Genomic DNA, 72,089 nt, shown 5'->3' with positions numbered 1-72,089 from the left:
CTCCGCCATTCAATCAGATCATGGCTGATCTTCGACCTCAACTCCACTTTCTCGCCCCATCCCCATATACCTTGATGCCATCAGCGTCCAAAAATCTATCGATCTCAGCTTTGAATATATTCAACGACTGAGCATCCACAGCCCTCTGGGGTGAAGAATTCCAAAGATTCAAAACCCTTTGAGTGAAGAATTTTTTCCTCATGTCGATGCTAAATGGCCGACCCCTGATCTTGATACTCTGACCTCAAGTTCTTGACTCTCCAGCCAGGGGAATCAGCCTCTCCGCATCTACCCTGTCGAGCCGTCTAAAAAATTGGCACGTTTCAATGCGATCATCTCTCATTCTTCTAAACTCCAGCGAATATAGGCCAATTTTACACAATATCTCCTCATAGCACAATTGCAACAAGTCCTTATTACTCTTATATTGCAACACCGTTGCAATAAAAGCTCACATATCATTTGACTTCCTCACTCTTGTTAGACCCTTGGTTGCTCACTATTTCCAGTATATTTGTCATCTATTCCTTCTATAGGAAAAATAAATTAACGTTGAAAACATTTTGCTGCAATTATCCCAGTTTATGTTTTGGAAACAATATCCAGCTGAACTGCAACAAATTCGATGGCAAACTTAATGATGGAAATAATTTAATAAGAATACTGAAATGCGATGGCCGGGAATCGAACCCGGGTCAACTGCTTGGAAGGCAGCTATGCTCACCACTATACCACCATCGCTGACAATCAGGGATGATCAAATTGCTCTCAAACATCAGACCCTGAACAGACACTGCAGGCTGTTGGATTTTGTTCTTCATTTGAACTGGTTTCTGACGGATCCTTTCTCGCTCTGTTGCAGTTCCCGTTTCCGCCCAGTAGATGTCGCCAACCCCCAATCAATGGAAATTACACAACAGCCAGTAATTCTTCACCTGATATCGGACTGAAGAGACAGTCGATACCTGCAATACTTGACCGGCTGGAAATACATTTTGCCGCAGCTCACATCTGCCATTGAGTAAAGTTAGATAATTACATTAAATCATTACAGAGACCTGAATACCAGCTGGGCACGAATGGCAGTTTAATATTCAAGTCTATAAGATCTTTAGAATGGTCAGGGAAATAGGGAAAGGATGAGGAGCAGCAATATTACTAAAGGACAATATTACAGCAGTTCAAAGATAGAATATCAGTGAGGGTGAGCGGGCAGTGTAAACACTCTGAGAGAGACCCAAGGAGAGCAAGGTTCATGTAGTTGATGCAATATATTTGGATTTTCCGAAGGCCTTCGATAAGGTAATGCATTGTCCACTCATGGTTAAGTTCAGAGCACGTGGGTTCAGGGACAGGTGATAGAATGGTTTGCAAGCTGGCATCAAAACAGAAAACAGAGAATAGAGGTTAAGGGTAGTTACTCAGATTGTCAAAAAGGTGGGAAGTGGAGTTCCACAGGGATCGGTGTTAGGACCACCGTTCACAATTTACATGAACAATTCGGGACTCGAGAATCGGAAGTACAATTTCAAAATTTGTGGACGACAACAAATTGGGCGATGTAGTTAATACAAAGGAAGAATGCATCAAAATGCAAGAGGACATTAATAAAGTTGCAGAATGAAGAATAAGGAGGTCACACACTGCTTGGATAATAAGAGTCTAAACGGGCTGGAGGAGCAAATGGATCTCGTGGTACAGATATAAAAATTACTGAAAGTAGCGACGCAAGTTAATAAGGTCACAAAAAGGCAAATCAAACACTGAGATTCATTCTAGAGAGATAGAATTGAAAATCAAAGAAGTTATGTTAAAATAGTATGGAACTTTGGTTCGACCACACTTGGAGTACTGTGCACAGTTCTGGTCTCCATATTATATAAAGGACTTAGAAGGTGCAAACAAGATTCTCGTGATACGAGAAATGAGAGGATATTCTTATTGGGAAATGCTGAACAGACTGGGGGTCTTTTCACTCGAAAAGAGAAGGCTGAGGGGTGACTTGATAGAGGTCTTATGATAGGGTTTCATAGGGTAGACATAGAGAAAATGTTTCCACTTGTGGGGAGTCCAAAACTAAAGATAATAAATATAAAATAGTCGCTAATAAATCCAATAGGGAATTCAGGAGAAACTGCTTTACCCAAAGAGTGGTTAGAATGTGGAAAATGCTACCACAAGGAGCAGCTCAGGCAAATAGCACAGGTGCATTTAAGGGGAAGCTAGAGAAACACATGAGGAAGGAAGGAATCGAAGGGTATTCTGATAGAGTTAGATGAAGTAGGGAGGGAGCAGCCTCGTGTGGAGCATAAACGGCAACACAGACCAGTTGGGCCGAATGGCCTGTTTCTGTGCCGTAGTTTCGATGTAACTCGATGTAAAGGCTCTTTTCAGAGCCACCCACTGTATCTGTGAAAGGGCTGGTTACTGTCTGAAGGGAGACGCTGATATCATGCTACCAGCGTGGCTTTGAGCTGCTTTATTCTCGTTGTAGCCGAGATGAGGTATTAATGGGACTGGAGTTAGGGCACCGACCACAGTCCGGTAATTTAAATGGTGACTTATGGACCCCAGTCCACACATCACCACATTTCTTGTGTTTATTTGAAATACTTGCCATGCTGGGCTCGTAAAGCATCACCAGAACTGCTCGACTAACCTTTCCACATCTGTGGGATTCAGCGCTTCGCTCCCTTTCTGTTCTATTTTGTTAGATTATTTACATAACGCATTAAACACACTGGGGAATCATTGAAATGTAACTCTGCACAGAAACAAATAACAGTGAATTGCCTGGTGCTCAGGAGATCAGAAACATTACTCGCCTTTCGTCTTGTTGACTAATGAACCGAGTTTAGAGTCCAGCTATCCGCTTTGGTTCCATATGGGGGATTGAACAGAGAGGGAGGGAGCGGAGGAGACAGTGAAAAACAGAGCAGAGAGCGGCGTCTGATCTTCCAGCTCCACCTCCAGCTTTCTCCATCCGCCAATTTCAAACCGTTTATCGATAATAGAACCGAAACACAGCGCTCCGCACAAACCCTTACAGACTCGGGCTTCATATTCAAAGATTTCCAGAAATCCGGAGCTTTTAAATAAGCCCCGTTGCAATTAACAGTCAGTAATATTCCTGCCGAAATACAGTCCCTTCGTTAACAAGTCAACCCGCCTCCTTCCATTTCAGTCCCAGACCCGATTCTATCTCCCCACACATTCCCTCCCAGACGGGTTCAGCAGTTCACAAACACCTTATTCCAGCTGATGTTGAGAATCTCATCTGTTGGGGTTTGAGTTATGACGCGGAGTTTCTACACCAGTGTTACCTTCTCACAGAGACACTTGCCCTCAATCTGTGAAAAGATGATGACCTTGAACTGGGACTGGAGCCGAACACATCCCCAGTTACAGTGAGGCCCGGCCCGGATATCCCATTCCCTCTGCTTTATATCAGACAATATCACACCTTCATGTCCAGCATTAGAGAAAGACAAACATACACTGTCAGTCTTACACTTCCTATCAGTGTGTTCATCTCCAGCACCAGAAAGCGAGATAAAGCGAGACAGATACGGTGAGAGATAGCGCGGAGAGACACAGTGCCAGAGTATCAGTTGCAGACTGAGCTGCAAAGCTAAGTGTTATCCAGAAAGATCCCATTGGAGAGACAAAAGATGCAATCTCATCTCTCACTGATATTGGACCAGAGGCAGACACACTATTAATCCCACCCTCAGTTCAGAGAGTGAAAAAACAATGGGCCACATTTGACTCTCTCTTGCCTGTTGTACTTTATTCTGTTTTGCAGCAGAGGGACGTTCGGTATTACTCTCAGTCATCGAGAGTATCACTCTGATTAAATTAATCTGGGACTTCTGCTATCGGATATTAATCCTACATGGTCCCGACAAACACACCGACTCACTCTTTCCTCCATGTTTTCCAGGATTGGTTTGAGAAATCCTTCCTCCAGTTTCTTCCTCACGCGTCAGTTTTATCAGTAAAGAGTCCAAGAATGAACAGAATCCATTGGCTCATTTCAGAGCCGCCCACTTTATCACTGAAAGGCTCTTTACCATCAAAAGATACCGAGAGAAACAGCAGGGATGGAAACATCTCGTTTAATAGTTAGAGATTGTAAAGTCAGTCTGGATTCCAGCGTTAGGCACTGGTGGAATCCCATCTGTTTCCCATTCTGGTGCCTGTTCCTGCACTGCCTGTGGACCCCATTCCCTCTGACCTTTCCCCCAGACCCACTTCCTTTGCTCAGACTCGGAAAAATTCCAATTGGGGAAAGTTTCCATCGATTTTTGTATTGGGAATTAAACCAGATATCTGCGCATGCGTGACTCAGCCCCGCCCCCAGCGCTGATTGTTGGTGAGCAGAAGAGCGCATGCGCGCTCCCCTCCCCCAGCTCGGCCTGTGGGCGCCATTCCCTCAGTGAGCGGAAGAAGATGGTTTAAAACAGCCGGGAATGGAGAGATCACGGCCCCCGGGGGAAGGGAGCAAAGAGCAGCCTCGTTACAGCAGCTCATCGCTTCGGGACCGTGTCCGCAGATGGGCTCAGAGATCGGCATTGAGTCCGGGGGAAGGTCAGGGGGAGTCCGGGGGCTGTTTGTAAGAGGCGGAGTGGATCAGGAACTGGTCCCGGAACATGGAGTGAGCGGGGGAAGGGAGAGGTCATTCTCGGGCTGTGTGTGTCCAGGGTGTGTCCAGGGTAAGGGAGACAGAATGGGAAGAACCTGCTATTTAAAATCATTGCTGCTTTCTCTCCCCAAACCAGTGGTGAATGTTCCTGGTTTAGTTCCAGTCTCACCCTGTTTTTGGACAGTGAACAGTCAGGATGTGGGGAGTGATACAAAGAGCATCTATTGCAGGCATCAGGTGAGAAGTGTGAAGGACACAATTTAAACAGCGGTTGTTTGCTTTCATTTGAACGGTTTGTCCCATGGGAGAGGAGATTAGAAACCTGACCTGTACAAAGGTCCCTGCCCCATCGGGTAGTCCCATTCATGGATCAGTGGAGGGGATGTCACTAAATTGTTTTAAAATCGCCCAACACACCTGGTGTGCAGAAGCTGAGTGCTGCAGTACTGCAGTGGAGTCAGACACTGACACCGTTTGTATCACTGGTTTTCATTTGTGGATATTCAAAATAATTATTCACAGATATTAAACTGATCACTTCTGTATTTTCGACCTCACCTCTTCTTGAGTTACAAGATATATGTTTCTTTTTACAGTCAAACCCTTGAAGGAGCCAGAATGAATGTGAAGTTTCCTCCATCCGAGGCAAAGGAACAGTGCAGCCAGCTCCTTCTCACACACAGTAAGTACATTATCACTCATAGAGCACAGAGACACAGACAGATCATCAGCTCCACAGTCTCAGACAGCAGAAGTAGTCAGTCCCACACTGATCCCAAGTTCCAGAGACACATTTTCAATCCAACAGTCAAACAGAGCAGGTGAGGCAGACACTGTTCCATTTCCCCCTCACTCAGTCCCGCTGACAGGTGGATACAAAAATCACAGTCCAAAGTCATGCTTTCAGATTGTCAATTTCGAAAAAGGAAAACTTTAGCCATGAATTAAATCCCAGATACCCCAAGATTCCAATTGTATGCTTGCCTAAATCTCTCTCACACACACGTGAGTTTAATACATGAAGTATCCATTCGAATTGTGTACCATTCGAATACAAATTGCAAGTCCAAAACTCATGTACAGTATCAGATTGAGAAATGCTGTGACAGTGTAACCTGAGAAACAGATTAGATACCAGTTTATAATAAACTCATAGTATGAGATTTAAAGATAAAGTATCAATTCTGTGAGCACACATTACACACGAGTCCAAAAATCTTATAATAAAACTTAAAGATGCAGTATCATTTCCTTTAGTGCAGACTGATCGACACATTATATACCAATTCAAAAATATCACCATATCAGTTTGCAAGATATATTATCATTCACAATAATACTGATAGAGATACAGATTTAATAGTAGTCCAAATTCACACAAATTATCTCATTAAAACCTCCAGCATCAAATCCTAAAGTGTATCCATATTTACCAATTAAATAATGAGAAAAACTACTTTAACATTAAGATATTAAAACTACAGTATTGAATACCATAATGTAATCTGAGAGATTAATTATGGACAGACACAGAATGAATCTCACACTCACATAACGTTCCAGAGACTGACACATGCAGAAGGAATCCCAAGCTCACATACAGTACTAGAGGTTGCCAGACACAGAGTGAATCCCACACTCAAGTATGGTACCAGAGATGACAGAAACAGAATGAATCCCACACTCACACACAGTACCAGAGACTGACAGATACAGAATGAATCCAACACTCACATACAGTACCAGAGACTGACAGATACAGAATTAATCCCTCACTCACAACCAGTACCAGAGACTGACAGATACAGAATGAATCCCACACTCACATAGATTATCAGGAACTGACAGTCACAGAATGAATCTCACAGTCACACTACTTCAGACTGAGGTACATTTTACATACCAGTTCAAAGATATCGTAGTGTCAGATTGAAAGGTACAGTATAAATTCCATTAGTGCAGACTGAGCTACATTTTAGATACATTAGTAAATACTCATAGATTATTATACTGAAATTAACATTATCAATACCATTGGTTCAGAATGAGCGTCACATTACATACCAGTCCAAAAACCTCATAAATGAACAGACTTGAAGATACAGTATCAATTCTATTAGCACTGCCTGACCTGTACATTACATACCAGACTGAAAATCCCACACATTATTAGACTGAAAGATACAGTATAATTCCATTAGTGCAGACTGAGCCACACATTATATAGCAGTCCAAGAATCTCATACCCTATCAGACTCAAAGATACAATATCAATTCCATAGCACATACTGAGCTACATGTTACTCATCAGTCCAAAAATCACATAGAATATCAGATTGAAAGATTCAGTATCACTTCCATTATTGAAGACTGAGCTACACATCACATTCCAGTCCAAAAATTCTAATACAGCGTCAGACTGATAGATACAGTATCAATTCCTTTCGTGTAGGCTGAGCTACATATTACATACCAGTCCAGAAATCTCATACAACATTAGATTGAGATACAGAATTAATCCCATTATTGCAGACTGAGCTAAACATTACATACCAATCCAATAATTTCACTGTGAACAGACTGAAAGGTACATAATCTCTGAACTCTATTGTGAATGATAAAGATGTAATATTACTCCAAAACTCACACATGTTTGATTAAAGAAAATCGAAAAGTGTCTCCATATTTACAAATTAAACACGAGACGAAGAACTGTATATAATTTCAAGTATTAAAGATACAGTTTCAAATACGTTACTGTAAACTGAAATAAGAATACAGAATGAATTCAGACTTGCACATTGTCTCAGAGACTGAATTACAGAATGAATCCCTCACTGAGATAATGTAGCAGAGAATGGCAGATACAGAATAAATCCCACTCTCACATACAGTACCAGAGACAGACAGATACAGAATGAATCCCACACTCACACACAGTACCAGAGACAGACAGATACAGAATGAATCCCACACTCACACACAGTATCAGAGACTGACAGATGCAGAATGAATCCCACACTCACAACCAGTACCAGATGCTGACAGATGCAGAATGAATCCCACACTCACAAAGGGTATCAGGAACTGACAGTCACAGAATGAATCTCACAATCACACTACTGCAGACTGAGTTACATTTTACATACTAGTTCAAAGATATCATAGTGTCAGATTGAAAGATACAGTATAAATTCCATTAGTGCAGACGGAGCTACATATTAGATATATTAGTAAATACTCATAGCGTATTATACTGAAATAAACATTATCAATACCATTGGTTCAGACTGAGCTACACATTACATACTAGTCCAAAAACCTCATAAATGATCAGACTGGAAGATACAGTATCAATTCTATTAGCACTGCCTGACCTGTACATTATGTACCGGACTGCAAATCCCATACAATATCAGACTGAAAGATACAGTATCAATTCGATCAGTGCAGACTGTGCCACACATTATATAGAAGTCCAAGAATCTCATACCCTATCAGACTCAAAGATACAATATCAATTCCATAGCACGTACAGAGCTCCATGTTACTCATCAGTCCAAAAATCACATCGAATATCAGATCGAAAGATTCAGTATCACTTCCATTATTGAAGACTGAGCGACACATCACATTCCCGTCCAAAAATCTAATACAGCGTCAGACTGATAGATACAGTATTAATTCCTTTAGTACAGGCTGAGCTACATATTACATACCAGTCCAAAAATCTCATACAATATTAGGTTGAGATACAGAATTAATCCCATTATTGAAGACTGAGATAAACATTACATACCAATCCAATAATTTCACTGTGAACAGATTGAAAGGTGCATAATCTCTGAACTCTATCGTGAATGATAAAGATGTAATACTACTCCAAAACTCACACATGTTTGATTAAAGAAAATCGAGAAGTGTATCCATATTTACAAATTAAACATGAGATGAAGAACTGTATATAATTTAAAGTATTAAAGATACAGTTTCAAATCCAATACTGTAAACTGAAATAAGAATACAGAATGAATTCAGACTTGCACATTGTCTCAGAGACTGAATTACAGAATGAATCCCACACTCACACACAGCACCAGAGATGGACAGATCCAGAATGAATCCCACACTCACACACTGTACCAGAGACCTGCAGATACAGAATGAATCCCACACTCACACACAGTACAGAGACTGACAGACACAGAATGAATCCCACACTCACACACTGTACCAGAGACCTGCAGATACAGAATGAATCCTACACTCACACACAGTACAGAGACTGACAGACACAGAATGAATCCCACACTCACACACAGTACCAGAGACCTGCAGACACAGAATGAATCCCACACTCACAGTACCAGTGACTGACAGACACAGAATGAATCCCACACTCACAGACTGTACTGGAGACTGCAGATACAGAATGAATGTCATAGTCACATTACTGCAGACTGAGTTACACAATATAGACCAGTCCAAAGATCTCATAGTGGCAGATTGAAAGATACAGCATAAATTCTGTTGGTGCAGACTGAGCGACATATTCAATATATTGGTAAATACTCATGTTACACTGAAATAAACATTCTCAATACCATTGGTACAGACTGAGCTACACATTACATACAATTCCAAAAATCACAAATGATCAGACTGTAAGATATAATTGAATTCTATTCACACCGCCTGAGCTCAACATTATATATCAGTCCAACAATCTCATACAATATTAGACTGAAAGATACAGAATCAATTCAATTAGTGCAGACTGAGCCACACATTATATAGCAGTCCAAGAATCTCATACCCTATCAGACTCAAAGATACAATATCAATTCCATTAGCACAGACTGATCTGTATGTTACTCACCAGTCCAAAAATCTCATACAGTATCACATTGAAAGATTCAGTATCAATTCCATTAGTGCAGACTGAGCTATACATTGCATTCCAGTCCAAAAATTTAATACAGTATCAGACTGATAGATACAGTATCAATTCATTTCGTGCAGGATGAGCTACATATTACATAACAGTCCAAAAATCTCATACAGTGTTAGACTCAGATACAGAATTAATCCCATTATTGCAGACTGAACTATACATTATATACTAGTCCAGTAATTTCATCGTGAACAGATTGAAAGGTATATTATCGTTCACAATAGAGTTCAGCGATTAAGATGTAATACTACTCCAAAGCTCACACACGTCGTTTGATTAAAGAAAATCAAAAAGTGTATCCATATTTACAAATTAAATGCTCGATGAAGAACTGTATATACTTTAAAGTGTTAAAGATACAGTTTCAATGCAATATTGTAAACTGAAATAAGAATACAGAATGAATCCAGACTTGCACATTGTCTCAGAGACTGAATGACAGAACAAATCCCACACTGAGATAAAGTAGCAGAGAATGGCAGATACAGAATGTATCCGCCACACACAGACAGTAGCAGAGACTGACAGGTACAGAATAAACGCAACACTTATACATAGTACCTGGAGACTGACAGATACAGAATAAACCCCACTCTCGTACACAGTACCAGAGATACAGATACAGAATAAATCCCAGTCTCATATACAGTACCAGAGACTGACCTCTACTGGCGGTAAGCGGCAACTGCAATGAGGGAACAAATTCACATTATCTGTCATGGTGACAGAAACAGGACAATGTGCAATGTGAGGGAAGTTTCTGTCTGTAACGTTTACTCTCGTATTTTTGCACTTTTTGACGATGAAAAATGACGACAATTGATTCATAATAAAGTTTTTGTTTCACTCATTCCATAGTTGTGAATTTGCCCCATTATATTTCACTGTACATTGCGCAGTATTTCTCTCTGATTTCTCAGGATGATTTACATTGCTCCTCTACCCCATTTAGACTCTTATTTTGCAAGCAGTGTGTGGCCTCCTTATTCCCCTTAGCGAAATGCCCCACCTCACACCTTTCTATATTGAAATTCAATGGCCATTGACACGGCCGTTCTGCAAGTTTATTTTATCCCAGTCTTCCTCAGTATCGACTATATTTCCTCAATCAATTACAAGAATTTAACACAGCATTACAACTAATGTTTGGTCTAACAAAATGTACTTGCAGCTCGTCTCCATTCCGAGTTTTTCTAAATCCCACCCGTGCAATATAATGTGAAGAATGAGTTTATCTTCTGTCCCTCTCTCATCTGTAAACTTCAATGACCCGGGGTTTGGGGGCATCTACTGGCCGGAAGCAGAACTGCAACAGTTCGGAACAAATTGCTGAAACCGGACAATGTGCAGTGTGAGCGTGTTTGTGATTGGTCGCAGGAATTAAGTCTAAATTTTTATAGCTGCTCATTAACCTTTAGTGTTTGTTATTGAGCAGTAAATAGAGCCGGACAGTAAGGATATGGGAAGTTATACAAAGAGCATCTATTGCAGGCTTCAGGTGAGGAGTGTGAAGGACACATTTTAAACAGCGGCTGATATGTATCAGTTGAATGGTTAGTCCCAAGGGAGAGGGGATTAGAACCCTGACCTGTACAAAGGTCCATCGTGTAGCCCCATTCATGGATCAGTGCAGGGGTTGGGTTGTGTCTGGATGTCACTAAATTGTTGTAAAACAGCCTGGTGTGCAGAAGCTGAGTGCTGCAGCACTGCAGTGGAGTCAGCCACTGACACTGTTTGAATCCCTGGTTTTCATTTGTTGTTATTACAATGATTATTAACAGAGAGATTCAATTAATCACCTATGTATTTTCTACTTCATCTTTTTTTGAATTACAAGATATAATTTATCTTCCTACAGGCAAATACTTGAAGGACCCAGAATCAGTGTGATGTTTACTCCTCCCGAGGCACAAGGAGCAGTCAGTGCAGCCAGCTCCTTCTCACACACAGTATGTATATTATCACACACAGAGCACAGAGACACAGACAGGTCATCAGTCCCACAGTCTCAGACAGCAGAAATAGTCAGTCCCACACTGATCCCAATCCAACAGTCAAAACAGAGCAGGAGAGACAGACGGGATTTCCATTTCACAACAACTCAGTACCACTGACTGGCAGATAAATAATTCCCAGTCCAAAATCACTCCCACTATCAGATTGAAACGAACTGTGTTAATCTCACATTAGTCCAGAATTAGCTACAAATTACATACCAGATAGAACTGACACATGGTACTGATTGATAGGTACAGCATGAATTACAATAGTGTACTCCAAGAATCAAATTAAATACCAGCCCACAACTCACACATTATGAGCTTAAAGATGCAGTATTCATGCCAATATTGTACCCTGAGATGCAAATTAGATATCAGTTCAGATGTGACCCATATTTGACTTACATATATGTCCAAATATCTCATAGTGTCAGAATGAAATGTACAGTTTCAATTCCTTTACTGCAGACTGAGGTACACGTTAGATACCAGTCCAAAATTCTCATACAGTATTAGATTGAAAGATACAGTATCAACTCCATTAATGCAGACTGAGCTACACATCAAATACCAGTCTAAAAATCTCAGTGTCAGATTGAAAGGTACAGTTTTGATTTGATTAGTACAGACTGACCCACACGTTACATACCAGTATACAAATCTCACACAGTATCAGACTGAAAGATACAGTATCAATCCCATTAGTGCAGATTGAGTTACACATTAGATATCAGTCCAGAAATCACATTCAGGGTCATGCTGAAAGATGCAGTATGAATTCCATTCGTGCAGACTGAGCTACACAACAGATATGAGCCCAACAATCTCAGTGTCAGATTGAAAGATACAGTATCAATTCCATTAGTGCAGATTGAGCTACACATTATATATGGTCCAAAATTCGAATACAGTATCATACTGAAAGATACAGTATCAATCCTATTAGTGTTGACTCAGCTACACATTGCAAACCAGTCCAACAATCAGGTCAAGCTCATGCTGAAAGGTACGGCATCAATTCCATTATTGCAGACTGAGTTATTCCTTACACACAAGTCCAAATATAGCACACAGTGTCAGACTGAAAGATACAGTCTCATTCCCATTAATGCAGACTGAACTACACATTACATACCAGTCCAAAAATCACACAGTGTCAGCTTGAAAGATAAAGTATCAATTCCACTAGCCCAGACTGAGCTACACAATAAATACCAGTCCAATAATTTCACAGTAAGATATTGAAATGTACATTCTCATTTAAAATAGTCTTCACAGAAATTAAGATGTAATCCTACATCAAAACTCACAAACATTGCATGATTAAAACAAAGTTCTAAAGTGTATCCATAATTACAAATTAACACTAGACAAAGGACTATGCATACATTCATGTATTATAGATACAGTTTCAAGCAACATACTGTAACCTGAAATAAGAATACAGAACGAATCCAGACTTGCACTTTGTCCCAGAAACTGAGTTACAGAATAAATCCTACACTGAGATATAATACCAGAGACTGACTGTCACAGAATGAATCCCACACTCACAGGCAGCACCAGAGTCTGACAGATTCAGAATGAATCCCACACTCACACACAGTGCCAGAGATTGACAGACACAGAATGAATCCCACACTCACACACAGTACCAGAGTCTGACAGATACAGAATGAATCCCACACTCACACACTGTACCAGAGACTGACAGATACAGAATGAATCCCACACTCATACACAGTACCACAAACTGACAGATACAGAGTGAATCCCACACTCACATACAGTACCAGAGTCTGACAGATACTGAATGAATCCCACATTCACACACGGTACCAGAGACTGACAAATTCAGAATTAATCCCTCACTCACACACAGTACCAGAGTCTGACAGATACAGAATGAATCCCACACTCACACACAGTGCCAGAGATTGACAGACACAGAATGAATCCCACACTCACACACAGTACCAGAGACTGACAGATATAGAATGAATCTCACACTCACACACAGTACCAGAGTCTGACAGAGAGAGAATTAGTCTCACACTCACAGACAGGACTGGAGACTGACAGATACAGAATGAATATACAGTCTGACATCTACTGGCCGGAAGGGAGAACTGTAACAGAGTGGAACAAATTCACATTGTCTGTCGTTGTTCCAGATTCAGGACAATGTGCAGTATCAGCAAATAGTTTCTCTCTGTAACTTCTAGTCTCGTTTTTTTTGATATTTTGACAGTGAAATAGTAAGACAATTGATTCAGAATAAAGTTTTTGTTTTACTCATTCGATAGTTGTGAATTTGCCCCATTATATTTCACTCGACATTGCGCAATATTTCGGTCTGATTTCTCAGGACACGATTTAGATTAATTCAAATAAACCGAACTGAAACACGAATAAAAACTGAGCATAAAGCTGGAAGTTTTAATGGCGGCCGTCAAAGGTGAAAGGGATAAAATAGAGAGAAAAAAATACCAAAAATGCTGGAAAGACTCAGCAGGTCCGGCAGCATCTGTGGAGACGGGAAGCTCGGGTTAACGGTTCAGGACTATGACCCTTCTATAGATCAGAAAGGTTAATCCGACATAATTTAAAAAAGGAACGGGAATCAGCAGAGGGAAAGACTGCAGAAAATCAATTAATTTCACTGAATCCGGGCAATTGTGTCCAATATCCACAGTACAGATCATAGGAAATAATAATACAAAGGGACAGAGATAAATTCAACATTATGGGGGAAATGAATGAGGTTTAAAAGTATTTTTAAAATATAAATTAGACCCGTTTATGTTTTGGAAACACTATCCCTCTGAACATCATCAAATTTGGTTCCACTCTTGGTGTTTCTGAATTAAGCGAACTGGGATTCTAACCTGTTGGAATTAACTGTTTGGAAGGCAGCTATACTCACCATTGTAGCACTTTGTTCACGAGGAGGGAGAAATAGAGTGTTTCTGTGGAGTTTGGGTTTTGAGTTTCTGGTACTTTAATCACAGACAATAAATATTTCCCAAACACCAGCCCCTGAACAGAGACAACAAGCTGGTGGAATTTCTCATTTATAAATATTAAATAAGAGGATGACAAAAGAGAATAGGAAACGGTCAGGAAGATTTCACAAGAACAATTGGGGAAGCAAAGAGGAACTACGAAATTAAATTATCAAGGAATATCAAAAGAAATCGTAAATTATTCTACAGATGCATAAATAAAACAAGGAAAATCAGAATAGCTTCAGTGCCACAAAGGGATGCACAAAATAAACTCAGTGGTAACGTCAGTGAAATGCCAGAAATATTGAATTATTACTTTCCCTCAGTATTTACCCGGGAGATTAACAGGGTGAGCATGATATTAGAGGAAGGGGTCAATAAAGATATCAAGACATTTAAGTTAGAAAGGGTGGTTAAACTCCTGGTCCAGATGGATTGCATCTGCACATATTAAATGAAGCAAGGGAAGAGACAGCGGAGGCACTGTTACATACATAGAAAAAAATCATCACAAAAAGGAATAGTGCCAGAGGACTGGATGACAGTTAATGTGATTCTTATATTTTAAAACAGGAGATAGAACAAGTCCAGGGAACTATAGACCAGTTAACTAAAGGTCGGTGGTAGGAATGATCATGGAATCTTTTACTCAATGAAACAATAGAAAAACATCCAGAAACCGAAAATATAATAAAGAATAGTCAGCACGGATTTCAGAAAGGGAAGGTTTAACAGTTTGGCAGAAGGTTTGACAGTTTAAATTACAGTTCAACATAACTTATCTGCTTATCAATTCTATTCCTCTAGAAATAAACCCCAGTGCTGTGTTTGCTTTCTGTGGCCTCATCAACCTGTGTTGCTACTTTTAACGATTTGTCAATCTGTACCCCTAAATCACTTTGCTCTTCTACACCATTTAGACTCTTATTTTCCAAGCAGTGTTTGGCCTCCTTATTACCCCGAGCAAAATGCACCACATCACAACTTTCTATTTGGTAACTAAATGTCCATTTCCTCCGCCTTTCAGCAAGCTTATTAAATCTTCTTGTATTTTGTTGCATTCTTCCTCAGTTTAGGCTATACCCCCAAAATTAATTACAAGCATTTAATACAGCATTACAACTCATGTTTGGTCCAACAAAATGTTCTCCATTCCCAGTTTCTCCAAACCCCACCCGTGCAATATAATGTGAAGAATGAGTTTATCTTCTGTCCCTCTCTCATCTGTAAACTTCAATGACCCGGAGTTTGGGGACATCTACTGGCCGGAAGCAGAACTGCAACAGTTCGGAACAAATTGATGAAACCGGACAATGTGCAGTGTGAGCGTGTTTGTGATTGGTGGCAGGGATTAAATCTGATTGGATATCTGAAGAAACCAATCAGAGAGTGAAAGTAAATGTTTTGTGTCCTCACGCCCAATCGTCCAATCACAATCATTGCCTTCCCCCATCCCTCATTACCATAGGGCTGTGCGGCTGCCTATTTAATCCGAGCTCGGAGCGGATTTGGGTCATTTCTGGGTCTGAAATTGAGTTTGAAAATGCCTGAGGACAAGAAAGCAGCTCCCAAGAAGGGCGCCAAGAAAACCTTGAGTAAAGCACCAGCCAAGGGCGGCAAGAAGCGGAGAAAGTCGAGGAAGGAGAGTTACTCCATCTACGTCTACAAAGTGATGAAGCAGGTTCACCCCGACACCGGCATCTCCTCCAAGGCCATGAGCATCATGAACTCCTTTGTGAACGATATTTTCGAGCGCATCGCAAGTGAGGCTTCCCGCCTGGCCCATTATAATAAACGGCGCACCATCAGCTCCCGGGAGATCCAGACCGCCGTGCGCCTGCTGCTGCCCGGGGAACTGGCCAAGCACGCCGTGTCGGAAGGGACAAAGGCGGTGACCAAGTACACCAGCTCCAAGTAAAACTTCACAATGTACTGAAAAAAAATAAACACAAAGGCTCTTTTAAGAGCCACCCACAGTCTCTCTGAAGACGCTGTACCGACACCTCTGTATGGAATCATTTTACTGTAGATAGTTTGATACCAACTGTCTCAATATAACTCTTGTGTTTTTGTAGTTTCTCTTGAAATCTGGAAGATTCTCATAATCACTGCCCGGTTTAATCTGTGAGTCCCAATAACCAAAAACGTGTCCCTGATCCTCTCATTCCCGTTCATTTTCCACCCCTTCCCCCGCATCTGCCCCTTCAGAGCCGTTTTCAGGCGGTGGATTAGACTTCAGTCATTTTTTTCTCCTTTTCACGTTTGTTTGTTCATTATTCGGGAATATCACTTTCAGAACCGCAATCCTTTGTAAAGCAGCAGCCCTGAAAGGGACTTCACACCGAGTACAGAATAGTCTAAAGGCTCTGTCACTGTTCGACTTCTTACACCAGGAGTCTCGGCTCCGGTTTCGATCGCGCTGCAGCTCCTGTGAACAGGGATCAATCCACAATCTGTGGTTTGTTACTTTTACAAAGATTGAGCTGGAATCTGTCCCGTTACAAAATGGGACTTTATTGGAGCCCGATTGAAAGCGAACGGTGAATGAAGCCGGATTTTAACCGGATTGTAAAAGATTCTGGAAGTTGTGATGGGAAATGTGGAACAACAGAGTAAAAGGAGAGAGATTTTTAAATCTTTGTCTTAAGGCGAGTTTTTTTTCCTAAATCCGCTTCTTGTGTTACAAATATATTGGGGGGCTTTTCAAATTTCAAAAAAACGGTTCACTTCGGGATTTTCCGCCTTTTCTCATTGCCGGCTGTTGATTGGTGAATGAAACAGCTCTCTGATTGGTCTGTTCGTTCAACCAATGAAATTGAGGACAGATGCACCAATCACAATTGCCCCCACTGCACTCCTCCAGAGCGTATAAGAAGGGCGAGTGCGGGAGGATTTCTTCATTCTTTGTGAAAGTGTTTGTGAGATTGTGGAAATGTCTGGAAGAGGAAAAACCGGCGGTAAAGCTCGGGCCAAGGCCAAGTCTCGCTCATCCCGGGCCGGACTGCAGTTCCCTGTGGGCCGTGTTCACAGGCTCCTGCGAAAGGGGAACTACGCTGAACGTGTGGGTGCCGGAGCCCCGGTCTATCTGGCTGCTGTGCTCGAGTATCTGACGGCTGAAATCCTCGAGCTGGCCGGCAACGCGGCCCGGGACAACAAGAAGACCCGCATCATCCCCAGACACCTGCAGCTGGCCATCCGCAACGACGAGGAGCTCAACAAGCTGCTGGGACGGGTGACCATCGCTCAGGGCGGGGTGCTGCCTAATATCCAGGCCGTGCTGCTGCCGAAGAAAACCAGCAGTGTGAGTTCCAAGAGCAAGTAAAGCGACTGTATCGATGAAAGGGCTGCTCCCCACACAGGACCTGGGTTTGTCCATCCCGGTCCCTGAATCCAGTCCCCACACAGGACCAGTCTCCATCCATCCCAGTGCCTGAATCTATCCAGTCCCATACTGACCCAAGCACGGAAAGGTATCGGGTGCCTTCCACACCGATTTATGTTGATTGAACTATTGGGCGCCTTCTGTCAGCGACAAATCTGAAAACTAAAACTCCCTCTTCCAACGGTCCCGGAGCGGCACTGATTGATTCTGTTATGATAGTGATTGTATTGGAACTGTAGTGTGCCTCAATTATTGAATTTAAATTGTATTTTCCGCCTTTTTTTCCGAGCAATCCTTGAATATCAAGCCGGCGTCTGTAAGGATTGTGTCTGAATTTGTATTTCGCATTTGATGCTGGTGAAAATTTTATAAAGGACGGTGACGAATTCCTGGAGGCGGAGCTCGAAGTTACACGTCCGCTTGTCCGTCATTCTGAGCCAGTCTCCTCCCCTCCGGCACTTCATGCTCTGTCTGTCATTCAAACACTCCTCCCCGGCCTCTCCGATAATGTGCCTTTCTCAACCAGGTCGGGGCGGGCTTTATAAATAGAGAAGAAAGGCGAGAGTTTTTCATTCAGCGGCGATCTGAGTGAAGAATCATCATGTCTGGCAGAGGCAAAGGAGGAAAAGGACTGGGGAAGGAGGAGCCAAGCGGCACCGGAAAGTGCTTCGTGATAACATCCAGGGGATCACCAAACCAGCCATCCGCCGCCTGGCTCGCCGTGCCGGTGTCAAGCGGATCTCGGGTCTGATCTACGAGGAAACCCGCGGGGTGCTGAAGGTTTTCCTGGAGAATGTGATCAGGGACGCGGTCACCTACACTGAACACGCCAAGCGCAAGACGGTCACTGCCATGGATGTGGTGTACGCTCTGAAACGGCAGGGCCGCACTCTCTATGGATTCGGCGGCTGAACAACTCGACCCTTTCAAACCGAACACAAAACAAAGGCTCTTCTAAGAGCCGCCCACCGCCTCACAGAGAGAGCACTGACCTGGGAACTGGTGCGGGATATATGGGGCTCGGGAATAGTTTTATAATTAAGCAGTTTTCTGTAGTACGGCGACGTGGTATCGGCGGCGTGCTGAACCGGTTACTTCGGGCAACATTTCCCTTAATGAGTGCACTGAATTGTCTAGGGAACGTTACAAGTGAGTTTACCCGGACCTGCATTTCCCCCCTCAGTGAAATGCTCCTTCACTCCATTCGCTCTGTTTTGGTTCTGTTTCTCAGTCAGATGTTGTGATGTGGGACCGGGGGTTTCCATGGGAGAACAGGTTAAGCTGAGCCGCTGTGATAAGGGGCCAGTTTGTGATATGGATTTTCCCTCTGACGGTTGTTTCTGACACTGATACTGAGAGGGTTTGTGAAATTGAACCGTTTGAGCTCAGTCATTGGGGACCTGGAATTACCACAGGCCCAACTCTCAAAGCCCGCTCCAAACTGAGACTACTTCTCATTGGTTGCTTTGCTTGAAAACTAATTTCCTTAACCAATCGGAGAGACGTCAATAAGAAAACAGAGCAAATTATTGGCCAGAATTGACCGATTTTTTAAAATTTGAAAAAGGCCGCCAATTTCAGTGAATGAAATCAGTGAATTACTCGGACATGTCGTTTTCAGACAAAGACTTAAAATCTCTTTGTAATAATGTTATTCCGTATTACACGTCCCAGATTCCTAGCGCTGTTTAAAAAACACATTGTCCATAACTTGCGGAATAAAACCCCATTCATAGATTGCTGATATGGACAAATTTCACTTCTACCTGTAAAAGTAACAAATTACAGGTTATCGATTGATTCCGTTGCAGGGACTGAACAGGAGCCGTGTGTCCTGAAAACGGAATCATTGACGAAGCCTGAAAAGGAGCCTATTTTCTCCAAGACATTCATTCTGGATTGTGACACTGCGGGGAACGTGCTGCTAATATGCGGGATATTAATATCAGTAATTAATTATTTCAGAGATTGGCTCCGCAGTGAGAAAGAGGAAGGAACTGAATTCTGATTCTTAGCCCTGAAAGTGATTGTTAACGGGAAAACCGGGGGCGGTGTAAATCTGAATGAGAGCAAGAGTAAAGCAAAAGGGGAATTGAATGGACCCCTGGCCCGTGTTCACTTTATTGGGTCGTAAATTCTACAGAGACAAACATCAAAATGGGGCAGTTTCACTGACTTTCTTTCAATTTCCCCAATAGATTCAAAGGATGATGACCGAGTAAAGCAGCAATTCTGAATCTCAGTCTCTGGTCCTGTGTGTGAGTGTGGGATTCATTCTGTATCTCTCACTCTCTGGTACTGTGTGTGAGTGTGGGATTCATTCTGTATCTGTCAGTCTCAGGTCCTGTGTATGAGTGTGGGATTCATTCTGTATCTGTCAGTCTCTGGTACTGTGTGTGAGTGTGGGATTCATTCTGTATCTCTCACTCTCTGGTACTGTGTGTGAGTGTGGGATTCATTCTGTATTTCTCAGTCCGTGGAACTGTATGTGAGTGTGAGAGGGCAGGGACCTTTGTACAGGTCAGGTTTCTGATCCCCTCTCCCATGGGACTAACCTTTCAACCGAAACCCAACAGCCGCTGTTTCAAATGTATCCTTCACACTTCTCACCTGGTGCCTTCAATAGATGCTCTTTGTATAACTCCCCACATCTTTACTGTCCGGCTCTGTTTCCACTCTTCACTGTCCAACCACAGAGTGAGACTGGAACTAAACCAGGAACATTCACTATTGGTTTGGGGGGAGAAAGCAGCAATGATTTTAAATAGCAGGTTCTTCCCATTCTGAGTGTGAAACGGACACACTGGTGGGAATGTGAGACTGATATTGTGCCTCTCTGTGTCTCTGTCTCTAGCGCTGTACATGAAGGTGGGATACTGTTACTGAGCGTGAAACGGACACACTGATAGGAAGTGTGAGACTGATACTGTGTCTGTGTGTATGTCTCTCTCTCTGTTTATCTGTCGGTCTTTCTTTCTCTCTCTCTCTCTAGTGTTGTACATGAAAGCAGGATACTGTTAATGAGCGTAATATAGATACCCTGTTGTAAGGTAAAGACTCATTCTGTGTCTGTGAACAGACCTCCTGTTCTGTTGGTCAGACGGTCACTGTCCCTTCTATTATGTATGCGCCGGTCTGACGGTGCATTTAACTGTCTCCAGTTCAGTAAGGAAAGTTGGAGAGAAACAGCCTGTAACTGTCTGACACTGGACTGCCTGTTAGTGTTGAATATATTCAGTAACTAGCCGTCTCAGGGGATTGAGAACGGGACGGATAGGACACCAGTTACGATTGTCTGTCAGTCAGTTTCGGAGGAGAGAGAGACACAGAGAGATTGGAGGAGCCCAGAGCGGATAATTTGTATTTTCATCTTAATCAAACATATTTCTGTGTCGAACAATATAATAATGTAAAACCAGATGTGGATTATCACATCCACAGCTGTGATTGGCTCCTGTCCCTGAATCTGTGGATCAGACACTGTGAGGAGCGCCGGCGTCAGAGTGTTTAACAGTGACTGAGCTGGGAAACGACAACTAACCCCCGAGAATCTGCAGCACAGGCCGAGCGGGGAGGAAAGCCTGTCCCGGGAATTGTCAATCTGGCGAACAGTTTGTCCTGTGAATGTGAAGATGTGAACATTGTGTCAGAGAGAGTGTGTTAAAGGGGCGGGTGGGTTAGATTAATGTCACTGTGTTTGTGTGGCCGGTCTCATCGCCGGATTTCCAAGTCTATTCTGAGTAAAATTTTAAAAAATCCCTGTCAAAGGAACGTCCTCGTCCCCTGCCGAGCTCCGAAGTGGAAATTTAAGGTAAGGTTTTAGTTCAATTCAAGATTTCAGCCGAAAAACGGAGATCATGTCGGCGATCGGGTGAGAGAGCGCGATCAGTGCAGCAATGAAACGGGTTTAAATCGAAACTGGTGCTTTTAATTCCGGTGAAAGTTTTTCGACAGCAAACATCCCGGTGTTAGAGATGGGAAGGGGCTAGTCTGGGACTCTGGAGTGCCCGATTTTAATTGGAATCGGGGAGTTTAAGAGGAGAGAGAAACACAGAGAGGCTGGAGGGGCCGGGAGCTGACAGCAGGGTATCTCCGCCCCGTCCGCTCTGTGCCTTTAAGTTGCTCTGTGCCGCCGCCTCTCGTTTCATTTCTCACCCAGCTCTGACTGTCAGAGAGATTTTCGACAGAGTCCCGGACATGACAGACACTGCAGCCGCCGAAACGGCACCTCCTGCCGCCGCCGCTCCACCCAAGGCTCCCAAGAAGAAGAAGGCGGTTCCCAGACCCAAGTCCACCGGTCCCCCGTTGGGCGAACAGATCCTCAAGATTGTGGCGGATTGCAAGGATCGCAAGGGGATATCCCTGGCCGCGATAAAGAAGGTTCTGGCTACCAAAGGCCTGGATGTGGAGAAGCTCCGGTCCCAGATCATATTAAGTATCAAGAGAAATGTGGAAAAAGGCTCCCTGGTGCAGATCAAGGGCACGGGCGCCTCGGGCTCCTTCAGAGTCGCTAAGTAGGAAACCCAGGCAAAAGTGGTAAAGAAGGTGAAGAAACAAGTGACCAAGAAATCTCCCGGAAAGAAACCAGCGGCCAAAAAAACAGCCGTCAAGAAATTAACGGCCAAGAAACCAGCGGTCAAGAAATCGACCACGAAAAAGGCGGCGAAATCACCAATTAAGAAGAAAGCGGCGGCGAAGAAGCCCAAGACCCCCAAGACAGTGAAGGCGAAGGCGAAGAAGGTGGAAAAACCGAGGGCCAAGCCCAAGCCGAAGTCAGCAAAGCCCAAGAAAGCAGCGGGCAAAAAGAAGTAAAAATATCAAGTGCAACTTGTGACCATCTGAACCCAACGGCTCTTCTCAGAGCCACCCACGTCTCTCAGAAAAGAGCTGATCCCGGAATCAGATGATTCCTGTCCCGGGGCCTGGCTCAGATTTCAGATAGAAATCATTTCAAATAAACCCAGGGTCCTGGTGACTCGCTGACATTCGCTATCCTCGCCACACGCCCACTGTCTGAAATAAAATAGAGAGAATGGGATGTCCGGGCCGGGCCTCACTGGAACTGGCGTGTGTTCGGCTCCGGTCCCAGTTCATTTTTTCTCACAGATTCAGGGCGAGAGTCCGTGACAGGGTAACACTGGCGGAGATCCGCCGCTATCACAGTTCAAACCCCAACACATGAGATTCTTCAAATCAGCTGGAATAAAGTGTTTGTCAACTGCTGAACCCGTCTGGGAGGGGATGTGTGGGGAGATCGAATCGGGTCTGGGACTGAAATGGAAGGAGGCGGGTTGACTTGTTATAGAAGGGATTGTATTTAGGCAGGAATATTACTGACTGTTAATTGTAACGGGGCTTATTTAAAAGCTCTGTTTTTCTGGGAATCCATGAATATGAAGCCCGAGTCTGTAAGGGTTTGTGCGGAGCGCTGTGTTTCGGTTCTATTATCGATAAACGGTTTGAAATTGGCGGGTGGAGAAAGCTGGAGGTGGAGCTGGAATATCAGAGGCCGCTCTCCGCTCTGTACGTCACTCTGACTCTCTCCTCCCCTCTCTGTCCTCTCACTCTGTCTCCTCCGCTCCCTGTTTAATATCTCACTCTGTCTCCTCCCCTCTCTGTTTAATATCTCACTCTGTCTCCTCCCCTCTCTGTTTAATATCTCACTCTGTCTCCTCCCCTCCCTGTGTCTGTTTCAGTCAGGTCGGGGCAGGCTGCATAAAAACGGAAGCAGCATAAGTTTGTTATTCATTCAGCAGCGATTTGAGTGAAGAATCATCATGTCTGGCAGAGGTAAAGGAGGCAAAGGACTGGGCAAAGGCGGAGCAAAGCGGCACCGTAAAGTGCTTCGTGATAACATCCAGGGGATCACCAAACCAGCCATCCGCCGCCTGGCTCGCCGTGGCGGTGTCAAGCGGATCTCGGGTCTGATCTACGAGGAAACCCGCGGGGTGCTGAAGGTTTTCCTGGAGAATGTGATCAGGGACGCGGTCACCTACACTGAACACGCCAAGCGCAAGACGGTCACTGCCATGGATGTGGTGTACGCTCTGAAACGGCAGGGCCGCACTCTCTATGGATTTGGCGGCTGAACAACTCGACCCTTTCTGACCAAACACAAAACAAAGGCTCTTCTAAGAGCCACCCACCGCCTCACAGAGAGAGCACTGACCTGGGAACGGGGAGAGGAAAGATCTCGGGATGGGGAATCAGTTTCTGATATTTAATTAGTGTAGGGCGATTCCCCAACACTCGGTACAGGGAGATCAGAAACAACGGCCGGGGTTCTCGGCCATCCCGAGAGAAGGAGCGGAATTCCCGGTTTCACGGTATAAATGAACAGGCGGTCATACAGACTCTTTCTCCAGACATTACATTCTCCGCTCAGAGTAAAATCCCGCCTCACTCCCTCTCCCGCTGTGTCCTCTCTGCTCGGTCTTTATTTCCTGCCCTCATTCAATTATCAGTTCGATGTGAAGTTTCTGTTTGAGGAGCGGTTCACGGGGCCGGAACTGGCGGGATTTTTGAAATTGAAGCTGGACTTTGTCCCGTTACGGAAAGCAATGACCGGGGCTTTATTCCCGCCCGTTTACAGACAGATCAGAGAATGAACCGGAATGTGAAACAGCCTGAGATTTGAGCTGAGGAGAAGGAAATAATGGAGATTATAAAGAGAGAGATTCTGAAATTGCTGGAGGGAAATGAGATTTTCTTGAAACTGTTATTTGATGCTCTGAAATTGGCGGGCTTTTTGAAATTGAAGATTTATTTCAGCTCAGCCAATTGGGGCCCAATAACTCCCGCCGTTTCGGTCTGACTGACAGAGCGCGGTTCAAACCTGCCAATCACAGTCCCGGGACGGTCACTCCCTGATAGGGTGTTGGTCGTCAGCAAATCAGAAGCCAGGGGCGGATCCCCTTAGACACTTTAAAAGGCGGCCCCAGAGCGCACTCCGTATTAACAGTCTCTGTATTTCAGGTTGTGTTGAGATCTGTTCAGAAAATGGCCAGGACCAAGCAGACAGCGCGTAAATCGACCGGCGGGAAAGCTCCTCGCAAACAGTTGGCTACCAAAGCGGCGAGGAAGAGCGCTCCAGCCACGGGCGGAGTGAAGAAGCCTCATCGCTACAGACCCGGCACTGTGGCTCTGAGGGAGATCCGCCGCTACCAGAAATCCACCGAGCTGCTGATCCGCAAACTGCCCTTCCAGCGCCTGGTGCGAGAGATCGCTCAGGATTTCAAGACAGACCTGCGCTTCCAGAGCTCGGCCGTCATGGCCCTGCAGGAGGCCAGCGAGGCTTACCTGGTGGGGCTGTTTGAGGACACCAACCTGTGCGCCATCCACGCCAAGCGAGTCACCATCATGCCCAAAGACATCCAGCTGGCCCGCCGCATCCGCGGGGAACGCGCCTAAACCCGACCCGGCTTCAACACCAAGTGCAACAAAGGCTCTTTTCAGAGCCACCAAATCGGCGATGGAAAGAGCTGTGATCTCCTGGGTTGAAATGGCAGGGCCGTGAGAAATTTGCTTAAACCGGAAATGTATAAAGGGGAGGGAGCAGATATCAGACGGGCAGGGACAGAATGAATACCTCACTCACATCCAAACACAAATTTCACACATTCTTTATTCAGTAATCGCTGACACAATAAACAACTGATCATTCAGCATCTGTTGTATACATCTGGGTAAAATAACAAACCGAGGCAGACTTGTCCGAGGATGGGACGGTAAATAATAACAAGCGTCCCTGGTATTTCTGCATCCCACCCACCCAGTTAACAATTCTGACGGTTCTGGTATTTTGTCTCATTCACCAAACTGCAAATTTCAATCTATTGGAGGTTGGCGACATGGACATGTTGGGCCGAAGGGCCTGTTTCCATGTTGTAAACTTCTATGATTCTTATCATCAAGATATGAAGGACTAGAAACACTTTGTTTGAAAGAAAGCTGATTCATTTGACACTTGTACAGAATACTGAACTCCAGCCCAGTGAAAGGGATTATTAACATCAGAAACAACCCCCAACTGTCAGAATGAACATGGTTCAGTCCTGGATGTGATTAACATCAGCAATAACAGCAGAATCCAACTCCTGGAATCACATGTGATCCCGCTGGTGACTCAGCAGGTGGGATGATTGAGTGAATCTCATCCCACACACAGAGCAGGTGAACGGCCTCTCCCCACTGTGAACTCGTTGGTGTGTCAGCAGATCACTTTTACTTTTAAAGCTTTTCTCACAGACAGAACATTTAAAAAGACACTTATCAGTGTGAACAATTTAATGTTCAATGAGGTGGGAAGATTGAGTGAATCCGCTCCCACACACGGAGCAGGTGAACGGCCTCTCCCCAGTGTGAGTGCGTTGGTGTGTCAGCAGATCACTTTTTCTTTTAAAGCTCTTCTCACAGACAGAACATTTAAAAAGTCTCTTATCAGTGTGAACAAGTTGATGTTCAATGAGGTGGGATGACTGAGTGAATCCCTTCCCACACACGGAGCAGGTGAACGGCCTCTCTCCAGTGTGTCTGCGTCGATGAGTTTCCAGCCGGGACCAGTAACTGAATCCCGTCCCACAGTCCCCACATTTGCACGGTTTCTCTATGCTGCGGGTGTCCTCGTGTCTCTCCACATTGGACGATCAGTGGAAGTCTTGTCTGCACAGAGAACACGTGTCTCGTTTCTCCCCACTGTGAATGGTATGATGTTTGTTCAGGCTGTGGAACCGGTGAAAGCTCTTCCCACAGTCAGTGCACTGGAACACTCTCAATCGGGTGTGTGTGTCTCGCTGCTATTGCAGTCAGAGTGATGATTGAAATCTTTTCCCACAGATAGAACAGATCAACATTTCTCCTCTATTTTAAGGCCGATAATCTTCAGGTGCTGGTGAATGGAGTCAGATGTTGACGTGATGTTTGGTTTGAGTTTCCCGTCTGCAAATCCACCCTTTCTAATACCCTGTAAAAGGAGACAACAAAAGTCCTCATTGTGAATACAGGATAGAAATTCAGAACAGACAATTCTAGTTTCTATGGAACATTCTTCCCGCTCATTCCCACAGACTGTAAATCCCCGTCCCACACACTCACCCTCCTCCCTCTGCTGAAACCCAAACCCATCGCACCACCTCCAACATTTTTCCTTCTATTCAAGTTTTCTCTCTCTCCTGAAGATCCAGACTCTGACTGGGTTCAGTTCTACACTCACTGGTTCCCCTCCCTCTCCTCCCCTGAAGTTGCTGACTCTGGTTGGATTCAGTTCTACACTCACTGATTCCCCTCTCCTCTCCTGAATATGCTGACTCTGGCTGTGTGTATATGCTCTGCCCCTCATTTCCACACAATGTCCCTCCCCATAGCTGCCTGTATGCCGTCCATATGTGATATCTCCCAATTTTGGCGACAGACTCTCCCTGACCAGTCACCATTTCTCCTTCATTTAAAGATTTTCCTTGACCTATCACAATTTCTCCTTCATTTTCAGACACTCCCTGATCAAACACAATTTCTCCTACATTTATAGACGCTCCCTGACACTTCAGCATTTCTCCTTCATTTGCAAACTCTCCCTGACCCGTCAGCATGTCCCTTCATTAATAGACACTCCCTGACGCATCACTTTTTGTCCTTCAGATATCGACACGACCTGACCTGTCAACAATTCTCCTGCATTTACAGACACTCCCTGACCAATCACCGTTCATCCTTCATTTACAGACTCTCCCTGACAGTCACCATTTCGCCATCATTTACAGACACTCCCGGACCAGTCACCATTTCTCCTTCATTTACAGACACCCCCTGACCAGTCACCATTTCTCCTTCATTTACAGACACCCCCTGACCAGTCACCATTTCGCCTTCATTTACAGACACTCCCGGACCAATCACCATTCCTCCTTCATTTACAGACTCTCCCTGACCAGTCACCATTTCGCCTTCATTTGCAGACACTCCCTGACCAATCACCATTCCTCCTTCATTTACAGACTCTCCCTGACCAGTCACCATTTCGCCTTCATTTACAGACACTCCCTGACCAATCACCATTCCTCCTTCATTTACAGACACCCCCTGACCAGTCACCATTTCGCCTTCATTTACAGACACCCCCTGACCAATCACCATTCCTCCTTCATTTACAGACACCCCCTGACCAATCACCATTCCTCCTTCATTTACAGAAACCCCCTGACCAATCACCATTCCTCCTTAATTTTCAGACATTCTCTGATCAAACACAATTTCTCCTACATTTATAGACGCTCTCTGACCCTTCAGCATTTCTCCTTCATTTACAAACTCTCCCTGACCCGTCAGCATTTCCCTTCATTAATAGACGCTCCCTGACCCATCACTGTTTCTCCTTCAGATATGGACACGACCTGACCTGTCAACAATTCTCCTTCATTTACAGACACTCCCGGACCAGTCAACATTCCTCCTCCATTTACAGACACCCCCTGACCAGTCACGATTTCTCCATCATTTACAGACTCTGCCTCCTGTCACCATTTCTCCCTCCTTTATGGACACTCCGTAACCCGTCACCATTTCGCCTTCATTTTTAGACACTCCCTGACCTGTCACCATGTCTTCTCCCATTTATAATATTCCCTTACCAGAAACCATTTCACCTTCATTCATGGACAATCCCTGACCTGTCACCATTTCTCTTTCATTTATAGATATTCCCTGACCCTTCACCGTTTTTCCTTCATGTATAGACACTCCCTTACCAGACACCATGTTTCCTTCATTTACAGACACTCACGAACCAAACAATTTTACCTGGCACTTTACATGATTTTGGGGTTTATTCTGTATCTGTCAGTCTCTGATACTGTACAAAAGTTTGGTGTTTATTCTGTATTTTTCAGTCTCTGGTACTGTGTATGAGTGTGGGGTTTATTCTGTGCCTGTCTGTCTCTGGTAGTGTGTGTGAGTGTGGGGTTTATTCTGTGCCTGTCTGTCTCTGGTACTGTGTGTGAGTGTTGGATTCATTCTTTATCTGTCTGTCTCTGGTACTGTGTGTGAGTGTGGGGTTTATTCTGTATCTGTCAGTCTCTGGTACTGTGTGTGAGTGTAGGTTTTATTCTGTATCTGTCTGTCTCTGGTACTGTGTGTGAGTGTGGGGTTTATTCTGTATCTGTCAGTCTCTGGTACTGTGTGTGAGTGTAGGTTTTATTCTGTATCTGTCTGTCTCTGGTACTGTGTGTGAGTGCAGCTTTCATTCTGTATCTGTCTGTCTCTGGTACTGTGTGTGAGTGTGGGGTTTATTCTGTAATTATCAGTCTCTGGTACTGTATATGAGTGTGGGGTTTATTCTGTCTATGTCTGTCTCTGGTACTGTGTGTCAGTGTGGGATTTATTCTGCATCCATCTATCTCCGATACTGTCGATGTGTTTGTTGTTTATTTTGTATTTATCTGTCTCTGGTACAGTATATGAGGTTGGGCTTTATTCTGTATCTGTCAGTCTCTGGTACTGTGTGTGAGTATAAGATTCATTCTGTATAAGTCAGTCTCTGATACTGTACATGAGTGTGAGGTTTATTCTGTATCTGTCAGTCTCTGGAACTGTGTGTCAGTGTGGGGTTTATTCTGTAATTGTGTGTCTCTGATACTGTAGATGTGTTTGGGGTTTATTCTGTATCTGTCTGTCTCTGATACTGTGAATCCCAAATTCACACATTCCGTATCTGTCAGTCTCTGGTACTGTATATGAGTGTGGGGTTTATTCTGTATCTGTCAGTCTCTGGTGCTGCATATGAGTGGGGGGTATATACTGTATCTGTCTGTCTCTGGTGCTGCATATGAGTGTGGGGTTTATTCTCTATCTGTCAGTCTCTGGTGCTGCATATGAGTGGGGGGTATATACTGTATCTGTCAGTCTCTGGTGCTGTGTGTGAGTGTGGGGTTTATTCTGTATCTGTCAGTCTCTGGTACTGTGTGTGAGTGTGGGATTCATTCTGTGCCTATCAGTCTCTGGTGCTGTGTGTGAGTGTTGTGTTTATTCTGTTTCTGTCAGTCTCAGATACTGTACATGAGTGTGGGGTTTATTCTGCATCTGTCAGTCTCTGGTACTGTGTGAGTGTGGGATTCATTCTGTGCCTGTCAGTCTGTGGTACTGTACCTGTGTGGGGTTTATTCTGTGTCTGTCAGTCTCACTGTACATGAGTTTGGAGTTTTTCAGTATCTGTCTGTCTCTGATACTGGAAATGAGTGTGTTTTTTGTTCTGTGTCTCTCTGTCTCTGGTACTGTTTCAATGTGGGGTCTATTCAGTATATGTCAGTCTCTGGTACCTTGTGTGAATTTGGGATTCATTCTGTATCTGTCAGTCTCTGGTACTGTATGTGAATTTGGGATTCATTCTGTATCTGTCTGTCTCTGGTGCTGCATGTGAATGTGGGGTTTATTCAGTATATGTCAGTCTCTGGTACCTTGTGTGAATTTGGGATTCATTCTGTATCTGTCAGTCTCTGGTACTGTATGTGAATTTGGGATTCATTCTGTATCTGTCTGTCTCTGGTACTGCAAATGAGTGTGGGGTTTATTCTTTATTTGTCTGTTTCTGGTACTGTATATGAATGAGGGTTATTCTGTATCTGTCAGTCTCTGGTACTGTGTGTGATTGTGGGATTCATTCTGTGCCTGTCAGTCTGTGGTACTGTACGTGTGTGGGGTTTATTCTGTATCGGTCTGTAACGGGTACTGTATGCGAATGTCAGGTTTATTCTGCTTCTGTCTGTCTCTGGTGCTGTATATAAGTGTGGGGTTTATTCTGTACCTGTCTGTATCTGGTACTGTACATGAGTATGGGGTTTATTCTGTATCTGTCTGTCTCTGGTACTGTATGTGAGTGTGGGATTCATTCTGTTTCTGTCTGTCTCTGGTGCTGCATGCAAATGTGGGGTTTATTCTGTATCTGTCAGTCTCTGATACTGTATATGAGTTTAGGATACATTCTGTATCTGTCAGTCTCAGCTAATTTATCTCAGTCTGGGTTTCATTCTATAATTCAGTCTATGAGACAATGTGCAAGTCTGGATTCATTCTGTATTCTTATTTCAGTTTATATTATTGTATATGAAACTATATCTTTAATACTTTAAAGGATATGCAGTTTTTTATCAAGTGTTTAATTTGTAAATATTGATACACTTTTGGATTTTCTTTAATCAAAAAATGTGTGTGAGTTTTGGAGTAGTATTACATCTTCATCTCTGAACTCTGTTGTGAATGATAATGTACCTTTCAATCTGTCCATGGTGAAATTATTTAACTGGTATATAATGTGTAGCTCAGTCTATAATAATGGAATTAATTCTGTATCTCAGTCTGACACTGTGAGATTTTTGGACTGGAATGTAATATATAGCTCAGCCTGCACTAATAGAATTGATAATGTATCTATCAGTCTGTTGCTGTATGAGATTTTTGGACTGGTGTGTAACATGTAGCTCAGTACATGCTAATGGAATTGATGTTGTATCTTTGAGTCTGATAAGGTCTGACAGTGTTGGACTGCTATATAATGTTTGGCTCAGTCTGCACTAATGAAATTGATACATTATCTTTCAATCTGACACTAAGATTTTTGGACTGGCATGTTATGTGTAACTCAGTCTGCAGTGATTTGACTTAGTGATTCATTCTGATTCTGTCAGCCTGTGGCACTTTGTGTGAGTGTGGGATTCATTCTATATATGTCAGTCCCTTGTACTGTATCTGAATGAGGTTCATTCTGTTCCTGTCAGTCTCTGGCACCGTGTGTGAATTTGGGATTAATTCCATATCTGTCAGTGTCTGGTGCTGTATGTGAGTGAGACATTCATTCCATTTCCATCAATCTCTGATACTGTATATGAGTGATATATATATACTGTATCTGTCAGTCTGTGCTACAGTGTGTGAGTGTGGGATTCGTTCTGTATCTGTCAGTCAGTGGTACATTGTGTGATTGAGGGATTCATTCTGTATGTCAGTCTCTGGCACTGGATCTGAGTATGAGATTCATTCTTTATCTGTATCTAATTTGTATCTCAGTTTACAGCATGGCGTTCAAACCTGTATCTTTAATACATAAATGTATAAATAATTTTTCCCAGTGTTTAAGTGGTAGATAATTATATACTTTAAAATGTGATGCTGTAGGTTATAATCAGAGAATCACTGCACTTTTTGGCTACTATTAAATCTGCATCAATGTGAACACAATTGTGATTTAGTGTATCTTCCAAACTGATATGGTGACATTTTTGAACTTATATACAATGTGCAGCTCAGTCTGCATAAATGGAATACTGTATATTTCAGTCTGAATCTGCATTGGTCTTTTGTATTGATAATTAATATGTAGCTCAGTCTGCACTAATGGAATTGGTACTGTATCTTTCAATCTGACACTGAGATTTGTGGACTGGTCCCTAATTTGTAACTCAGCCTGCACTAATGTAGGTGACTGTGAGATTCATTTTGTATCTCTCAGTCCGTGATACTGTGTGGGATTCATTGTGTATCTTGTCAGTAGTGTGTTTGAGTTTGCGATTCATTCGATATATGCAGTCTCTGATGCTGTGTGAGTGTGGGATTCATACTTTATCTGCCAGTTTCTGGTACATTATGAGAGTGTGGGATTCATTCTCTGTCAACTGTGGTACCATACATGAGTGCGAGATTTATTCTGTATCTGTCTGTAATTATTTTCTCAGATTACATTACGGTGTTCAATACTGTAGCTTTAATATCTTCATGTTAAAATAGTTTTTCTAATTTTATTGATAAATATGGATAAACTTTAGGATTTCGTGCTGGAGGTTTTTAATCAGATAATTTGTGTGCTTTTTGGACTACTATTAAATCAATTTTTTTGTGTACTATTGTGAATGATAATATATATTACAAACTGATAGTGATTTTTAAATTGGTGTATAATGTGTAGCTCAGTCTGTTCTATTGTAATCGATACTGTGTCTTTCAGTCTAATATTGAGAGAGATTTTTGGGCTGGAATGTAATGTGTATCTCAGTGTGCACTAATAGACTTGATACTGTATCTTTACATCTCATACTATGAGTGTATTATAAACCGGTTTCTAATTTGTTTCTCAGGTTACACTGTCACAGCATTTCTCAGTCTGATACTCTACATGAGTTTTGGACTTGTCTGCAATTTGTATCTCATGACACACTATTCGAATGGATACTGCATGTATTAAACTCACATGTGTGAGTTGTGGGGTGGTATTCAATTCGAATCTCAGGGTACATTATTGGGGTTCATTCTGTCCCTTTCAATCGGGTACCATGTGTGATTTCTATCTGGTATTTAATGGTGCCCAATTGTGAGATTGACACAGTGCCTTTCAATCTGAGAGTGTGATTTTGACTGGGATTTTTGTATTTCCCTGTCAGCGGGACTGAGTTTGGGAGAAATGGAACAGTATCGACTTCACCTGCTCTGTTGGATTGAAAATGTGTCTCTGGAATTTAAGATCAGTGTGGGACTGACTACTTCTGCTGTCTGAGACTGTGGAACTGATGACCTGTCTGTGTCTCTGTGCTCTGTGAGTGATAATGTACTTACTGTGTGTGAGAAGGAGCTGGCTGCACTGTTTCTTGTGCCTCGGGTGGAGGAAACATCACATTTATTCTGGATCCTTCAAGGATTTGCCTGTAGAAAGAAAATTATCTCTTGTTACTCAGGAACAGGTGAGGTAGAAAATACAAAAGTGAACAGTTTGATATCTCTGTTAATGATCATTTTGAATATCCACAAATGAAAACCAGTGATAGAAACAGTGTCAATGTCTGACTCCACTGCAGTACTGCAGCACTCAGCTTCTCCACACCAGGTGTGCTGGACGATTTTAAAACAATTTAGTGACATCCAGACACAACCCAACCCCTGCACTGATCAGTGAATGGGACTACCCGATGGGGCAGGGACCTTTCTACAGGTCAGGTTTCTCAACTCCTCTCCCATGGGACTAACCGTTCACCCGAAACCAAACAACCGCTGTTTAAAATGTGTCCTTCACACTTCTCACTTGATGCCTGCAATAGATACTGTTTGTATAACTCCCCACATCCTGACTGTTCATTGTCCAGTAACAGGGTGAGACTGGAACTAAACCAGGAACATTCACTACTGGTTTGGGGAAAGAAAGCAGCAATGATTTTAAATAGCAGGTTCTTCCCATTCTGTCTCCCTTACCCTGGACACACCCTGTTCACACACAGCCCGAGAATGGCCTCTCCCTTCCCCCGCTCACTCCATGTTCCGGGACCAGTTCCTGATCCACTCCGCCTCTTACAAACAGCCCCCGGACTCCCCCTGACCTTCCCCCGGACTCAATGCCGATCTCTGAGCCCATCTGCGGACACGGTCCCGAAGCGATGAGCTGCTGTAACGAGGCTGCTCTTTGCTCCCTTCCCCCGGGGGCCGTGATCTCTCCATTCCCGGCTGTTTTAAACCATCTTCTTCCGCTCACTGAGGGAATGGCGCCCACAGGCCGAGCTGGGGGAGGGCAGCGCGCATGCGCTCTTCTGCTCACCACAATCAGCGCTGGGGGCGGGGCTGAGTCACGCATGCGCAGATATCTGGTTTAATTCCCAATACAAAAATCGATGGAAACTTTCCCCAATTGGAATTTTTCAGAGTCTGAGCAAAGGAAGTGGGTCTGGGGGAAAGGTCAGAGGGAATGGGGTCCACAGGCAGTGCAGGATCAGGCACCAGAATGGGAAACAGATGGGATTCCACCAGTGCCTAACGCTGGAATCCAGACTGACTTTACAATCTCTAACTATTGAACTGGATGTTTCCATCCCTGCTGTTTCTCTCGGAATCTTTTGATGGAACAGAGTCTTCCAGAGATAAAGTGGGCGGCTCTGAAATGAGCCAATTGGTTCTGTTCATTCTTGATCCCTTTACTGATAAAGAAACTTGTGACTCCGTATCTGGAGGCCGGATTCCTCGAACCAATCCTGGAGAAACATGGGAGGAAAGTGGGAGTCGGTGTATTTGCTGGGACCGTGTAGGATTAATATCTGACGGCTACAGTCCCAGTTTATTTCAATCGGAGTGAAACTCTCGGTCACTGAGAGAAATACAGAAGGGCCCTGAGCTGCAAAATTTCAGAGGGTACAACATGCAAGAGAGGGTTAAATGCGTGACACTGTCCCTGAGAGTGGGATTAATAATGTGTCTGTCTCTGAAATAATATCAGTGAGAGATGAGACTGCATCTTCTGTCACTCCAGCTTGGAATGGCAATTGGAATGGAGAATTTTCCAATTTGTTACTGGGTGAAAACGGGACATTGCAGGTCAGTTTCTCTCTCTCTTTTGTACAACATATGAAGGTGGAATAGTCCTGCTGAGCGTGATACAGAGACACTGATGGGAAGCGTATGGCTGATACTCTGCCTGTCTGTATCTCTCTGGCGCTGTACACGAAGGTGGGATACTGTTTGCTGAGTGTGAAACGGACACACTGAGAGGAAGTGTGAGAATGATACTTTGTCTGTCTGCCTGTCTCTGTCTGTCTCTTTATCTGTCCGTCTGTATTTCTCTATCTCTAGCGCTGTACATGAGAGCGGGATAGTTTCATTGAGCATAATATGAACACCCTGTAGGAAGGTAAAGACTGATTCTGTGTCTGTGAACAGACCTCCGGTGCTGTTGGTGAGACGGTCACTGTCCCTTCTATTATGTATGAGCCGGTCTGACGGTGCATTTATCAGTCTCCAGTCGAGTAAGGAAAGGTGGAGAGAAACAGCCTGTAACTGTCTGACACTGGACTGCCTATGAATGTTGAATTTATTCAGTAACTGGCCGTCTCTGGGTGTTTAGAATGGGACGGATGGGACACCAGTTACTATTGTCTGTCAGTCAGTTTTGGAGGAGGGAGAGAAAGACAGAGAGACTGGAGGAGCCCAGAGCGGATTATTTGTATTATCGCCTCAACCAAACATATTTCTGTGTGCAGACAATGTAATAATGTAAAACCAGATATGGATAATCACAACCACAGCTGTGATTGACTCCTGTCCCTGAAACTGGGGACCAGACATTGTGAGGAGCGCCGGCCTCAGAGTGTTTAACATTTACTGAGCTGGGAAACTACAACTAACCCCCGAGAATCTGCAGCACAGGCCGAGCGGGGAGGAAAGCCTGTCCCGGGAATTGTCAATCTGGCGAACAGTTTGTCCTGTGAATGTGAAGATGTGAACAGTGTGTCAGAGAGAGTGTGTTAAAGGGGCGGGTGGGTTAGATTAATGTCACTGTGTTTGTGTGGCCGGTCTCATCGCCAGATTTCCGAGTCCCTTTTGAGTAAAATTTTAAAAAATCCCTGTCAAAGGATCGCCCTCCTCCCCTGCCGAGCTCCGAAGTGGAAATTTAAGGTAAAGTTTCAGATCAATTCAAGATTTCAGCCGAAAAACGGAGATCATGTCAGCGATCGGGTGAGAGAGCGCGATCAGTGCAGCAATGAAACGGGTTTCAATCGAAACTGGTGCTTTTAATTCCGGTGAAAGTTTATCGACAGCAAACATCCCGGTGTTAGAGATGGGGAGGGGCTAGTCTGGGACTCTGGAGTGCCCGATTTGAATTGGAATCGGGGAGTTTAAGAGGAGAGAGAAACACAGAGAGGCTGGAGGGGCCGGGAGCTGAGAGCAGGATGTCTCCGCCCCGTCCGCTCTGTGCCTTTAAGTTGCTCTGTGCCGCCGCCTCTCGTTTCATTTCTGACCCAGCTCTGACTGTCAGAGAGATTTTCGACAGAGTCCCGGACATGACAGACACTGCAGCCGCCGAAACGGCACCTCCTGCCGCTGCCACCGTTCAAGCCAAAGCTCTGAAGAAGAAGAAGGCGGTTCCCAGACGCAAGTCCACCGGTCCCCCGTTGGGCGAACAGATCCTCAAGATTGTGGCGGATTGCAAGGATCGCAAGGGGATATCCCTGGCCGCGATAAAGAAGGTTCTGGCTACCAAAGGCCTGGATGTGGAGAAGCTCCGGTCCCAGATCAAATTAAGTATCAAGAGAAATGTGGAAAAAGGCTCCCTGGTGCAGATCAAGGGCACGGGCGCCTCGGGCTCCTTCAGAGTCGCTAAGAAGGAAACCCAGGCAAAAGTGGTAAAGAAGGTGAAGAAACAAGTGACCAAGAAATCTCCCGGAAAGAAACCAGCGGCCAAAAAAACAGCCGTCAAGAAATTAACGGCCAAGAAACCAGCGGTCAAGAAATCGACCACGAAAAAGGCGGCGAAATCACCAATTAAGAAGAAAGCGGCGGCTAAGAAGCCCAAGACCCCCAAGACAGTGAAGGCGAAGGCGAAGAAGGTGGAAAAACCGAGGGCCAAGCCCAAGCCGAAGTCAGCAAAGCCCAAGAAAGCAGTGGGCAAAAAGAAATAAAAAATCAAGTGCAACTTGTGACCATCTGAACCCAACGGCTCTTCTCAGAGCCACCCACGTTTCTCAGAAAAGAGCTGATCCCGGAATCAGATGATTCCTGTCCCGGGTCCGGGCTCAGATTTCAGATAGAAATCATTTCAAATAAACCCAGGGTCCTGGTGACTCGCTGATATTCGCTATCCCCGCCCCACCCCCACTGTCTGAAATAAAATAGAGAGAATGGGATGTCCGGGCCAGGCCTCACTGGAACTGGCGTGTGTTCGGATCCAGTCCCAGTTCATTTATTCTCACAGACTCCGGGCGAGAGTCTGTGACAGGGTAAAACTGGCGGAGATCCGCAGCTATCACAATTCAAACCCCAACACATGAGATTCTCCAAATCAGCTGGAATAAAGTGTTTGTAAACTGCTGAACCCGTCTGGGAGGGGATGTGTGGGGAGATCGAATCGGGTCTGGGACTGAAATGAAAGGAGGAGGGTTGACTTGTTATAGAAAGGATTGTATTTAGGCAGGAATATTACTGACTGTTAATTGTAACGGGGCTTATTTAAAAGCTCCGGGTTTCTGGGAATCCTTGAATATGAATCCCGAGTCTGTAAGGGTTTGTGCGGAGCGCTGTGTTTCGGTTCAATTATCGATAAACGGTTTGAAATTGGCGGGTGGAGAAAGCTGGAGGTGGAGCTGGAAGATCAGAGGCCGCTCTCCGCTCTGTCCGTCACTCTGATTCTCTCCTCCCCTCCCTGTTCAATATCTCACTCTGTCTCCTCCCCTCCCTGTTCAATATCTCATTCTGTCTCCTCCCCTCCCTGTTCAATATCTCATTCTGTCTCCTCCCCTCCCTGTTTAATATCTGATGTGGAGATGCCGGTGATGGACTGGGGTTGACAATTGTAAACAATTTTACAACACCAAGTTATAGTCCAGCAATTTTATTTTAAATTCACAAGCTTTCGGAGATTTTCTCCTTCCTCAGGCAAATGTTTCGAAACATTTGCCTGAGGAAGGAGAAAATCTCCGAAAGCTTGTGAATTTAAAATAAAATTGCTGGACTATAACTTGGTGTTGTAAAATTGTTTACAATTGTTTAATATCTCATTCTGTCTCCTCCACTCCCTCTCTCACCCTGTGTCTGTTCCAGTCAGGTCGGGGCAGGCTGCATAAAAACGGAAGCAGCATAAGTTTGTGATTCATTCAGCAGCGATTTGAATGAAGAATCATCATGTCTGGCAGAGGTAAAGGAGGCAAAGGACTGGGCAAAGGAGGAGCCAAGCGGCACCGTAAAGTGCTTCGTGATAACATCCAGGGGATCACCAAACCAGCCATCCGCCGCCTGGCTCGCCGTGGCGGTGTCAAGCGGATCTCGGGTCTGATCTACGAGGAAACCCGCGGGGTGCTGAAGGTTTTCCTGGAGAATGTGATCAGGGACGCGGTCACCTACACTGAACACGCCAAGCGCAAGACGGTCACTGCCATGGATGTGGTGTACGCTCTGAAACGGCAGGGCCGCACTCTCTATGGATTCGGCGGCTGAACAACTCGACCCTTTCAAACCGAACACAAAACAAAGGCTCTTCTAAGAGCCACCCACCGCCTCACAGAGAGAGCACTGACCTGGGAACGGGGAGAGGAAAGATCTCGGGATGGGGAATCAGTTTCCGATATTTAATTAGTATGGGGAGATTCCCCAACACTCGGTACAGGGAGATCAGAAACAACGGCCGGGGTTCTCGGCCATCCCGAGAGAAGGAGCGGAATTCCCGCTTTCACGGTATAAATGAACAGGCGGGGATACAGAGTCTTTCCGCAGACATTACATTCTCCGCTCAGAGTAAAATCCCTCCTCAATCCCTCTCCCGCTGTGTCCTCTCTGCTCGGTCTTTATTTCCTGCCCTCATTCAATTATCAGTTCGATGTGAAGTTTCTGTTTGAGGAGCGGTTCACCGGGCCGGAACTGGCGGGATTTTTGAAATTGAAGCTGGACTTTGTCCCGTTACGGAAAACAATGACCGGGGCTTGATTCCCGCCCTTTTGCAGACAGGTCAGAGAATGAACCGGAATGTGAAACAGCCTGAGATTTGAGCTGAGGAGTGGGAAATAATGGAGATTATAAAGAGAGAGATTCTTAAATTGCTGGAGGGAAATGAGATTTTCTTGAAACTGTTATTTGATGCTCTGAAATTGGCGGGCTTTTTGAAATTGAAGATTAATTTCAGCTCAGCCAATTGGGGCCCAATATCTCCCGCCGTTTCGGTCTGACTGACAGAGCTCGGTTCAATCATCGTCCAGGGGCGATCCCTCCCTGACTGGGTGTGGGACTGAAGCCAATCAGAGGCCAGGGGCGGATCCCCTTAGACCCTTTATAAGGCGGCCCCAGAGCGCAGTCCGTATTAACAGTCTTTGTGTCTCAGGTTGTGTTGAGATCTGTTCAGAAAATGGCCAGGACCAAGCAGACGGCGCGCAAATCGACCGGCGGGAAAGCTCCTCGCAAACAGTTGGCTACCAAAGCGGCGAGGAAGAGCGCTCCAGCCACGGGCGGAGTGAAGAAGCCTCATCGCTACAGACCCGGCACTGTGGCTCTGAGGGAGATCCGCCGCTACCAGAAATCCACCGAGCTGCTGATCCGCAAACTGCCCTTCCAGCGCCTGGTGCGAGAGATCGCTCAGGACTTCAAGACAGACCTGCGCTTCCAGAGCTCGGCCGTCATGGCCCTGCAGGAGGCCAGCGAGGCTTACCTGGTGGGGCTGTTTGAGGACACCAACCTGTGCGCCATCCACGCCAAGCGAGTCACCATCATGCCCAAAGACATCCAGCTGGCCCGCCGCATCCGCGGGGAGCGCGCCTAAACCCGACCCGGCTTCAGCACCAAGTGCAACAAAGGCTCTTTTCAGAGCCACCAAATCGGCGATGGAAAGAGCTGTGATCTCCTGGGTTGAAATGGCAGGGCCGTGAGAAATTTGCTTAAATGGGAAATGTATAAAGGGGGGCAGCTGATTTCAGACGGACATGGACAGAATAAATACCTCACTCACATCCAAACACAAATTTCACTCACATTCTTAATTCAGCAATCGCTGATACAATAAACAGCACATTCAGCATGTGTTGTATACATCTGGGTAAAATAACAAACCGAGGCAGACTTGTCCGAGGATGGGACGGTAAATAATAACAAGCGTCCCTGGTATTTCTGCATCCCACCCACCCAGTTAACAATTCTGACGGTTCTGGTATTTTGTCTCATTCACCAGACAAACTGCAAATTTCAATCTATTGGAGGTTGGCGACATCTGCGGTCCGGAAGCGAGTACTGCAACAGACCGATATGGATCATTTGTATTTAACAAGTTATTGTTAGTTTCGCGAATCGGAATCAAGTCCTTTGACTGACAGTAACCAGCCCTTTCATAAATACAGTGGGTGGCTCTGAAAAGAGCCTTTGGGTTATCAGATTAAATCTTGGTCGCTTTATTTGCTCTTGGAGCTCACAGTGCTGGTTTTCTTCGGCAGCAGCACGGCCTGGATATTAGGCAGCACCCCACCCTGAGCGATGGTCACCCGTCCCAGCAGCTTGTTGAGCTCCTCGTCGTTGCGGATGGCCAGCTGCAGGTGTCTGGGGATGATGCGGGTCTTCTTGTTGTCCCGGGCCGCGTTGCCGGCCAGCTCGAGGATTTCAGCCGTCAGATACTCGAGCACAGCAGCCAGATAGACCGGGGCTCCGGCACCCACACGTTCAGCGTAGTTGCCCTTTCGCAGGTGCCTGTGAACACGGCCCACAGGGAACTGCAGTCCGGCCCGGGATGAGCGAGACTTGGCCTTGGCCCGAGCTTTACCGCCGGTTTTTCCTCTTCCAGACATTTCCACAATCTCACAAACACTTTCACAAAGAATGAAGAAATCCTCCCGCACTCGCCCTTCTTATACCTTCTGGAGGAGTAGAGTGGGGGCAATTGTGATTGGTCCATCTGTCCTCAATCTCATTGGTTCAACGGATAGCCCTTTCAGAGAGCTGTTTTATTCACCAATCAACAGCCGGCAATGAGAAAAGGCGGAAAATACCGAACTGAACCGTTTTTTTGAAATTTGAAAAGCCCGCCAATATATTTGTAACACAAGAAGCGGATTTAGGAAAAAAAACTCGCCTTAAGACAAAGATTTAAAAATCTCTCTCCTTTTACTCTGTTGTTCCACATTTCCCATCACAACTTCCAGAATCTTTTACAATCCGGTTAAAATCCGGCTTCATTCACCGTTCGCTTTCAATCGGGCTCCAATAAAGTCCCATTTTGTAACGGGACAGATTCCAGCTCAATCTTTGTAAAAGTAACAAACCACAGATTGTGGATTGATCCCTGTTCACAGGAGCTGCAGCACGATCGAAACCGGAGCCGAGACTCCTGGTGTAAGAAGTCGAACAGTGACAGATCCTTTAGACTATTCTGTACTCGGTGTGAAGTCCCTTTCAGGGTTGCTGCTGTTTTACAAAGGATTGCGGTTCTGTAAGTGATATTCCCGAATAATGAACAAACAAACGTGAAAAGGAGAATGAAATGACTGAAGTCTAATCCACCCCCTTAAAACGGCTCTGAAGGGGCAGATGCGGGGGAAGGGGTGGAAAATGAACGGGAATGAGAGGATCAGGGACACGTTTTTGGTTATTGGGACTAAATAAAAAAGCGACACACAGATTAAACCGGGCTGTGATTATGAGAATCTTCCAGATTTCAAGAGAAACTACAAAAACACATGAGTTATAGAGAGATAGTTAGTATCAAACTATCGACAGTAAAATGATTCCATGCAGAGGTGGCGGTACAGCGTCTTCAGAGAGACTGTGGGTGGCTCTTAAAAGAGCCTTTGTTTAATTTTTTTTCAGTACATTGTGGAGTTTTACTTGGAGCTGGTGTACTTGGTCACCGCCTTTGTCCCTTCCGACACGGCGTGCTTGGCCAGTTCCCCGGGCAGCAGCAGGCGCACGGCGGTCTGGATCTCCCGGGAGCTGATGGTGTGCCGTTTATTATAATGGGCCAGGCGGGAAGCCTCACACGCGATGCGCTCGAAAATATCGTTCACAAAGGAGTTCATGATGCTCATGGCCTTGGAGGAGATGCCGGTGTCGGGGTGAACCTGCTTCATCACTTTGTAGACGTAGATGGAGTAACTCTCCTTCCTCGACTTTCTCCGCTTCTTGCCGCCCTTGGCTGGTGCTTTATTCAAGGTTTTCTTGGCGCCCTTCTTGGGAGCTGCTTTCTTGTCCTCAGGCATTTTCAAACTCAATTTCAGACCCAGAAATGACCCAAATCCGCTCCGAGCTCGGATTAAATAGGCAGCCCCACAGCCCAATGGTAATGAGGGATGGGGGAAGACAATGATTGTGATTGGGACTGATGTCACAATATTTTTCCTTTATCGATCTGATTGGATATCTGAAGAAACCAATCAGATTTAATACCTGCCACCAATCACAAACACGCTCACACTGCACATTGTCCGGTTTCAGCAATTTGTTCCGAACTGTTGCAGTTCTGCTTCCGGCCAGTAGATGTCCCCAAACCCCGGGTCATTGAAGTTTACAGATGAGAGAGGGACAGAAGATAAACTCATTCTTCACATTATATTGCACGGGTGGGATTTAGAAAAACTGGGAATGGAGAACATTTTATAGATAAAACATTAGTTGTAATGCTGTATTAAATGCTTGTAATGAATTTAGGGGGTATTATCTATACTGACTTTAATAAGCTTGCTGAAAGGCGGTGCAAATGGCCTTTGAATTTCCATATAGAAAGGTGTGAGGTGGTGCATTTTGCTCGGGGGAATAAGGAGGCCACATACTGCTTGGAAAATAAGAGTCTAAATGGAGTCGAAGTGTAAAGGGATTTAGGGGTACAGAATGACAAATCGTTAAAAGTAGGAACACAGGTTGATAAGTCCATAAAAAGCAAACACAGAGGTTTGTTTCTGGAGGAGTAGAATTGAAAAGCAGATAAGTTATGTTGAACTATAATTTAAATTTTCAAACCTTCTGTCAAACTGTTAAACCTTCCCTTTCTGAAATCCGTGCTGACTATTCTTTATTATATTTTCGGTTTCTCGATGTTTTTCTATTGCAGTCATGATGTGGAGATGCCGGTGATGGACTGGGGTTGACAATTGTAAACAATTTTACAACACCAAGTTATAGTCCTTTTTGCGATGATTTTTTTCTATATATGTAACAGTGCCTCTGCTATCTCTTCCCTTGCTTCATTTAATATGCACGGATACAATCCATCTGGACCAGGAGCTTCACCACCCTTTCTAACTTAAATGTCTTGAAATCTTTATTGACCTCTTCCTCTAATATCATGTTCACCCTGTTAATCTCCCGGGTAAATACTGAGGCAAAGTAATCATTCAATATTTCTGGCATTTCGCTGACGTTATCTGTTAGTTTATCTTGTGCATCCCTTCGTGGCCCTCAGATATTCTGATTTTCCTTTTGTTATTTTTGTGCCTGTGGAATAATTTACTATTTATTTTTGTATTCCTTGATAATTTGATTTCGTAGTTCCTGTTTGCTTCCCTAATTGTTTTTGTGACTTCTTCCTAACCTCTTTCCATTCGCTTTTGCCATCACCTTATTTAATATCAAAGAATGAGAAATTCCATCAGCTTGTTGTGTCTGTTCAGGGGCTGATGTTTGGGAACTATTTATTGTCTATGATTAAAGTGCCAGAAACCAAAAGGGAGCAATTCAGTCCGAAACTCCACAGAAACACTCTATTTCTCCCTCCGAGTGAACTAAGGTGCTATAATGGTGAGGATAGCTGCCTTCCAAACAGTTAATTCCAACAGGTTTGAATCCCAGTTCGCTGAATGCAGAAACACCAAGACTGGAACCGAATTTGATGATGTTCAGAGCGATAGTGTTTCCAAAACACAAACGGGTCAAATTTACATTAAAATACTTTTAAAATTAATTTATTTCTCCCATAACGTTGAATTTAACTCTGATCCTTTGTATTATTATTTCCCCTGATCTGTACAGTGGATACGGAACACAATTGCCCGGATTCAGTGAAATTAATTGATTTTCTGAAGTCTTTCCCTCTGCTGATTCCCGTTCCTTATTTCAATTATGTCGGATTAACCTTTCTGATCTATCGAAGGGTCATAGTCCTGAACCGTTAACCCGAGCTTCCCTTCTCCACAGATGCTGCCATACCTGCTGAGTCTTTCCAGCATTTTCGGTTTTAATTTTTTCTATATTTTATCCCTTTCACTTTTGACGGTCGCCGTTGAAACTTGCAGATTTGCCCTCAGTTTTTATTTGTGTTTCAGTTCGGTTTATTTGAATTAATATAAATCGAGTCCTGAGAAATCAGACAGAAATCTTGTGCAATGTAGAGTGAAACATAATGGGGCAACTTTCGAATGAGCAAAACAAAAACTTTATTATGAATCTATTGTCTAATTTTTCACGGACAAAATATGAAAAAGTACGAGAGTAGAAGTTACAGAGAGAAACTATTTCCTCACACTGCACATTGTCCTGAATCTGGAACGACGAAAGATAATGTGAATTTGTTCCACTCTGTTACAGTTCTCACTTATGGCCAGTAGATGTCAGACTGCATGTGAGTTTGGGATTAATTCTCTGTCTGTCAGTCTCTGTTACTGTATGTGAGTGTGATATTCATTCTGTATCCGTCAGTCTCCAGTACAGTCTGTGAGTGTGGGATTCATTCTGTATCTGTCAATCTCTGGTACTGTATGTGAGTGTGATATTCATTCTGTATCCGTCAGTCTCCAGTACAGTCTGTGAGTGTGGGATTCATTCTGTATCTGTCAATCTCTGGTACTGTATGTGAGTGTGATATTCATTCTGTATCCGTCAGTCTCCAGTACAGTCTGTGAGTGTGGGATTCATTCTGTATCTCTCAGTCTCTGGTACTGTATGTGAGTGTGGGATTCATTCTGTGACTGTCAATCTCTGGGAATGTGTGTGAGTGTGGGATTCATTCTGTATCTGTCAATCTCTGGTGCTATCTGTGAGTGTGGGATTCATTCTTTGACTGTCAGTCTCTGGTATTTTATCTCAGTTTGGATTCATTCTGTAACTCAGTCTCTGGGCAAAGTGCAAGTCTGGATTCATTCTGTATTCTTATTTCAGGTTACAGTATGGTGTTTCAAACTGTATCTTTAAGTCATTAATGTATGCAAATCTTTCATCTAGCATTAATTTGTAAATATGGACACAGTTTCGGATTTTATTTTAATCAAACAACGTGTGTGAGTTTTGTTGTCGGATTACATTTTAATCTCTGTGAAGATAATGTACATTTCAATCTTTTACTGTGAAATTATTGGACTGGTATTTTTTGTGTTGCTCAGTCTGGGCTAATGGAATTGATATTGTATCTTTCAGTCTGACACTATGAGATTTTTCGACTGGTATGAAATGTGTGGTTCAGACTGTACTAATGGAATTGACACTCTAACTTTCAGTCAGACACTGCAAGAGATTTTTGGACTGGTTTCTGATGTGTAGCTGAGTCTACACTAATAGGATTCACACTGTCTGTTTCAGTGTGATGATTTATGTGAATTTTGGACGGTATATAATGTGTAGCTCAGTCTGCACTAATGGAATTCATACTGTACCTTTCAGTCTGACACTGCGCAATATATTTAGACTGGTTTGTAAGGTATAGTTCAGTCTGCACTAATGGAATTGATACTGTATCTTCCAGTCTGACACTGTGTGAGATTTTTGTACTGGTATGTAACATGTCGGCCAGTCTGTACTAATCAAATCAATACTATATATTTCAGTATGACACTGTATGTGATTTTTGGACAGGTATCTAATGTGAACCTCTGTCTGCAGTAAAGGAATTGATATTGTATCTTCCAGTGCGATACCTTATGCGAATTTTGGACTGGTATATAATGTGTAGCTCAATCTGCACTAATGGGATTGATAGTGTATCTTTCAACCTGACACTGAGATTTTTGGACTGGTATGTGATGTGTAGCTCAGTCTGCAATAATGGGATTGATACAGTGTCTTTCAATCTGATACTGTATGAGAATTTTCGACTGGTATCTAATGTGTACCTCAGCCTGCAGTAAAGGAATTGAAACTGTACATTTCATTCTGACACTATGAGGTTTTTGGACATATGTGAGTCAAATATGGGTAACATCTGAACTGGTATCTAATTTATATCTCAGTGTACACTATTGTCATGAATATGGCATCTTTAAACTCATAATGTGTGTGAATTGTGGGCTGGTATTTAATTTGAATCTTGGAGTACACTATTGTGATTCATTCTGTATCTATCGATCAGTACCATGTGTCAGTTCTACCTGGTATTTAATTTGTAGCTAAGGCTGAACGAATGTGAGATTAACACCGTGCCTTTCAATCTGATACTGGGTGTGATTTTGGACTGGGAAATATTTATCTGCCGGTCAGCGATACTGAGTCATTGTGAAATGGGAATTATGTCTTTCTCTCCTGCTCTCTTTGACTGTTGGATTGGGATCAGTGCGCGACTGACTATTTCTGCTGTCTGAGACTGTGGGACTGATGACTTGTCTGTGTCTCTGTGCTCTGTGAGTGATAAGGTACCTACTGTGTATGAGAAGGAGCTGGCTGCACTGACTGCTCCTTGTGCCCCGGGTGGAGTAAACATCACACTGATTCTGGGTCCTTCAAGGATTTAACTGTAGGAAGAAAAAGTATGTCATGTAATTCAAGAACAGGTAAAGTAGAAAATACAAAACTGATCAATTGAATCTCTGCTAATAATCATTGTAATAACCACAAATGAAAACCAGCGATACAAACAGTGTCAGTGTCTGACTCCACTGCAGTCCTGCAGCACTCAGCTTCTGCACACCAGGTGTGTTGGGCTGTTTTACAACAATTTAGTGACATCCAGACACAACCCAACCGCTGCACTGATCAATGAATGGGACTACCGATGGGGACGGGACCGTTGCACACATCAGATTTCTAATTCCCTCTCCCTTGGAATGAACAGTTCAACCGAAACAAAACAGCCGCTGTTTAAAATGAGTCCTTCAAACTTCTCACCTGATGCCTGCAATAGATGCTCTTTGTATAACTCCCCACATCCTTTCTGTCCGGCTCTGTTTACTGTTCAGTAACAAACACTAAAGTTTAATGGACAGGTATAAAAAAATCAGATTTAATACCTGCCACCAATCACAAACACGCTCACACTGCACATTGTCCGGTTTCAGCAATTTGTTCCGAACTGTTGCAGTTCTGCTTCCGGCCAGTAGATGTCCCCAAACCCCGGGTCATTGAAGTTTACAGATGAGAGAGGGACAGAAGATAAACTCATTCTTCACATTATATTGCACGGGTGGGATTTAGAAAAACTGGGAATGGAGACGAGCTCCAAGTACATTTTGTTTGACCAAACACTACTTCTAATGCTGTGTTAAATTCTTGTAATTGAGTTCGGGGGTATTGTCAATACTGAGGAAGACTGGGACAAAATAAACTTGCAGAACAGCCGTGTAAATGGCCATTGAATTTCAATATAGAAAGGTGTGAGGTGGGGCATTTCGCTGGGGGGAATAAGGAGGCCACATACTGCTTGGAAAATAAGAGTCCAAATGGGGTAGAGGAGCAATGTAAATCGTGTCCTGGGAAATCAGAGAGAAATACTGCGCAATGTACAGTGAAATATAATGGGGCAAATTCACAACTATCGAATGAGTGAAAGAAAAACTTTATTATGAATCAATTGTCTTCATGTTTCACCGTCAAAATGTGCAAAAATACGAGAGTAAAAGTTACAGACAGAAACTTTCCTCACATTGCACATTGTCCTGTTTCTGTAACCACGACAGATAATGTGAATTTGTTCCGCTTTTTTACAGTTCTCGCTTACGTCCAGTAGAGGTCAGTTTTTGGTACTGTATATGAGAGTGGGGTTTATTCTGTATCTGTCAGTCTCTGGTACTGTATATGAGAGTGAGGTTTATTCTGTATCTGTCTGTCTCTGGTACCGTTTTTGAGAGTGGTGTTTATTCTGTACCTGTCTGTCTGTCTCTGGTACTGTATATGAGAGTGGGGTTTATTCTGTATCTGTCTATCTCTGGTACTGTATATGAGAGTGGGGTTTATTCTGTATCTGTCTATCTCTGGTACTGTATATGAGAGTGGAGTTTATTCTGTATCTGACAGTCTCTGGTGCTTTATGTCAGTGTGAGGTTAATTCCATCACTGCCAGTCTCTGGTGCTGTGTGTGAGTGTGGAATTAACTATGTACCTGTCAGTGTGAGTGGGATTCATTCTGTATCTGCCATTCTCTGCTGCTTTATCTCAGTGTGGGATTCATTATGTAATTCAGTCTCTGAGACAATGTGCAAGTCTGAATTAATTCCATATTCTTATTTCAGTTCAGAGTATCGTACTTGAAAATGTATGTTTAACACTCCAAATTATATACAGTTCTTTGTCGAGTATTTGATTTGATAATATGGATGCACTTTTCGATTTTCTTTAATCAAACAATGTGTGTGAGTTTTGGAGTGGTATTACATCTTAATCTCTGAAATCTATTGTGAATGATAATGTACCTTTCAATCTGTTCACGTTGAAATTATTGGACTAGTATGTAATGTGTAGTTAAGACTGCAATAATGGGATTAATTCTGTGTCGGAGTCTAACACTGTGAGAGACTTTTGGACTGGTGAGTAACATATAGCTCAGTCTAGGCTAATGGAATTGAAATTGTATCTTTGAGTCTGATATGTTGTGACATTGTTGGACTGCTATATAATCTGTGGCCCTGTCTGCACTCACGGAATCGATACTGTATCTTTCAGTCTAATATTGTATGAGATTGTTGGGCTGTTATTTAATTTTAGCTCAGGTGGTGTGAATAGAATTTAAACTATACCTTCCAGTCTGATCATTTATGGGGTTTGTGGACTCGAATGTAATGTGTAGCTCAGTCTGTACCAATGGTATTGATAATGATTATTTCAGTATAACATGAGTATTACCAATATATCGAATATGCAGCTCAGTCTGCACCAATGGAATTGACACTGTATCTTTCAATCTGACACGATGAGATTTTTGGACTGGTATGTAATGCGCAACTCAGTCTGCAGTAATGTGATTGTGAGATTCATTCTGCATCTGTCAGTCTCTGGTACTGTTTGTGAGTGTGAGATTCATTCGGTATCTGTCAGTCTCTGGTACTGTATGTGAGTGTGAGCTTCATTCTGTATCTGTCAGTCTCTGGTACTGTTTGTGAGTGTGAGATTCATTCTGTATCTGACAGTCTCTGGTACTGTTTGTGAGTGTGAGATTCATTCTTTATCTGTCAGCCCCTGGTACTGTGCATGAGTGAGATTCATTCTGTTCCTGGTATGGTGTGTGAGTGTAGGATTCATTCTATATCTGTCAGTCCCTGATACTGTGCGTGAGTGAGATTCATTCTGTTCGTGGTACTCTATGTGAGTGTAGGATTCATTCTATATCTGTCAGTCTCTGGTACTGACTGTGAGCTTGGTGTATATTCTGCATCTGTGAGTCTCAGGGGTACTATATATAAGTGATGGATTCATTCTGTATCTGTCAGTCTCTGGTGCTGTATGTGAATGTGGGATTCATTCTGTATCTGCCATTCTCTGCAACTTTATCTCAGTGTGGGATTCATTCTGTAATTCAGTCTCTGAGACAATGTGCAAGTCTGAATTCATTCTGTATTCTTATTTCAGTTTACAGTATCTTATTTGAAACTGTATCTTTAATACTTTAAATTATATATAGTTCTCTGTTGATTATTTAATTTGTAAATATGGATTTCTTTTGATTTTCTTTAATCAAAGAATGTATGTGAGTTTTGGAGTAGTATTACATATTAATCTCTAAACTCTATTGTGAATGACAATGTACCTTTCAATCTGTTCATGGTGAAATTACTGGACTGGTATGCAATGTGTAGTTCAGTCTGCAATAATGGGACTAATTCTGTATCGGAGTCGAACACTGTGTGAGATTTTTGGACTGGTAAGCAATATGTAGCTCATCCTGAACTAAATGAATTGATACTCTATCTATCAGTCTGATACTGTATGAGATTTTTGGACTGGAATGTGATGTGTAGCTCAGTCTTCAATAATGGAAGTGATACTGAATCTTTCAATCTGATTCTCTAAGATTTTAGGACTGGTGAGTAACATGTAGCTCAGTCTGTTCTCATGGAATTGATGTTGTATCTTTGAGTCTGATAGGATATGAGATTGTTGGACTGCTATATAATGTGTGGCTCAGTCTGCACTAATGAAATCGATACTGTATCTTTCAGTCTAATGTTGTATGGGATTTTCAGTCTTGTATGTATTGTACAGCTCAGGCGGTATGAATAGAATAGAAACTGTATCTTCCTGTCTGCTCATTTATGAGGTTTTTGGACTGGTATATAATGTGTAGCTCAGTCTGTACCAATGGTATTGATACTATTTATTTCAGTATAATACTGAGTATTTACCAATATATCTAATATGTAGCTCAGTCTGCACTAATGGAATTTATACTGTATCTTTCAATCTGGCACCAGGAAATCTTTGGACTGGTCTGTAAAGTGTAACTCAGTCTGCAGTAATGTGACTGTGATATTCATTCTGTATCTGTCAGTTTCTGCTACTGTATGTGAGTGAAATTCATTCTGTTCCTGGTACTCTATGTGAGTGTGGGAATCATTCTGTATCTGTCAGTCTCTGGTATTGTGTGTGGATGAGGGATTCCTTCTGTATCTGTCAGTCTCTGGTATTGTGTGTGGGTGTGGGATTCATTCTGTATCTGTCAGTCTCTAGTATTGTGTGTGGGTGAGACATTCATTCTGTATCTATCAATTTCTGATGCTGTATGTGAGTGATATCAATTCTGTATCTGTCAGTCTGTGCTACAGTGTGTGAATGTGGGATTCATTTTGAATCTGTCAGTCTCTGGTACATTGTATGAGTTTGGGATTTATTCCATATATCAGTCTCTGGCACTCCATCGGAGTGTGAGATTCATTCTTTATCTGTATCTAATTTGTATCTCCATTTACAGTATGGCATTCAAAACTGTATCTTTAATACCTTAATGTATGAATATTATTTCCAGTCTTTAATTGGTAGATAATGATATATTTTAAAATGTAATGCTGTCAGATATATTCAGATAATGTGGGCACTTTTTGGACTTCTATTAATTTTGTATCGATGGGAACACAATTGTGAATTAGTGTATCCTCCAAACTGATATGGTGACATTTTTGAACTTGTATATAATGTGGAGCTCAGTCTGCATGAATAGAATACTGTATATTTCAGTCTGAATCTGTGTCAGATTTTTTGTAATGGTTTTGAATGTGTAGCTCAGTCTGCACTAATGGAATTGATACTGTATCTTTCAATCTGACACTATGAGATTTTTGGACTGGTATGTAATGTGTAACTAAGCCTGCATTGATGGAATTGATACGGTATCTTTCAGTCTGTGACTGTGAGATTTTTGCACTGGTAAGTAATTTGTAACTCAGCCTGCACTAATATAGGTGACTGTGAGATTCACTTTGCATCTCTCAGCATCTGGTACTGCCTGTGAGTGTGGGATTCATGCTGTATCTGTCACTCTCTGGTACTCTATTTGACTGTGGGATTCATTCTGTATATACATACTCTGGTACTGTGTGTGGGTTTTGAATTATTTCCATATATGCAGTTTCTCATAATGTTTGTTAGTGTGGGATTCATTCTGTTTCTGTCAGTCTCTGGTGCTGTGTGTGAGTGTAGGATTCATTCTGTATCTGTCAGTCTCTGGTGCTGTGTGTGAGTTTAGGATTCATTCTGTATCTGTCCGTCTCTGGTACTGTGTGTGAGTGTGGGATTTATTCTGTATTTGTCAGTCTCTGGTGCTGTTTGTGACTGTGGGATTCATTCTGTGTCAGTCAGTCTCTGGTACTGTGTGTGAGTGTGGGATTCATTCTGTATTTGTCAGTCTCTGGTGCTGTTTGTGACTGTGGGATTCATTCTGTGTCAGTCAGTCTCTGGTACTGTGTGTGAGTGTGGGATTCATTCTGTATTTGTCAGTCTCTGGTGCTGTTTGTGACTGTGGGATTCATTCTGTGTCAGTCAGTCTCTGGTACTGTGTGTGAGTGTGGGATTCATTCTGTATCTATCAGTCTCTGGTACTGTATGCCTGTGTGTGATTCATTCTGTATCTGTCATCTCTCGTACCATACTTGAGTGTGGGACTGAATTTATGTCTGGCAACCTCTAGTACTGTATGTGAGTTTGGGATTCCTTCTGCCATCTGTCAGTCTCTGGTACAGTATGGTGAGTGTGGGATTCATTCTGTGTCTGTGTGTCTCTGTCCTGTATTTGAGTGTGACATTCATTCTGTATCTGTATGTAATTATTCTCTCAGATTATATTATGGTATTCAATACTGTCGCTTTAATATCTTAATATTTCAGTAGTTCTTCTCATTATTTAATTGGTAAAAATGGATACACTTTAGGATTTGATGCTGGAGGTTTTAATCAGATAATTTGTGTGCTTTTTGGACGAGTATTAAATGTGTATTTCTGTGATTACTATTGTGAATGATAATGAATCTTTCAAAATGATTTGGTGAATTGGTATGTAATGTGTAGATCAGTCTGCACTAAAGGAATTGATTCTGTAACTTTAAATTTTATTTTATAAGATTTTTGGACTCGTGTGTAATGTGTATCTCAGTCTGGACTAATAGAATTGATACAGTATCTTTAAATCTCATACTATGAGTATATTATAAACTGATATCTAATTTGTTTCTCAGGTAACACTGTCACAGCATTTCTCAATCTGATACTGTACGTGAGTTTTGGACTAGCAATTTGTATTCGAATGGTACACTAATTTAATGGATACTGCAAGTATTAAATTCACATGTGTGTGAGAGTTTTGGGCTCGAATTCAATAGGAATCTCGAGGAACGTTATTGGGATTCATTCTGGACCTTTCAATCGGGTACCATGTGTGATTTCTATCTGGTGTTTAATGTTGCCCTATTGTGAGATTGACACAGTGCTTTTCAATCTAAGAGTGTGATTTTGGACTGGGATTTTTGTATCTCCCTGTCAGTGGGACTGAGTTAGGGGGAAATGGAACAGTGTCTGCCTCACCTGTTCTGTTTGACTGTGGATTGAAAATGTGTCTCTGAAACTTGGGATCATTGTGGGACTGAGTACTTCTGCGGTGTGAGATTAAGGAACAGATGACCTGTCTGTGTCACTGTGCTCTGTGTGTGTGATAATGTACTTACTGTGTGTGAGAAGGAGCTGACTGCACTGTTCCTTGTGCCTCGGGTGGAGGAAATATCACATTTATTCTGGCTCCTTCGAGGGTTCGCCTGTAGAAAGAAACGTATGTCTGGTAACTCAAGAACAGGTGAGGAAGAAAATACAGAAGTGATCAGTTTAATATCTGTTAATAATTATTTTGAATATCCATAAATGTAAATGAGCGATTCAAACTGTGTCAGTGTCTGACTCCACTGCAGTACTGCAGCACCCAGCTTCTGCACACCAGGTTGTTGGGCTGTTTTACAACAATGTATTGACATCCAGACACAACCCAACCCCTCCACTAACACATGAATGGGACTACGCGATGGGGCAGGGACCTTGGCACAGGTCAGGTTTCTCATCCCCTCTCCCAGGGGACTAACCGTTCAACTGAAAGCAATTTGCCGCTGTTTAAAATGTGTCATTCACACTTCTCACCTGGTGCCTGCAATAGACGATCTTTGTATAACTCCCCACATCCTTCCTGTCCGGCTCTGTTTCCACTCTTCACTGTCCATTAACAATGAACAGGGTGAGACTGGAACTAAACCAGGAACATTCACTGCTGGTTTGGGGAGAGAAAGCAGTAATGATTTTAAATAGCAGGTTCTTCCCATTCTGTCTCCCTTCCCCTGGACACACACAGCCCGAGAATGACCTCTCCCTTCCCCCGCTCACTCCATGTTCCGGGACCAGTTCCTGATCCACTCCGCCTCTTACAAACAGCCCCCGGACTCCCCCTGACCTTCCCCCGGACTCAATGCCGATCTCTGAGCCCATCTGCGGACACGGTCCCGAAGCGATGAGCTGCTGTAACGAGGCTGCTCTTTGCTCCCTTCCCCCGGGGGCCGTGATCTCTCCATTCCCGGCTGTTTTAAACCATCTTCTTCCGCTCACTGAGGGAATGGCGCCCACAGGCCGAGCTGGGGGAGGGCAGCGCGCATGCGCTCTTCTGCTCACCAACATCCAGCGCTGGGGGCGGGGCTGAGTCACGCATGCGCAGATATCTGGTTTAATTCCCAATACAAAAATCGATGGAAACTTTCCCCAATTGGAATTTTTCAGAGTCTGAGCAAAGAAAGTGGGTCCATGGGGAAAGTGTTTTTCTTCCACTGGTTCAAGAGGAAAATAGTTTGAGAAACACTGTTCTACAGTGTACTGTCAGTGTCTGTTCAGAAAAACGACTTTGAATTCCTCAGTCTGCATTTCAGGAAACGGTTCTGTGCGCAACTCGGGCAATAAAACACTGACAAACATCCGGCGAGTAATGGCGGCCTGAGGCCCCACAATCCCCCGCGCCCCTGAAACCCCTCTATCTCTAAGGCGCTGATTTCCGTGACATACTGCGCATGCTCCACAGGCCCGCACTGTATTCTGGGAGCGCGTCGCTCCTGTAGTTTGTCGCGAGTCGGACTCGGTGGAAACGGGAGAAGAAACCGGGAAGCGGCGGGTCGGACGGGGGAGGCGCTGGGTGAGGGGTTTAATGGAGCACGGGGACCACCGCATGCCGGGCCCCGAGCCGCACTCGGTGTTGCTGAGACTCCCCTCAGTGTAAATGCAGGTTGTTGTTGATCTGCTCCCGTTGCCCTCAGCTTTGCCGGACAGAATCAGACAGGGACGGCGGCTGTGCTGCTCCCCATGGTCGAATTGCCAGCAGCTCGCTGTACAGGCTCACAGGTGCAGAATTACCACTTGGCCGGGTACTGGAGGGCAAACAGTGACTGGGCCCGAACCCCACCATCACTCAGCACCTTCAGGAGTGAAAGGGAGAAAAAATAGAGCCTGCGATGAATCTGGATTTCAAACAGAGAGGACTTGTCAAGGAGGGAGAGTGTGTGGGACGGGGATTTACAGCTTAATAGGGGCAAGGAGGGAGAGTGTGTGGGACGGGGATTTACAGCTTAATAGGGGCAAGGAGGGAGAGTGTGTGGGACGGGAGATTCACAGCTTAATAGGGGCAAGGAGGGAGAGTATGTGGGACGGGGGATTTATAGCTTAATAGGGGCAAGGAGGGAGAGTGTGGGACCGGGGGGTTTCCAGCTTAGGAGGGGCAAGGAGGGAGAGTGTGGGACGTGGAATTCACAGCTTAATAGGGGCAAGGAGGGAGAGTGTGTGGGACGGGGGATTTACAGCTTCATAGGGGCAAGGAGGGAGAGTGTGTGGGACGGGGGATTTACAGATTAATAGGGGCAAGGAGGGAGAGTGTGGGATGGAGGATTTACAGCTTCGGAGGTGCAAGAGCAGAAAGAATGTTCCAGAGAAACCAAAACTTTCTGGTGTGAGTTTCTATCCTGTACTTACAGTGATGATTTTTGTAAATGATGAGGACAGATGCATAGACTCGGCTTGTATTGTCTTGAATATGCAAGATTAAGGTGTGATCTAATGGAGGTGTTTAAGAAGATTAAAGGATTTTAAAGGGTAGATAGAGAAAAACTATTTCCTCTTTTGGGGGATTCCAGAACAAGGGGGAATCACCTTAAAATTAGAGTTCGGCCGTTCAGGGGTGAAGTCAGGAAGCAATTCTCCTCACAAAGGGTAGTGGAAATCTGGAACTCCCTCCACCCTGAAAGCTGTTGAGGCTGGGGGTCAATTGACAATTTCAAAACTGAGATTGATAGATGTATGTTTATCCAGGGTATTAAGGGTTATGTTATCAAGGCGGGTAGATGGAGTTAAGATACAGATCAGCCATGACCTAATTGAATGACGCAACAGGATCGTGGGGCTGAATGGCCTGCTCCTGTTCCTATATTCCTAAATGCAGCCATCAGCAATAAGGTTGTGAATGGCAAGGGCCTTGTTCACAATTGAAAGGACATCTGGAGGGAGATGTGGAGAGAGGAGGTGACTGAACAGGGAGTGTCTGTAAATGAAGGAGAAATGGTTACGGGTCAGGGAGTGTCTCTAAATGAAGGAGAAATGATGATGGGTCAGGGAGTGTCTGTCATTGAAGTAGAAATGGTGACTGGTCAGGGAGTGTCTGTAAATGAAGGAGAAATGGTGACTGGTCTGGAAGCCAACATCACCAAAAGTGGGAGATATCACAGATGGACAACTTACAGGCAGCTATAGGGAGGGACATAGTGTCGAAAAGAGGATGAGAGCATAAACACCCAGCCAGAGTCAGCACCTTCAGTGGAGGCGAGGGAGGGGAACCACTGAGTGGCTGGGTTCAGTTCTACACTCACTGGTTCCCCTCCCTCTCCTCACCAGAAGGTGCTGACTCCAGTTGGGTTCAGTTCTACAGAGTCAGCACCTTCAGGGGAGGAGAGAGAGGTGAACCAGTGAGTGTAGAACTGAACCCAGTCAGAGTCAGCACCTTCAGGGGGAGTGGAATCATGAATAGAAGGAAACATCTTGGAATGAGCGGGAAGAATGTTCCATCGAAACTAGAATTGCCTGTTCTGAATTTCTATCCTTTATTCACAGTGAGGACTTTTGTTATCTCCTTTTACAGGGTATTACAAGGGGAGGATTTGCAGACTGGAAATTCAAACCAAACATCACATCAAGATCTGACAGTCACTCGATTCACCAGCACCTGAAGATCACCGGCCTTTGAATATAAAGGGAGGAATATTTGTCTGTGGGAAAAGATTTCAAACATCAGTGTGACTGGAAAAGCACCGAGAGAGACACACACACCCGAGTGAGAGTGTTCCAGTGTACTGACTGTGGAAAGAGCTTTAACCAGTTACACAGCCTGAAAACACATTGCAACTTTCACAGCGGGGAGAAACCGTACACGTCTTGTGTGTGTGGATGAGGCTTCAACTGATCGTCCAACCTGGAGAGACACAAGGACACCCGGACCATGGAGAAACCGTGGAAATGTGGGGACTGTGGGAAGGGATTCAGTTCCTCGTCCCGGCTGGAAACTCATCGACGCACTCACACTGGGGAGAGGCCATTCACCTGCTCCGTGTGTGGGAAGGGATTCACTCGATCATGCAGCCTCCTGGAACACCAGCGAGTTCACACTGGGGAGAGGCCGTTCGCCTGCTCAGTGTGTGGGAAGGGATTCACGCAGTCATCCAATCTTCTGACACATCAACTCGTTCACACTGATAAGAGACCTTTCAAATGTTCTGACTGTGAGAAGAGCTTTAAAAGTAAAAAGGACTTACTGGCACACCAACGGACTCACACTGGGGAGAGGCCGTTCACCTGCACTGAGTGTGGGAAGAGATTCACTCGTTCATATGAACTTGTGACACACCAGCGATTTCATACCGGGGAGAGGCCGTTCACCTGCTCAGTGTGTGGGAAGGAATTAACTCGATCATCCCACCTGCTGAGACACCAGCAAATTCACACTGAGGAGAGGCCGTTCACCTGCTCAGTGTGTGGGAAGGGATTCACTCTGTCATCCAGCCTCACTGAACACCAATTTGTTCACACTGATAAGAGACCCTTTAAATGTTCTGACTGTGGGAAGAGCTTTAAAAGAACAAGGGATCTGCTGAGACACCAGCAAATTCACGCTGGAGAGGGGCCGTTCACCTGCACTGAGTGTGGGAAGAGATTCATTCATTCGTCCGACCTGCTGAGACACCAGCGAGTTCACACTGGGGAGAAGCCGTTCACCTGCTCCGTGTGTGGGAAGGGATTCACTCAGTCATCACACCTGCTGACACACCAGCGAGTTCATTCTGGTGAGAGGCCGTTCACGTGCTCCGTGTGTGGGAAGGGGTTCACTCAGTCATCCCACCTGCTGACCCACCAGCAAATTCACACCGGGGAGAGGCCGTTCACCTGCTCCATGTGTGGGAAGGGTTTCACTGAGTCATCCAGCCTACTGATACACCAGCGAGTTCACACTGGAGAGAGGCCGTTCACCTGCTCCATGTGTGGGAAGGGATTCACTCTGTCTTCCAGCCTCATTGAACATCAACTTGTTCACAGTGATAAGAGGCTTTTTGAATGTTCTGTCTGTGAGAAGAGCTTCAAAAGAAAAAAGGAACTGCTGACACACCAACGCACTCACACTGGGGAGAGGCCGTTCACCTGTTCCGTGTGAGGGAACAGATTCACTTGTTCGTCCTATCTTCTGAGACACCAAATTGCTCACACTGATAGGAGACCATTTAAATGTTCTGTCTGTGAGAAGAGGTTTAAAAGAACGGGGGATCTGCTGACACACCAGCGAGTACACACCGGGGGAGAGGCCGTTCACCTGCTCCATGTGTTGGAAAAGATTCACTTCTTCATCCCACCTGCTGAGTCACCAGTGAGTTCACATGTGATTACAGGGGTTGGATTCTGCTGTTATTGCTGCTGTTAATCACATCCAGGACTGAACCATGTTCATTCTGACAGTTGGGGTTTGTTTCTGATGTTAATAACCACTTTAACTGGGCTGGAGTTTAATATTCTGTCCAAGTGTCAAATAAATCAGCTTTCCTTTAAACACAGTGTGTCTGGTCCTTGATATCTTGATGATAAGACAAGCTGATTGATGACTTATGAAGTGAGTCGGATCCATCTTCGAACTGAGTTCCTATACCTTTTAAAAGATGGATTTACAAGACGTCCAATTCTGACAGCACTGAGTGTCCTGGCACTGGGGACTGTGTGTGTAACAACAGGACCGAGTGTCCTGGCACTGGGTACTGTGTGTACAACAACAGGACCGAGTGTCCTGGCACTGTGGACTGTGTGTATAACAACAGGACCGAGTGTCACGGCACTGGGGACTGTGTGTATAACAACAGGACTGAGTGTCCTGGCACTGACTGTGTGTATAACAACAGGACCGAGTGTCCCGGCACTGGGGACTGTGTGTATAACAACAGGACCGAGTGTCCCGGCACTGGGGACTGTGTGTATAACAACAGGACCGAGTGTCCCGGCACTGGGGACTGTGTGTATAACAACAGGACCGAGTGTCCCGGCACTGACTGTGTGTATAAATGCTGCCGGACCCACTGAGTCTTTCCAGCATTTTCGGTTTTAATGTTTTCTATATTTTATCCTTTTCACTTTTGAAGGTCGCCATTGATACTTCCAGCATTGCGCACGGTTTTTATTTGTGTTTTAGTTCGGTTTATTTGAATTCATCTAAATTTTGTCCTGAGAAATCAGACAAATATTGCACAATGTAAAGTGAAATATAATGGGACAATTTTACAACTTTCGAATAAGCAAAACAAAAACTTTATTATGAATCAATTATGTAAATTTTTCACTCAATGAAAAAAATACGAGAGTAGAAGTTAAAGAGAGAAACTTTGACCTCACATTGCACATTGTCCTGTTTCTGTGACGACAGATAATGTGAATTTGTTCCATTCTGTTACAGTTCTCCCTTCCAGCCAGTAGATGTCAGACTCTGAGTGTGGGATTAATTCTATATTTGTCAGTCTCTACTGTATGTGAGTGTGATGTTCGTTCTGTATCTGTCAATCTGGTACTGTGTGTGAGTGTGGGATTCATTCTGTGACTGTCAGTCTCTGGTATTTTAACTCAGTGTGGGATTCATTCTGTCACTCAGTCTCTGGGACAAAGTGCAAGTCTGGATTCATTCTGTATTCTTACTGGTATTTATTGTGTAGCTCAGTCAGCACTAATGGAATTGATGATTTATCTTCCAACCTGATGATTTTTGGACTGGTATATAATGAGTAGTTCAGGCTGCATTAATGGAATTGATACTATATCTTTCAGTTTGACACTGCATGAGATTTTTGGACTGGTGTGTAAGGTGTAGCTCAGTAACCACTAATGGAACTGATACTGTATCTTTCAGTCTGACACTGAATGTGATTTATGGACTAGTATGTAATGTGCAGCTAAGTCTGCACTAATGGATTTGATAATGTATCTTCCAAAATAATGATGGGAGATTCTTGGACTGGTATATAATGTGTCATTCAGGCTGCATTAATAGAATTGATACAGTATCTATTACTGTGTAATATATTTAGACTAGTGTGTAAGATGTAGCTCAGTCTGCACTAATGGGATTGATACTGTATCTTTCAATCTGACACTGTGTGAGATTCTTGTACTGGTATGTAAACGTGTAGGTCAGTCTGTACTAATCAAATCGTTACTATATCTTTCAGCCTGATACTGTGTGTGATTTTTGGACAGGTATCTAATTTGAATCTCAGTCTGCAGGAGAGGAATTCATACTGTGCCTTTCAGTTTGACAGTGAAAGTGTTTTTTGGACAGGTAACAAATGTGTACCTCAGTCTGCACTAATGGGATTAATACTGTATCTTCCAGTACGATACTGTATGTGAATTTTGTACTGGTTTATAATGTGTAGCTCAATCTGCAGTAATGGAAATGATACTGTATCTTTCAATCTGAAACTGTGAGAATTTTGGACTAGTATATAATGTTTACCTCAGTCTGCAGTAAAGGAATTGAAACTGTACATTTCATTCTGACATTGAGATTTTTGGACATGTATGTAAGTCAAATATGGGTAACATCTGAACTGGTATCTAATTTGTATCTCAGGGTACACGATTGGCACGAATACTGCAAATTTAAGCTCATAATGTGTGTGAGTTGTGGGATGGTATTGGAATCTCGGGGTACACTATTGGGATTCATTCTGTACCTATCAATCGGTACCATGTGTCAGTTCTATCTGGTATGTAATTTGTAGCTAAGGTTGAACTAATGTGAGATTGACACAGTGCCTTTCAATCTGATACTGGGTGTGATTTTGGACTGGGAATTATTTATCTGCCGGTCAGTGGTACTGAGTTGTTGTGAAATGGAAATTCCATCTGTCTCTCCTGCTCTGTTTGACTGTTGGATTGGGATCAGTGTGGGACTGACAATTTCTGCTGTCTGAGACTGTGGAACTGATGACCTGTCTGTGCCTCTGTGCTCTGTGAGCGATAATGTACATACTGTGTGTGAGAAGGAGCTGGCTGCACTGTTCCTTGTGCCTCGGGTGCAGGAAACATCACACTGATTCCGGGTCCTTCAAGTATTTGCCTGTAGAAAGTAAAAGTATCTCTTGTAAATCAAGAACAGGTGAAGCAGAAAATACAAAAGTGATCAATTGAATCTCTGTTAATAATCATTGTAATATCCACAAATGAAAACCAGTGATACAAACAGTGTCAGTGTCTGACTCCACTGCAGTACTGCAGCACTCAGCTTCTGCATACCAGGTGTGTTGGGCTGTTTGACAACAAGTTTGTGACATCCAGACACAACCCAACCCCTGCACTGATCCATGAATGGGACTACCCGATGGGGCTTTGACAGGTCAGGTTTCTAATCCCCTCTCCCATGGGACTAATTTTTCAACCGAAACGTATCAGCAGCTGTTTAAAATGTGTCCTTCACACTTCTCACCTGATGCCTGCAATCGATGCTCTTTGTACAACTCCCCACATCCTTTCTATCCTGCTCTGTTTGCTGCTCAGTAACAAACACTAAAGGTTAGTGGGCAGTTCTGCTTCCGGCCAGTAGATGTCCCCAAACCCCGGGTCATTGAAGTTTACAGATGAGAGAGGGACAGAAGATAAACTCATTCTTCACATTATATTGCACGGGTGGGATTTAGAAAAACTGGGAATGGAGACGAGCTGCAAGTACATTTTGTTAGACCAAACATCAGTTGTAATGCTGTGTTAAATTCTTGTAATTGATTTAGGGGGTATTGTCAATACTGAGGAAGACTGGGACAAAATAAACCTGCAGAACGGCCGTGTAAATGGCCATTGAATTTCAATATAGAAAGGTGTGAGGTGGGGCATTTCACTGAGGGGAATAAGGAGGCCACACACTGCTTGGAAAATAAGAGTCTAAATGGGGTAGAGGAGCAATGTAAATCATCCTGAGAAATCAGAGAGAAACACTGCGCAATGTACAGTGAAATATAATGGGGCAAATTCACAACTATCGAATGAGTGAAAGAAAAACTTTATTATGAATCAATTGTCTTCATTTTTCATCGTCAAAAAGTGCAAAAATACGAGAGTAAACGTAACAGACAGAAACTTCCCTCACATTGCACATTGTCCTGTTTCTGTCACCATGACAGATAATGTGAATTTGTTCCCTCATTACAGTTGTCGCTTACCGCCAGTAGAGGTCAGTCTCTGATACTGTATATGAGACTGGGATTTATTCTGTATCTGTATCTCTGGTACTGTGTACGAGAGTGGGGTTTATTCTGTATCTGTCAGTCTCCAGGTACTATGTATAAGTGTTGCGTTTATTCTGTACATGTCAGTCTCTGGTACTGTCTGTGTGTGGCGGATACATTCTGTATCTGCCATTCTCTGCTACTTTATCTCAGTGTGGGATTTGTTCTGTAATTCAGTCTCTGAGACAATGTGCAAGTCTGGATTCATTCTGTATTCTTATTTCAGTTTACAATATTGCATTGAAACTGTATCTTTAACACTTTAAAGTATATACAGTTCTTCGAGCATTTAATTTGTAAATATGGATACACTTTTTGATTTTCTTTAAACAAAGGACGTGTGTGAGTTTTGGAGTAGTATTACATCTTAATCTCTGAACTCTATTGTGAACGATAATATACCTTTCAATCTGTTCACGATGAAATTACTGGACTTGTATGTAATGTATAGTTCAGTCTGCAATAATGGGATTAATTCTGTATCTGAGTCTAACACTGTATGAGATTTTTGGACTGGTATGTAATATGTAGCTCATCCTGCACGAAATGAATTGATACTGTATCTATCAGTCTGATACTGTATTAAATTTTTGGACTGGAATGCAATGTATAGCTCAGTCTGCACTAATGGAATTGATACTGAATCTTTCAATGTGATACAAAAGGCAGTAAGGGAGAGTGTACAGAACATGATCGGACAGATGTTCTGAGAAAGCAGGGCAAAGACCAAGGGAAGTCTAGATTAAACTGCATTTATTTCAATGCAAGAAGTCTGATGGGCAAGGCAGATGAACTCAGGGCATGGATGGGTACATGGGACTGGGATGTTATAGCTATTACTGAAACATGGCTAAGGGAGGGGCAGGACTGGCAGCTCAATGTTCCAGGGTACAGATGCTATAGGAAAGATAGAGCAGGAGGTAAGAGAGGAGGGGGAGTTGCGTTCTTGATTAGGGAGAACATCACGGCAGTAGTGAGAGGGGATATATCCGAGGGTTCGCCCACTGAGTCTATATGGGTAGAACTGAAAAATAAGAAGGGAGAGATCACTTTGATAGGATTGTACTACAGACCCCCAAATAGTCAACGGGAAATTGAGGAGCAAATATGTAAGGAGATTACAGACAGCTGCAAGAAAAATAGGGTTGTAATAGTAGGGGACTTTAACTTTCCCAACATTGACTGGGACAGCCATAGCATTAGGGGCTTGGATGGAGAGAAATTTGTTGAGTGTATTCAGGAGGAATTTCTCATTCAGTATGTGGATGGCCCGACTAGAGAGGGGGCAAAACTTGACCTCCTCTTGGGAAATAAGGAAGGGCAGGTGACAGAAGTGTTAGTGAGGGATCACTTTTGGACCAGTGATCATAATTCCATTAGTTTTAAGATAGCTATGGAGAAGGATAGGTCTGGCCCAAAAGTTAAAATTCTAAATTGGGGAAAGGCCAATTTTGATGGTATTAAGACAGAAACTTTCAGAAGTTGATTGGGAGAGTCTGTTGGCAGGCAAAGGGACGTCTGGTAAGTGGGAGGCTTTCAAAAGTGTGTTAACCAGGGTTCAGGGTAAGCACATTCCTTATAAAGTGAAGGGCAAGGCTGGTAGAAGTAGGGAACCTTGGATGACTCGGGAGATTGAGGCACTAGTCAAAAAGAAGAAGGAGGCATATGACATGCAGAGGCAGCTGGGATCAAGTGGATCCCTTGAAGAGTATAGAGATTGCCGGAGTAGAGTTAAGAGAGAAATCAGGAGGGCAAAAAGGGGATAGGAGATTGCTTTGGCAGATCAGGCAAAGGTGAATCCAAAGAGCTTCTACAAATACATAAAGTGCAAAAGGGTAACTAGGGAGAGAGTAGGGCCTCTTAAGGATCAACAAGGTCAACTATGTGCGGAACCACAAGAGATGGGTGAGATCCTGAATGAATATTTCACATCGGTATTTACGGTTGAGAAAGGCATGGATGTTAGGGAACTTGGGGAAATAAATAGTGATGTCTTGAGGAGTGTACATATTACAGAGAGGGAGGTGCTGGAAGTCTTAACGCGCATCAAGGTAGATAAATCTCCGGGACCTGATGAAATGTATCCCAGGACGTTATGGGAGGTTAGGGAGGAAATTGCGGGTCCCCTAGCAGAGATATTTGAATCATCCACCGCTACAGGTGAGGTGCCTGAAGATTGGAGGGTAGCAAATGTTGTGCCTTTGTTTAAGAAGGGCGGCAGGGAAAAGCCTGGGAACTACAGACCAGTGAGCCTGACATCTGTAGTGGGTAAGTTGTTAGAGGGTATTCTGAGGGACAGGATCTACAGGCATTTGGAGAGGCAGGGACTAATTAGGAACAGTCAGCATGGTTTTGTGAGAGGAAAATCATGTCTCACGAATTTGATTGAGTTTTTTGAAGGGGTTACCAAGAAGATAGATAAGGGCTGTGCAGTAGACGTGGTCTACATGGACTTCAGCAAAGCATTTGACAAGGTACCGCATGGTAGGTTGTTACATAAGGTTAAATCTCATGGGATCCAAGGTGAGGTAGCCAATTGGATACAAAATTGGCTTGACGACAGAAGACAGAGGGTGGTTGTAGTGGGTTGTTTTTCTAACTGGAGGCCTGTGACCAGCGGTGTGCCTCAGGGATCGGTGCTGGGTCCGCTGTTATTTGTTATTTATATTAATGATTTGGATGAGAATTTAGGAGGCATGGTTAGTAAGTTTGCAGATGACACCAAGATTGGTGGCATTGTGGACAGTGAAGAAGGTTATCTAGGATTGCAACGGGATCTTGATAAATTGAGCCAGTGGGCCGATGAATGGCAGATGGAGTTTAATTTAGATAAATGTGAGGTGATGCATTTTGGTAGATCGAATCGGGCCAGGACCTACTTCGTTAATGGTAGGGCGTTGGGGAGAGTTATAGAACAAAGAGATCTGGGAGTACAGATTCATAGCTCCTTGAAAGTGGAGTCACAGGTGGATAGGGTGGTGAAGAAGGCATTCAGCATGCTTGGTTTCATTGGTCAGAACATTGAATGCAGGAGTTGGGATGTCTTGTTGAAGTTGTACAGGGCATTGGTGAGGCCACACTTGGAGTACTGTGTACAGTTCTGGTCACCCTATTATAGAAAGGATATTATTAAACTAGAAAGAGTGCAGAAAAGATTTACTAGGATGCTACCGGGACTTGATGGTTTGACTTACAGGGAGAGGTTAGACAGACTGGGACTTTTTTCCCTGGAGAGTAGGAGGTTAAGGGGTGATCTTATAGAAGTCTATAAAATAATGAGGGGCATAGATAAGGTCGATAGTCAAAATATTTTCCCAAAGGTAGGGGAGTCTATAACGAGGGGGCATAGATTTAAGGTGAGAGGGGAGAGATTCAAAAGGGTCCAGAGGGGCAATTTTTTCACTCAAAGGGTGGTGAGTGTCTGGAACGAGCTGCCAGAGGCAGTAGTAGAGGCGGGTACAATTTTGTCTTTTAAAAATCATTTGGACAGTTACATGGGTAAGATGGGTATAGAGGGATATGGGCCAAGTGCAGGCAATTGGGACGAGCTTAGTGGTATAAACTGGGCGACATGGACATGTTGGGCCGAAGGGCCTGTTTCCATGTTGTAACTTCTATGATTCTATGATACTGAATGAGATTTTTGGACTGGTGATTAACATACAGATCAGTCTGTGCTAATGGAATTGATATTGTATCTTTGAGTCTGATAGGTTATGAGATTCTTGGACTGCTAGATAATGTGTGGCTCAGTCTGCACTAATTGAATTGATTCTGTATCTTTCAGTCTAATAATGTATGAGATTGTTGGACTGATATATAATGTTGAGCTCAGGCAGTGCTAATAGAATTAAATTTTTCTTCCAGTCTGATCATTTGTGATTTTTGGACTTGTATGTAATGTGTAGCTCAATCTGTACCAATGGTATTGAGAATGTTTATTTCAGTATAACATGAGTATTTACCAATATATTGAATATGTAGCTCAGTCTGCACCAATAGAATTTATGCTGTACCTTTCAATCTGCCACTATGAGATCTTTGGACTGGTCTGTAATGTGTAACTCAGTCTGCAGTAATGTGACTATGACATTCATTCTGTATCTGTAGTCTCCAGTACAGTCTGTGAGTGTGGGATTCATTCTGTGTCTGTCAGTCACTGGTACTGTGTGAGTGTGGGATTCATTCTGTATCTGCAGGTCTCTGGTACTGTGTGTGAGTGTGGGATTCATTCTGTGTCTGTCAGTCTCTGTACTGTGTGTGAGTGTGGGATTCATTCTGTGTCTGCAGGTCTCTGGTACAGTGTGTGAGTGTGGGATTCATTCTGTATCTGTCAGTCTCTGTACTGTGTGTGAGTGTAGGATTCATTCTGTATCTGCAGGTCTCTGGTACAGTGTGTGAGTGTGGGATTCATTCTGTATCTGTCAGTCTCTGTACTGTGTGTGAGTGTCGGATTCATTCTGTATCTGCAGGTCTCAGGTACTGTGTGAGTGTGGGATTCATTCTGGATCTGTCCATCTCTGGTGCTGTGTGTGAGTGTGGGATTCATTCTGTAATTCAGTCTCTGAGACAATGTGCAAGTCTGAATTCATTCTGTATTCTTATTTCAGTTTACAGTATTGGATTTGAAGCTTTATCTTTAATACTTTGAATTATATACAGTTCTTCATCTCGTGTTTAATTTGTAAATATGGATACACTTCTCGATTTTCTTTAATCAAACATGTGTGAGTTTTGGAGTAGTATTACATCTTTATCATTCACGATAGAGTTCAGAGATTATGCACCTTTCAATCTGTTCACAGTGAAATTATTGGATTGGTATGTAATGTTTAGCTCAGTCTGCAATAATGGGATTAAATCTGTATCTCAATCTATTATTGGATGAGATTTTTGGACTGGTATGTAATATGTAGCTCAGCCTGTACTAAAGGAATTAATACTGTATCTATCAGTCTGATGCTGTATTAGATTTTTGGACGGGAATGTGATGTGTAGCTCAGTCTTCAATAATGGAAGTGATACTGAATCTTTCGATCTGATATTCGATGTGATTTTTGGACTGGTGAGTAACATGGAGCTCTGTACGTGCTATGGAATTGATATTTTATCTTTGAGTCTGATAGGGTATGAGATTCTTAGACTTCTATATAATGTGTGGCACAGTCTGCACTGATCGAATTGATACTGTATCTTTCAGTCTGATATTGTATGGGATTTGCAGTCCGGTACGTAATGTACAGGTCAGGCAGTGCTAATAGAATTGATACTGTATCTTCCAGTCTGATCAATTATGAGGTTTTTGGACTAGTATGTAATGTGTAGCTCAGTCTGAACCAATGGTATTGATAATGTTTATTTCAGTATAATAAGCTATGTGTATTTACTAATATATCTAATATGTAGCTCAGTCTGCACTAATGGAATTTATACTGTATCTTTCAATCTGACACTATGATATCTTTGAACTAGTATGTAAAATGTAACTCAGTCTGCAGTAGTGTGATTGTGAGATTCATTCTGTGACTGTCAGTTCCTGATCCTCATTGTGAGTGTGGGATTCATTCTGCATCTGTCAGCATCTGGTACTGGTTGTGAGTGTGGGATTCATTCTGTATCTGTCTGTCTCTGGTACTGTATGTGAGAGTAGGATTTATTCTGTATCTGCCATTCTCTGCTACATTATTTCAGTGAGGGATTCATTTTGTAATTCAGTCTCTGAGACAATGTGCAAGTCTGAATTCATTCTGTATTCTTATTTCAGTTTACAGTAACGTATTTGAAACTGTATCTTTAATACTTGAAATTATATACAGTTCTTCGTCTAGTGTATAATTTGCAAATATGGAGACACTTTTCGATTTTCTTTATTCAAACATGTGTGAGTTTTGGAGTAGTATTACATCTTTATCATTCACAATAGAGTTCAGAGATTATATACCTTTCAGTCTGTTCACAGTGAAATTATTGGATTGGTATGTAATGTTTAGCTCAGTCTGCAATAATTGGATTAATTCTGTATCTCAATCTAATATTGTATTAGATTTCTGGACTGGTATGTAATATGTAGCTCAGCCTACACGAATGGAATTGATACTGTATCTATCAGTCTGACGCTGTATTAGAATTTTTGGACTGGAATGTGATGTGTAGCTCAGTCTTCAATAATGGAAGTGATACTGAATCTTTCAATCTGATATTCGATGTGATTTTTGGACTGATGAGTAACATGTAGCTCAGTATGTGCTATGGAATTGATATTGTATCTTTGAGTCTGATAGGGTATGAGATTCTTGGACTGCTGTATTATGTGTGGCTTAGTCTGCACTGATGGAATTGATACTGTATCTTTCAGTCTAATATTGTATGGGATTTTCAGTCTGGTATGTAATGTACAGGTCAGGCAGTGCGAATAGAATTGATACTGTATCTTCAAGTCTGTTCATTTATGAGGTTTTTGGACTGGTATGTAATGTGTAGCTCAATCTGAACCAATGGTATTGATAATGTTAATTTCAGTATAATAATCTATGAGTATTTACTAATATATCTAAAATGTAGCTCAGTCTGCACTAATGGAATTTATACTGTATCTTTCAATCTGACACTAAGATATCTTTGAACTGGTATGTAAAATGTACCTCAGTCTGAAGTAGTGTGACTGTGAGATTCATTCTGTGACTGTCAGTTTCAGATACTCTATGTGAGTGTGGGATTCATTCTGTATCTGTCAGTCTCTGGTACTGTGTGTGAGTGTGGGATTCATTCTGTTTCTGTCATCTCTGCTACCATACTTGAGTGTGGGATTCACTGTGTGTCTGGCAACCTCTCGTACTGTATGTGAGCTTGGGATTCCTTCTGCATCTGTCAGTCTCTGGAACGTTATGTGAGTGTGAGATTCATTCTGTGTTTGTGTGTCTCTGTACTGTATCTGAGTGTGAGATACATTCTGTATCTGTCCATAATTAATCTCTCAGATTACATTATGGTATTCAATACTGTAGCTTTAATATCTTAATGTTAAAGTAGTTTTTCTCATTATTTAATTGGTAAATATGGATACACTTTAGGATTTGATGCTGGAGGTTTTAATGAGATAATTTGTGTGAATTTGGACTACTATTAAATCTATATCTCTATCAGTATTATTGTGAATGATAATATTTCTTGCAAACTGATATGGTGATATTTTTGAATTGGTATATAATGTGTAGATCAGTCTGCACGAAAGGAAATGATACTGCATCTTTAAGTTTTATTATAAGATTTTTGGACTTGTGTGCTCACAGAATTGATACTTTATCTTTAAATCTCATACTATGAGTTTATTATAAACTGGTATCTAATGTGTTTTTCAGGTTACACTGTCACAGCATTTCTCAATCTGATACTGTACATGAGTTTTGGACTTGCAATTTGTATTCGAATGGTACACTATTCGAATGGATACTTCATGTATTAAACTCACGTGTGTGTGAGAGAGATTTGGGCTAGCATACAATTGGAATCTTGGGGTATCTGGGATTTAATTCATGGCTAAAGTTTTCCTTTTTCGAAATTGACAATCTGAAAGCATGACTTTGGACTGGGATTTTTGTATCCACCTGTCAGCGGGACTGAGTTCAGGAGAAATGGAACAGTGTCTGCCTCACCTGCTCTGTTTGACTGTTGGATTGAAAATGTGTCTCTGGAACTTGGGATCAGTGTGGGACTGACTACTTCTGCTGTCTGAGACTGTGGAACTGATGATCTGTCTGTGTCTCTGTGCTCTGTGAGTGATAATGTACTTACTGTGTGTGAGAAGGAGCTGGCTGGACTGTTCCTTTGCCTCGGATGGAGGAAACTTCACATTCATTCTGGCTCCTTCAAGGGTTTGACTGTAGAAAGAAACATATATCTTGTAACTCAAGAACAGGTGAGGTCGAAAATACAGAAGTGATCAGTTTAATATCTGTGAATAATTATTTTGAATATCCACAAATGAAAACAAGTGATACAAACGGTGTCAGTGTCTGACTCCACTGCAGCACTGCAGCACTCAGCTTCTGCACACCAGGTGTGTTGGGCGATTTTAAAACAATTTAGTGACATCCCCTCCACTGATCCATGAATGGGACTACCCGATGGGGCAGGGACCTTTGTACAGGTCAGGTTTCTAATCTCCTCTCCCATGGGACAAACCGTTCAACTGAAAGCAAACAACCGCTGTTTAAATTGTGTCCTTCACACTTCTCACGTGATGCCTGCAATAGATGCTCTTTGTATAACTCCCCACATCCTGACTGTTCACTGTCCAAAAACAGGGTGAGACTGGAACTAAACCAGGAACATTCACTACTGGTTTGGGGCGAGAAAGCAGCAATGATTTTAAATAGCAGGTTCTTCCCATTCTGTCTCCCTTACCCTGGACACACACAGCCCGAGAATGACCTCTCCCTTCCCCCGCTCACTCCATGTTCCGGGACCAGTTCCTGATCCACTCCGCCTCTTACAAACAGCCCCCGGACTCCCCCTGACCTTCCCCCGGACTCAATGCCGATCTCTGAGCCCATCTGCGGACACGGTCCCGAAGCGATGAGCTGCTGTAACGAGGCTGCTCTTTGCTCCCTTCCCCCGGGGGCCGTGATCTCTCCATTCCCGGCTGTTTTAAACCATCTTCTTCCGCTCACTGAGGGAATGGCGCCCACAGGCCGAGCTGGGGGAGGGGAGCGCGCATGCGCTCTTCTGCTCACCAACAACCAGCGCTGGGGGCGGGGCTGAGTCACGCATGCGCAGATATCTGGTTTAATTCCCAATACAAAAATCGATGGAAACTTTCCCCAATTGGAATTTTTCCGAGTCTGAGCAAAGGAAGTGGGTCTGGGGGAAAGGTCAGAGGGAATGGGGTCCACAGGCAGTGCAGGAACAGGCACCAGAATGGAAAACAGATGGGATTCCACCAGTGCCTAACGCTGGAAATCAGACTGACTTTACAATCTCTAACTATTAAACTAGATGTTTCCATCCCTGCTGTTTCTCTCGGTATCTTTTGATGGTAAAGAGTCTTTCAGAGATAAAGTGAGCGGTTCTGAAATGAACCTATGGATTCTGTTCATTCGTGGCCCCTTTAATGATAAAACTGATGCGAGGATTTCTCAGACCAATCCTGGAGAAACATACGAGGAAAGAGTGAGTCGGTGTGTTTGTTGGGACCGTATAGGA

At 43.4% G+C, this 72,089-nt stretch overlaps 3 protein-coding genes, 2 long non-coding RNA genes and 1 other non-coding gene across 6 annotated transcripts; 2 read left to right on the top strand and 4 right to left on the bottom strand.

Moving 5' to 3' along the window:
• Positions 1-669: 669 nt before the first annotated feature.
• trnag-ucc (transfer RNA glycine (anticodon UCC)) lies at positions 670-741 on the bottom strand. Its single transcript has one exon. It is a non-coding gene; the product is annotated as a tRNA-Gly (tRNA).
• Positions 742-17,539: 16,798 nt separating this feature from the next.
• Positions 17,540-17,929, top strand: LOC137316737 (histone H2A-like). Its single transcript, XM_067980595.1, has one exon. The coding sequence runs from the start codon at positions 17,540-17,542 to the stop codon at positions 17,927-17,929; it is 390 nt and encodes a 129-aa protein (XP_067836696.1).
• Positions 17,930-25,607: 7,678 nt separating this feature from the next.
• Positions 25,608-34,513, bottom strand: LOC137316764 (uncharacterized). The gene is made up of 3 exons (XR_010961587.1): positions 34,211-34,513; positions 33,581-33,667; positions 25,608-26,951 (listed from the first exon to the last, which is right to left on the bottom strand). It is a non-coding gene; the product is annotated as an uncharacterized lncRNA (long non-coding RNA).
• Positions 34,514-40,822: 6,309 nt separating this feature from the next.
• Positions 40,823-41,256, bottom strand: LOC137316744 (histone H2A-like). The gene has a single exon (XM_067980603.1). The coding sequence runs from the start codon at positions 41,254-41,256 to the stop codon at positions 40,867-40,869; it is 390 nt and encodes a 129-aa protein (XP_067836704.1). The 3' UTR covers positions 40,823-40,866.
• Positions 41,257-46,647: 5,391 nt separating this feature from the next.
• Positions 46,648-54,686, bottom strand: LOC137316777 (uncharacterized). The gene is made up of 3 exons (XR_010961601.1): positions 54,202-54,686; positions 53,742-53,828; positions 46,648-47,115 (listed from the first exon to the last, which is right to left on the bottom strand). It is a non-coding gene; the product is annotated as an uncharacterized lncRNA (long non-coding RNA).
• Positions 54,687-55,132: 446 nt separating this feature from the next.
• On the top strand, positions 55,133-59,176 carry LOC137316708 (zinc finger protein 135-like). Its single transcript, XM_067980551.1, has 2 exons — positions 55,133-55,234; positions 57,224-59,176. Exon 2 carries the CDS (start codon positions 57,581-57,583, stop codon positions 58,784-58,786), a length of 1,206 nt encoding a protein of 401 aa, XP_067836652.1. The 5' UTR covers positions 55,133-55,234; positions 57,224-57,580; the 3' UTR covers positions 58,787-59,176.
• The last annotated feature ends 12,913 nt before the right edge of the window (positions 59,177-72,089 follow it).

This window comes from Heptranchias perlo, unplaced genomic scaffold (genome assembly GCF_035084215.1).
Source record: "Heptranchias perlo isolate sHepPer1 unplaced genomic scaffold, sHepPer1.hap1 HAP1_SCAFFOLD_60, whole genome shotgun sequence".
NCBI lineage: Eukaryota > Metazoa > Chordata > Chondrichthyes > Hexanchiformes > Hexanchidae > Heptranchias > Heptranchias perlo.
Note: the sequence above shows the minus strand (reverse complement) of the source record. Positions and strands in the feature narration are given on the sequence as shown.

What these genes read in the sequence shown, in the direction of transcription:
- LOC137316744 (XM_067980603.1), bottom strand. Translation starts at nt 41,256, where the DNA reads ATGTCTGGAAGAGGAAAAACCGGCGGTAAAGCTCGGGCCAAGGCCAAG.
- LOC137316737 (XM_067980595.1), top strand. Translation starts at nt 17,540, where the DNA reads ATGTCTGGAAGAGGAAAAACCGGCGGTAAAGCTCGGGCCAAGGCCAAG.
- LOC137316708 (XM_067980551.1), top strand. Translation starts at nt 57,581, where the DNA reads ATGGAGAAACCGTGGAAATGTGGGGACTGTGGGAAGGGATTCAGTTCC.